Source organism: Xenopus laevis, chromosome 7L (assembly GCF_017654675.1).
Source record: "Xenopus laevis strain J_2021 chromosome 7L, Xenopus_laevis_v10.1, whole genome shotgun sequence".
In the NCBI taxonomy this organism is placed as follows: Eukaryota; Metazoa; Chordata; class Amphibia; order Anura; family Pipidae; genus Xenopus; species Xenopus laevis.
The window spans coordinates 28514587-28581580 of NC_054383.1; the positions used below are offsets into that span (position 1 = coordinate 28514587).

General features: G+C 39.2%; 1 protein-coding gene across 1 annotated transcript; it reads right to left on the bottom strand.

Annotated features, from left to right (window-relative positions):
* Nucleotides 1–24356: 24356 nt before the first annotated feature.
* Nucleotides 24357–56469, bottom strand: arhgap19.L (Rho GTPase activating protein 19 L homeolog). The gene is given in 12 exon segments (NM_001091949.1): nt 24357–26569; nt 28849–28926; nt 29484–29585; nt 29992–30087; nt 32236–32442; nt 35003–35068; nt 38756–38842; nt 41380–41606; nt 41831–42040; nt 42987–43067; nt 47706–47971; nt 56372–56469. Coding segments are annotated over 12 exon segments (1524 nt in total). The 5' UTR covers nt 56419–56469; the 3' UTR covers nt 24357–26512.
* Nucleotides 56470–66994: the final 10525 nt, after the last annotated feature.

Here is a 66994-nt window from a genome sequence, read left to right on the forward strand (position 1 = left end):
ATTCCCTTTTCAATCATGTTTGTCATTCTTCAAACTGGTAGTCAATTCTTCTGTGTCACATCTGGAGACTGCATATGAAAGCAAAAAGCTAATATTTAGGTATTCTTGGAAAGAAAACGCTGTCGCCATGACAACCTGGTGAATAGTGTCTACTTAAAAAAATGGGGGGGAAATTAAAGTAAAAAAAAACAAAAAACTACTCAAATACAAGCTGTTCTCAATTGAATTGCCTCCTGTGGACTCAGCTGCTATGGAAATGGGCATTTTCTCCTCTTTAATAAGGAAACCGAGAGCAACATCTAGTGGTGATATCTGGAAGATAAAACACTTCCTTGTACAATAACACTGCAAGGATGCTGCACTGAGGATACAAATAAAGAGGAGATAGAAACAAAGCAAACACGGATAATATAGGTATATAACATGGTTATCCCGGCACCTTATGTACATCCATAGAGCCTGGAGGTAACTTTATATAACAAAGGGACAGACTATGAATTAATGGAAATGTATGATCGACTGCAGAATGGCTTAAATAGGGATACAGGCTTCATATTCAATTAAAAACTATAACCTGCAGGTTGTTTGTATATATATATATATATATATATATATATATATATATATATATATATATATATATATATATATATATATATACACCCCGTAGGGGCATATTTAAGGCAGTGGTTATCAGACTTTACAGTTCAAGCCTCACCAACCAATAGCTCATTACAAAGGTTAGATAGGTATAGGACCTGTTATCCAGAAAGGTGGGGACCTGGGATTTTTCCAGATAAGGGGTCTTTCCATAATTTGGATCTCCATAAATTGTCTACCAAAACAATCATTTAAACATTAAATAAACCCAATAGGCTTGTTTTGCCTCTAATAAGGATTAATTATATCTTAGTTTGGATAATGTGTAAGTTCCTGTTTTATTATTACAGAGAAAAAAAAACCATGAATTATTTGATTAAAATGGAGTCTATGGGAGATTGATCTCCCTGTAATTTGGAGCTTTCTGGATAGCGGCTTTCTGGATAACTGATGCAATATCTACTGTATATATATATATATATATATATATATATATATATATATATATATATATATATATATATACATACATATATATTAGGGACGCAAAATCCAGGATTCAGTTAGCGATTCAGCCAGGATTCAGCCTTTTTCAGAAGGATTCAGATTCAGGAGAATCCTAGTGCCTAGCCAAACCGAATCCGAATCATAATTTGCATTTGCATGTGCATATTAGGGATGGGAAGGAAAATCACCTAACTTTTTGTCACAAAGCAAGGAAGTAAAAAAGGGTTTTCTACTTTTTCCCTGTCCGTCCCTAATTTGCATATGCAAATTAGGATTTTGATTCAGTTCGGTATTCGACCAAATCTTTCATGAAGTATTCTGGGATTTGGCCGAATTCCAAATCGTGTATTCGGTGATTATATATTGCCTATTTCAACCATATTGCCCAACCATCTGGACATTTATAGGCAGCCATGGGGCCTCTCAGAGTAACAAACCAGCTATCCTGGTGGATGGGGAATATCATCGACCTCGGAGCTGAGCTTTCATGTTTATCTAACCTAACTGGTATTCAGGCGGAGCCCCCACGGTCACTGGCCAAGCTCAAAATATCTATTCTGTACATGTTGTGGTCAGGACAAGCAATAGATCCTTATTTTGCCCGTACTTAATTTGTTGTTGTTCCTAACTGGTCTCATGTCACATATCCATTCAGCATACTCCTGCGATGTTAAATGGTATAATATAACCACAGATCTCCAAGATGCCTAATATCTCCACCTGGGTGATTACCCTAAAACTCATGCATTAATGGTGGCTGCAGACCAGACCAAGGACCTGGTTGACCCACCGTTGTGCTCACTTGTATGCAAAGGATATAAGCCACACTGTGCTGCTAAAGGAGACGGGATTTAGTTGTTTAACATGAGTTACTGTTAACCCTGTAAGTGCTGCCCACCGTACAATGTACAGTGTCAACAATTGTCCAGCGACATTGGTCTTGGCTCTCTCTTTGCTCTATACTGGACTGATGGCAACATGCGGCACAGAGGTTACTTTGCGTCATTATTGCTGCACATTTTTGCAGCCACCGCAATTAATGGGTACCTGCTTTCATGCTGGAATTCTGGGAAAAAGCTGTATTTTGGTTAAAAAAATTATTTTTTTTTAAAAGCCAGCCGGCATGAGATCTCACAAACAGAGACCAACCGCTGAATACAATTCTCTCGTGTTCAAGAGAAATTATAAAAATCGGAAAGGTCTAAACAACTCGGAATCCGCATTTCCACCAAGAAAACTATGCGTCAGCTGCCAGATAAAGGAATCCCACATTATTTCAACAAGACACTTTTTTTTCCAGATCAAAAGCTATGTAAGCATTACAAATCATGCAGACATGACAAGTCCCTTGGCAATGTAACCAAAGTAGCGCAGACAGCAAATGACTCCATTAGCAGACGCTATACGAGACACCAGTCATAAACACATCACACTGGGACTTGGGAAATGCAGAAACCACTCACACAAGTTTAATTAGCAGATAAAACATTATATTAATGAGCAGGGCTATCCATATGGCAGCCAGCAGCACAGCTCATACCTTCTGCCTTATTCTTACTTTAATATACCGACAATAATACTTGTATTTTCATCAAAAGTTTGGTTTCTTGAGCAAGGTATGCCGTGCGCATATGACCTCGTCTTTAAAGAACTTGAACATTTATATTGTAGCACAGTTGATAGGGAAAGTGAACGGGCCTTGCTGAAGCTGTTTATTCTACCACTAAGGTGATAGTGTGCACTAATGGTCAAAAAAGGTATTTTTTTAACAACATGGTGCTCACTACCCTTTTGATGTTGCTCCCACTGGTTCTCATTTTTAAATCCATGGCTTGGAGACAAGTATTAAAGGGAATGTAAAGGCAAAATAAAATAAAATCCCATTTTTACTTTCTTTAATGAAAAAGAAACCTATCTCCAATATACTTTAATTAAAAAATGTGTACCGTTTTTATAAGAAACCTGACTGTATGCAGTGAAATTCCCCCTTCATTTTACTTGTTCTGACTGCTGTGGATAGGACACTTCAGACGGTCCCTAACTGCTCTGCAGGGAAACGATCATACTTATGAACAGCAGGGGGCAACCCCCCATCTTACTTCCTAGCTGTGCAGAACTCAAGCAGCTTAGTTTGTTTCCTTGTAGAGCAGTCGGCGACTGTGTAGAGATTCACATGGGTTTTTGTTTTTGCCTTTACATCCCCTTTAATGTTTCCAACTCCAGTGGCAGGGACAAAGATCATGAAGCCAGACTCTCATTGAAGTATTATTATGTTGCAGCCACTGGTTCTGCAGAGTTGGAGTCAGTTTGTATTAAACAAAACAAAAACTATAAAATCCACATTAGATTACATGACAACACAGGATCCAGTGCAGTCTTGCTGTATCGGCTTCTATGGCAGATATTATTAACCTTTTTGTTTTGATAATTTATGATGATCCCAAAGCAGCCCAGACCACACTGAGCATGTGCATGATCTTGGTCTTGCAAAATGTTTGACTAAGTTACAAGATAGTGATCCCCGGTGGCCAAATTTGAAAACATAAATCATTTGTTTTATTAGGTTTCTGGTGCAGTTCATGTTTATATTTAGTATACAAAATACAGCATTTCTAGCATTATTCTATTTTAGACTTAAATACTGATTCGTGGCAATTTCCTCCTTAGGAAGATATATCTAGTTGCTCCTTAACTGGTGGAGCTAAAAATATTTCCCTTACCTGCCACCAAGAACTGTATGCAGAAGACCTTGCTTTGATGACTAACCCAACCTTTAAGGGGGAAATATAATAGGAAAAGAATCGTTGGACCTATGTATGTCTATATACCCTGGATCACATCAGCAAGGGACTCAGTAAAGACTCTACAAGGATATTAGGCTGAGTTAAAGGAACAGTAACGCCAGAAAATGAATTAATTCATATATAATATACTTTTAGCCTGCATTGGTGACACACTCTGTGTGTTTGCTTTAGAAAGACTTCTACAGTCTATACAGTATCTAGTAGAATTAAGACAAAGTCAACTTAGACATTTGGACATTAAGGGGCAGATTTATCAAGGGTGGAATTTCGAAGTAAAAAAAGACCAACAGAAATTTATTAAAAAAATCAAAGTTTTTTCTGCGGGTAAATAGGCTGTATTAGAATCGTTCGAATCTAAGTAAGATCGTTTTCGCTCGAATTCGATTTGAAATATTTCGATTTTTCAAAGTCCACCAATTGACTCCAAATAGGTTGGTCCCCCATAGGCTAAAATAACAATTCGGCAGGTTTTAGATGGAGAGTGGTCGAAGTTTTAAAGAGACAGTACATGATAAATTTCAATATTCAAATTTCGAATTTTTCAAATTCGATTCGGATTTGGACTATTCCCTAGTTGAAGTACACAAAAATAGCTTGAAATTCAAATTTTTTTACTTCGAATTTTCAATTCGACCCTTGATAAATCTGCCCCTTAAAGGAGAAGGAAAGCTACGGAGGCATTTTATTGCCAATGGATTAGCTGCAATAGTGCAAGATAGAATGCTATATTTATTCTGTAGAATGTTTTACCATACCTGAGTAAAAAGCTCTAGAAACTCTGTTTGTTTAGTATAGGAGCTGCAGTATTAACTTGGTGTGACATCACTTCCTCCCTGAGTCTCTCCCTGCTCTGGGCTTAGATTACAGCAGAGAAGGGGAGGAGGAGCATGCTCTTGCCCAGGGCAATGAGGTTTAAGCTGAAGGCAGGAAGTCTGATAGAGAAGCCCATGTGTACACAATAGAAGGAAAGAAATGCAGTGTTTCATTTGACAGGGGACTCAGAGCAGCATTACTTTGAGGGTTTACTGGTATATTTAGGTGGACCTTTCTGATAAGGCTAACTTAGTTTAACCTTTCCTTCTCCTTTAAGAGTTTTTCTTGAAAACTTTCACCACTAGATCTATGAGATACTGTATATCATGACCTGGATAAATGAGAATCTTCATAGACATACTATAGTTTATATAAATAAACTGCTGTGTAGCCATGGGGACAGCCATTCAAGCTGGAAAAAATGAGAAAAGGAACAGGTTACATAGCACATAACAGATAAGCCCTGTGGCTTGAATGGCTGCCCCCATGGCTAAACAGCAGCTTATTTATATTAACTATAGTAGTCTTTCTGAAGCAAACTTTGATACACTTTCTGTTTTAGGTGTTACTGCTCCTTTAAGGAACAGGGATGTTCACTATTGGAAGCTCATTTATAACTGCAGCTGGATATGTGGTTGCGCCTATATGAACGCAATGTATTGACGCCTCTTCTGGTGAATCACACACAAGGGTGCCTGTTGACAACAGCTGAATTTACCATATAGGCACCAGGGAATTATGTTAAGGGCAGCAGCTTATGGAAAGGGGGCCCTTAGAAGCCTATATTGTAAATAGAATTTATAAAAAATAAAAAAAAAAAACCTCCCCAGCCTGTCGATACTTTTCATTCAGCAGTCGAGATGTGGCGACGCTGGACCATAACAACCCAGTTGCAATTGCTTTTGTTGTTACACATTGGGCACAACTCCCTGTGCAGCCACAGTTAGGCTGTAATAAAAGTCTGTAATGAAAAACTATTCGCAATGCGAAAAGTTATGCCTTTGCGCAAACAAATTTTGCTTTGTCCAAATTTTAGATCGATTTTGCAAACCCGGAAACTGAATATTTCCAACAGTGAAAGACCGTTTGCGAATTTTATAGTTTGCGACAATGCGCAGTAAATGTAACTTTTTACTGAAAAATATTACGACACCTTCAAGCACTTCTTAAGAGTGCGCAATTAAAATTCACAATGCGCAATTAAAATTCACAATGTGCAATTAAAATTCTGAATGTGCAATTAAAATTCACAATGCGCAATTAAAATTCGCAATGCAATAACACAGTTTAAGGAACAATATTACATTGCAAGATGCAGATTTTTATTCTTATTGGTGCGAATTTTTCTTCTTTTTGCGACTTTAATTACATTCCCCCCATGGTGATTTGCACCCCGAAATTGCACTTTGCACACTGTACCTGCAGTTGTAACTCACCATCTCTATGTAGTGGCAGGCACCCCTCTGCATATATCACATATTTTCAAGCCTGATCATTTGTGGGATTTAGTTGTGCTGTAAATCAGCTCCTAGGCCAAGGGATTAGATCTTTTTTAGCAGATGCTCACCCTGAAGCTGTGCGATGGATATAAAGTTATCAAAAAAATCTTTTATAGAGAAAATGATACCTCCAACTAAAAGAAAACATACAGAAGCCATTATGTCTCCAACCCTTTCATTTATTGCAACAATGAAATTAGCAAGACAATATTGCTTATCAGAAAGACTCGGAGATATTAAAGTTGCTACTGTATCTCTCTGCTGTTGTTATTTCATGTATCTTTTATAAGTCAGGCTTGTGATTGCTCCGTTTAACTTGGTTGAGCATTTCTTTTATACGATGCCTATGAATTATTTGTGCTTCAATCAATGCCTCGCACTTTTGTTGCCATCTGTATCCTTGTCTGTGAGTAATATTTAATGTTGTGCGCGAGTCTAACTCATTTACCAGCAGATTCTTCGGAGAACAATATTAAGAGAGTTTATAGGCGACAGCATTTCCACATCAGCATTTCTAAGGATCCAAAGGTTACTTACAATGTATAAATTTAGGGGGTAGTCTCAAGGGTCTGGACAGTGAAGATTTTATAAGGGTGGGTCAATGAAATACAATTTTAAGGGGCCACTGAAAATGTTAAAATTTTACCAATCATTTATTCTCATCCAATCACACAACAGAAAAGACATACAAGCATACCTTCCCCATTACAACCTTTTACTTGATGCTGAGAGTTAAGCATGATTTAATCCCATTTGACCTCCTACTGCAAGGAATGATAGTTATCTCCCCAGTCCATCTCTGCTCTGCCTATGCTCTCAAGAGAAAAGTATATATCTTACTCACAATAAATCTTTACTGAGTGCTCCTTCCTGACTCTGAATGGGCATTACAGTATATACTGCTACCCATTTATGGGAAAATCATCATAGTGTAATTATATTTCAGGTGCTTTATGGAAGTGGAAGACAAAGTGGCACCTCTTGTTCTAGGTTACTATTTATCTAGCTAAATGGAGCAAATGGAAATTGTCGTGCATGTGGTCATTTCAGGGTTGGACTGGCCAGCCAGGGTACTGGGAAAAAATGTTGTATAGGTATGGAACAGATACCACACATGGTGTGGTCAATAAAGGCACCTTTTGCAGCAGTTCTCCTGCACCCACTGGGTTTTTCCCCCCAGTAAACGAGGTATAAGCTGGTGTAAGCCCTTATTCAAAAGTAGATGATACTGATGGGTGAATAAATTCACCAGACACTAATTTGCAATGAATTGCCACAAGCGAATGCATTTGTTAAACTGCGGCAACAATTCGCTGGTGAAAAATGTGCCGCATCAAAAAAAATTGTCACGTCAAAATTGGTGTGCGCATGAAAATTGTCACGCGTCAAAATTATTCGGACGCTTGTTGACTTAAATGTATTTGGACCAAATAGTCGCTTGTATAAATATAGTCACACACGTCAAATTTATTTTGACGCCCATTGACTTCAATGCGTTTCGCAAATTTAATTTTTTGTCGAAGCAAAATGGCACAGATTCGCCCATCACTAGTAGATGCTTTGGCATTGTGTCCCTTGCTCCCATCCAAAGCAGAATTCCAAACGTAGTATAGGTAGGGAACAAATACCACAGGCGCAGGAGAACTGCTGCGAAAGGTGCCTTTATTAGGGGGTGTTGTGGGCCCCTGATGTGGCAGCTCTGGTTGGCCTGCCCCCCCCCCCCAGTTAAATGCTAGGTCAATGTGATGATTTGACCTAGAAGAATTACATTTCCTAGGAACATCTGAGTACTGGGGTGTTTTTTGAACAAAGATTTTTAGTGATGCAGTATTCAGTTGTAGGAAATTAAATCAAATGTGAAAAACTGGCTGTGCAAACATTTGGGTACCCTTGTAATTTCTGCTCAATACTGATTAATGGCAACGCCAAATTGGTTGGATTTGCTTGTTAAGCCTTGACCTTCAAAGGCAGGTGTGTCCAATCATGATAAAAGGGATTTAAGGTGGCCAATTGCAAGTTGTGCTTCTGTTTGAATCTACTCTGAAGAGTGACAGAATGGGATCCTCGCAACTCTCAAAAGATCTGAAAACAAAGATTGTTCAGTATCATGGGAAAGGCTACAAAAAGCTATCTCAGAGGTTTAAACCGTTTCAACTGTAAGGAATGTAATCAGGAAATGGAAGGCCACAGGCACAGTTGCTGTAAAAACCCAGGTCTGACAGGCCAAGAAAAATACAGGAGCGGCATATGCGGAGGATTGTGAGAATGGTTACAGACAACCCAAAGATCCCCTCCAAAGACCTGCAAGAACATCTTGCTGCAGATGGTGTATCTGTACATTGTTCTACAATTCAGCACAATTTGCACAAAGAACATCTGAATGGCAGGGTGATGAGAAAGAAGCCCATTCTGCACTCACGCCACGAACACAGTCGCTTGTTGTATGCAAAAGCTCATTTAGACAAGCCACAATCATTTTGGAACAAAGTGCTTTGGACTGATGAGACAAAAATTTAGTTATTTGGTCATAACAAAAAGCATTGGCATGGCGGAAGAAGAACACTGCATTCCAAGAAAAACACCTGCTAGCTACTGTGAAGGTTCCATCATGCTGTGGGGCTGTGTGGCTAGTTCAGGGACTGGGGCCCTTGTTAAAGTCGAGGGTCGGATGAATTCAACCCAATATCAACAAATTCTTCAGGATAATGTTCAAGCATCAGTCACAAAGTTGAAGTTACGCAGGGGTTGGATATTACAAAACAATGACAATAGTCACACTTCTAAATCTACAAAGGCATTTATGCAGAGGGAGAAGTACAAAATTCTGGAATGGCTGCACAGTCCCCCGGCTTGAATATCATGGAAAATCTATGGGAAGATTTGAAGCAGGTTGTTCATGCTCAGCAGCCATCAAATTTAACTGAACTGGAGAGATTTTGTATGAACGAATGGTCAAAATACCGCCAGACACTCATCAAAGGCTATAGGAGGCATCTAGAGGCTGTTACATTTGCAAAAGGAGGCTCAACTAATTATTGATGTTGTTGGGGTGGCCAAATTTATGCATCTGTCTAATTTTGTTATGATGCATATCGCATCCTGCAACTTACTAGCTGCTTTCAAAGTAAAACTCCCAAACTTGGCTGCCCTTTTATTAGACACCAGTGGGATCACCTGACTATAGCTGGGAAGGGTGGGAGCTACAACATGGAGCTGGTCTTGTATTTGACTATATGTATTTTGTGGTCACAGCCTCATCGCCTAATGTTTTTAAAAAATAGTGGTGAGCACAACTTTCCCTTGTTTGTTATAGTTATACAGGAGCAGTGACCAGCTCCATGTTGTAGCTCCCACCCTTCCCAGTTATAGTCAGGTGATCCCACTGGTGTCTAATAAAAGGGCAGCCAAGTTTGGGAGTTTTACTTTGAAAGCAGCAAGTAAGTTGCAGGTAAAACTTAGTCCCTTTGTAAAATGTATAATGAAGCAATAGAATTCTTAATGAATCAGATGAAAATTGAGCATAGGACTGGCCAGATATGGGATGACTTTGACGTAGTTGTCCAGCTTAAATATATTGCAATATATGGACAAACAATCCCTGTTTTGTTTAAAGGGTAAGGCATTTTTCAGTAGCAATATGCACAAAATGTCTCTGTCTTAAATATATTGATAATGGGTTGAGTGCAGAGGATCTCTTGTATTTGACTATATATATATATATATATATATATATATATATATATATATATATATATATATATATATATATATATATATATATATACACATATATATATATATATTAGTTTGATATTAAGACAATACTGAAATCACAAGGGTTCTAGTTCTAGAGCACTAAGGGGCACAAAAGAACATTACTCAATTAGGGCTGCATACACAAGGATGTGAAACACCTATGAGCTTTCACTTACCCACCCCTCATGTATACAGCGCTGTTGAAAGGTGCAAATGTAGCCCCCTTTTTTAACAGTACCCCACATGCATGAAGATTGGTGATGGGTCATTACACATACAGAATCACTTGTGTGCCGGCAGAATTATCTGTGTGTTCCACAGATTCCGTGTGCGTGCATCAGTGCACATCTTACAGGGCTCATGGAAAGTAGGTCACATGGGTTTCACTAAAACTGAAAGTGACCCTGACATTTTTTTTTTTTTTTAACATAAATAACAACTACAGAATATAAGAATAAGATAAGATGTAAGACACAACACGGGGCTGATTCAAAGTGGCTGTGTATGACTGGAGCAATGCAGAAATTAAAAATAACTAGAATAGTGTGCTAATTAATTACTTTTTTTATAGAAACTAAAGACTGTAATTATAGCTTCAAACTGCATATTTAACCTTTTACTCCCAGACCGCCTGCAGTGCAGTGAAGAGAAGGGAAGCAGATTGTTAAATAGAGCATGAATTTACATATTTAAAAAAAAAATAAAGATCATTAGAATGCTGGGGCAGGAGCCAGGGATTTGTTATATCTTCTGGGTTTTTACCCACTAAGGGTGCCTTGCTTTAAGGTGCGGTATTTACCATATAGGCACCAAGTGCCTGTGCCTAGAGCAGCAGCATTCTGGGGGTGTCCCTTGGGTGCCTTTAAAAAGTGATTTAAAAAGCCCCCCAGCCCACAACCAGATACTTGCTGTGTAATCCAGCAGCAGAACTGAGGGTGCACCTGCCTATGCTGACTGGTGCATGCACACAGTGTCGGACTGGGACCCCAGGGGCCCACCCAAACACCTTAGAGCAGGGGCCCACTCTCAGTACTATTATTCTTCCTCTCCTCACTCAACCGCAATTCTCCTAGTTTCTTTTCTTTACATACTATAATCTATTATTCCATCTATTTAGCCTTTTTGTTCCCATAGAAATAAAGAATGACCATGAAATAGGCCAAATTTTTAGCAGCATGAGGGCCCACTGACACCTGGGCCCACCGGGAGTTTTCCTGGAATCCCTGTGGACCAGTCCAACACTGCATGCACAAGACAGCAGGACCAAATAAATATGCACTGATCATTGGGAGAAGAGGGGTGGGGCTTAGGGTATAAATACACCCCTGATTCAATGGCCAAATCCAGAGGTCAAAATTCAAAAATAATTGTGGACAAATTGAGTGTCTGCACAACTAGTCTCCACATCTGCCATAGATCACTTTATTATATTAGAGTTTTAACTAGGAGCCAATTAACCTGCCCGTAGGGGTCATTTAGCACTGGCAAGGCAAGGTGCAGAGTGTAAAAGTTAGGCACAAGCCAACAAATTTTTTTTGCACTTTGCACCCTGTCCTGCTGATAACACTCACAGATGCAAGTCTGAAGTTCAAGGACCTGTGGTTCCCCCATGGATACACTACAGTTTGCATTTGGCAGATCTGTATTTAAGTGAAGCAGGTGGGGAGAGGTAAGTAGGACCCCCCTCCTTGCTCCCTAACTTGGTCTTCATCTTGATATGCAAGTTAGGAAACTCCAGCAGCCACTGGCACTTTAGGAGCCCTGTACTTACCCCTTGTCCTATGACACACACTAAGGAAAGGACTACCTTGAGGCTGTCAGCACTGCACTTTGCACCGTATTTTACAGGGCTCATTTAATTCAAAGTACATTTTTGATCGCAATTTCCATGTTTTTTTCCCCACAATGCAGCATTTGTTCCCCAGAATTTCATGATCGTTCAGGGATTCTGTCATGATTTTTATGATGAAGTTTTTATTTTTAAATTACACTGCAAATAATTCGCTCTACAATATAAAATGTCATTCCTGAACCAGCAAGTGTATTTTTTTTTAGTTGTAATATTGGTCTGTACCGTGTAGGCAGCCATCTCAGGTCATTTTGCTGGTCATGTGCTTTCAGTAAGAGCCAGCACTTTAGGATGGAACTGCTTTCTGGCAGGCTGTTGTTTCTCCTACTCAATGTAACTGAATGTGTCACAGTGGGACCTGGATTTTACCGAGTTCTGTTCTTAGATCTACCAGGCAGCTGTTATCTTGTGTTAGGGAGCTGCTATCTGGTTACCTTCCAATTGTTCTGTTGATAGGCTGCTGGGCGGAGGGGTGATATCACGCCAACTTGCAGTACAGCAGTAAAGAGTGACTGAAGTTTATCAAAGCACAAGTCACATGACTGGGGCAGTTGGGAAACTGACATTTGTCTAGCCCCATGTCAGATTTCAAAATTGAATATAAAAAAATCTGTTTGCTCTTTTGAGAAATGGATTTCAGTGCAGAATTCTGCTGGAGCAACACTATTAACTGATGTGTTTGGAAATTTTTTTTTTTTTCCCATGACGGTATCCCTTTAAGTGTGATTCATTGCAAATCAGTTGCAATTGAGGCAAATGTTTCAGTCTGTTGTCGTTTCCAATGTTTAGCTTGCAATTTACAACTTATTATTTTTATTAATTTAAAGGCGAACACCCCATTTAAGTCAAATAAGGGATTGTGAGCCCCTCAATTAGTAGATAAAAACAGTAGTTGCAAAATGTAAAATCTGTATTATTAGGACATGATGAATGGTAAGGAGAAACCAGGAGTACCTGAAGGTAACCCACATAACAGCAAATCATAGTTCTGTTTTACCTTTTACAGTCATTAGTTTCTATAAAAAAATAATACCTTGTAGTTTCAGGTCCTTAATCCCATGTTGCCATTTTCTTTTAACTTGGTCGAGTTGTCCATTTCAGATGTCACTGATGAACCCCTACTGGGCGCTCACTGGGTGGAAGTGCACGGGAACAAATACACCACAAGGCAAACACAGCATAGACGCAAATCAGTTGAGCAAATGGAGAAAGAGAAAAGCATTCCTGTATCTGATGGGAAAGAATCTCATTCTATTGCTGTATTGAACCTTTATATTTCATTGTGAAGGCGACAGGGTCACAGATTAATGATGGCATCCATGCAAATAGTACAGTGGGAAAGTAGCTGTGTTTGAGTATCCAATGTACACACTACAAACAGCCGGGCTTGTCTGAAAGGGTGCCCGTCTAATCGGTAAACCTCAATGGTGATTTATGTGTCGATGTATATGGTGGGTGAACGTGTGAAACTTTTAGCTGTATGTCATGTTTGTTTGTTGTCGTAAGGATAGCACTGCATTGCCTGGCTGCTATGGTTTAACGTGAGAACCAGGCATGGAATAATGATATTGGGAGATATTGAGTGGAATGCTCAAATAGTTGTTATTGAATATTATTGCAGAGTGGTGGAAGAGAGTCTCTAGAAAAACAGAACTACATGCATTGCTGGTTCATCTACACCACTTTCCAATGGCTGCGTTAGGCTCCTGTTTCCCAAAAGCCAGAACAGACGTCAAGGTTCAGCTCATGCTTCCGGCTATAACATTAACCTTTTGCTTCGGGAGGAGCCCTCCACTACTTGTTTGCGCCAGGTCTTAAAAAAGAGAACCAAGGCAAGAGTTCTGGGCAAACAAGGGAACCGTAACTTGCAACAGGAAGAACAGGGTTCAGCAAAGCGTAGTTGTAGAACAGGCCAGGATCAAAACTAGACACAGGCTGGGTCCAACCAAAACAGTAAACAAAGTACAAAGTCAGGATCCAGAAGAAAAGTCAGTAACAGGCTAAGGTCAGGGAAAGCAAAGGATCAAGAACAAAGAAACAAGACTAGAAGTGCACCCAGGAACTATGAACAATAGACCTACATTGGTCGATGTAAACCGAATGTAAAAAGACCCACGCACATAGACGCCAGCGTCAAACCCATGCCGGTCAAACCCGAAAGCAGCACGTACCAGCCATGCACAGGAACGGAGGTGGTGGGCATCCCCACCACCTCCCAGGTACTATTACAGTTCCCTTTCTCTCCCACTGTAACATTTGTTGGTGTCTAGAGTTGACACCATTGATTTTCCATTTTCATAACTTTTATTCCTTTTTTTTTCCATATCCAAAAATATTATGGGTAAACGTCATTGTTGGTGGTGTACTTTCTCTTTTCCCTCTACTTGCAATATGTAAGGAGGTTTGGTATGAAAACTTGGCAGACATCATGCATCCCCCAACTTAATGTGTTCCACATTTTCATCTTATCATGATAGAGAAAGAGAAGATATAGTTTCATCCACATGGAAGATAAAACATTCCCACTCCCACAACTTAGTCCATGTAGTGGGCTAATTATGTCTCATATGGGATCAGTGGTGTAACTATAGAGACCATCGGGTCTGCTTCCTTTATAGCATTATTTAGCCTCCCCAGGGGGCTTGGGGTGCTCTTGTTACACTGCTGTATGGGATGTTTAAGTACTGTTTAAAATTAAAAATATGATGACATACAGTGAAGTAAATGGAGCCTTCAAGCAGAAAGGGGGCCATAAAAATCCTTTGGAGGACCATGTCCAGCTGCACGCCTCCAGCTGGACAGCCCTGCTATATAATATTCCACATGATTCCCACTCACTACCTTCCATGTTACCAAACAAGCCTAAAAATTATCTATTCTATCCATCAAACCAACTGGCTTCTCCATAATATATTGCAAGTATGAAAACAGTACATATGTACAGAACAACGATGCCCAAATCTTACCCAAAAGACTGAAATTCGGTGCTCATGTAATACTTGATATATGTACATCTAGCCATTACATCTATACGTGATCTAGCCATTGCTCCATTTTCAAACCTAGGTATCAGCTGCTTGACAGCAAGAAATCTGCTCCATGGTCCTTAATCTTGGACCTCACGAACATAGTTGCTTCTTCCCAAGAACCTCTGCTTCCTGTGCTCAGCAGATTGCACCAAAATCTCCTGTGATTGCCTCTCCAACCAACATTTCTCACATCTCATTCACACTTATTGTAAAGTTTGAAAAATCCCATGTACTGAGACTATCATTGTATCATGGGTGTGGTCCTCTTTCAATTAGTCTTCACATCCCCTCTCCTTATGAACTAAACATTTACCCAGGGTCCTGTAAGGGATTGCTAATGGAGAAATCTCCTGTACTCAAATGGAAGGAGGGAAGGAAAGTCCTTCAGGCAAGAAGCAGTTAAGATCCAATAAGACTAGACAAATAGTAGAGTCCAAAGATCTGGAACAGGAATGAATGGAGGGAGTAGAGAAGGAAGAATGACTGGAGCAGGACAGAACACAAGAGGAAGCAGGACAGACTGGAGTGGGATGGAGTGGTAGGAGAAGCATGGCATCCTAGAGTGGGACAGAGTGGGCAAAGAAGCAAGATATACTGGAGCAGTAGGAGAACCATCTTAAGATGGGTAAAGACATGATATACCTCAACTTTATTATTATTATTATTAAATGACACACACAATAGACAATTATTATTACAATTTTCCTATGAAAAGTCTTTGCCTTGTTCCTTTGTCTTTAAATGAAAACTTGCTGAATCAGATAAGAGAAGGAAGCAGCATTTGTTTGCTGCAGATCAGTGGTTTCCTTCAGAGATAGATTCAATCTTTTGGGCTGTATAGTATGAAATGCAATAAAGTTAATCTTCCAAACTCTAAGCTCAGATTAGATTCTGCTTCCAGAACTCCAAGTTCAGATTCAATCATTTCTCTTACAATTCCAAAGAGACATTTGATGAGAAATAAAAAAAGAGGCACAAAGAAACCTTATTAATTAAAACAGTAATAATTGAAAGATGTTGGCATGCAATGATTGGGCTTAGTATCGAGCAGACAAAAAGCATGTTTTGTGCATCTCAGCAGCGGATTGGGAGGCTGAACAAACAGGAGGGTCAGAGCAAATTATATATTTAACTGTTCCAATCAAGGTCACATCATGAATAAAATGACATTTCCCACTACTGAAATGTCTTACCAGTGGGCACTGAAAATGCTTCATAAATTCTACAATGATACAAGTAGAAATCATGACACAAATTATGGTTTGGCTGATATTTCCCCAGGAGCAGCGTGGCCAAATTTTGGTATCTTGCATAAACTTCAATTCTGGGAGGGAAGTCCATTTTATTCTTACTTAGTCTGCCCTCAACCCCATATTAAATACAAGGGCTGTTGGGACCTTTTTCCCCCTTTATTTTAAAGGGGAAATCACTCACCAGCTCCACTCTTTACAAAAATTTGGTACTGCACGCACCCCAAGCCTGAACATACATAAATGGAAAAGGAAAGGCCATATCACTAGAGGGAAAGGTTTGCCATGCTTTTTAGGTCACCCCCAGTGATTATAATAACCTACCTTAGAACCCAGAGCGGCACTCCTCTTTGCTATCTTAGCCAGGGATCTTTTTTGCAGCTGGGCTGTGCCATTAGACAAAAAAAAGCCCAACTGCCCAGTATGGAAGTGTAACCTGGAAGGTCCAACCTTAGGTCCATTTCCCTTATCACATAACAAGGTCACAGATATAAAAATATACATTGGTTTAGCAGTCATTCAGCCATAGTTACAAGAATACCTATAAAATCAAATAGGGTTTCACCCCAAATCTCACCCTAATTGACCTTAATCTGGGTATCTACAAGAGCAAATGTTAACTATCTCTCAGTCTAAACCATAACTCCCCTCCAGGCACCACAGTGGGGCCAGAAGCTCAATTTTGGAACCATTGCTGTATGTGTCCATCAATCTGCCCGTATATGTATCTAATCCATCCAAAATCCTTATCATACCACAAAGTGCATCATTCAGATCCGTATTATATAAAACACAGACACACCTTTTCATTAATACAAACCTATAATTTACAGTTTCATCACGCCATGGTTTGAACTTGCAGAGGAGCATTCATCAGAGAAAAACAGACCCATTACTTATGGGAGTATAAAGACAAAAGACAAGTGTCTGAATGCCACAAGTGGTGGAGAGGAAGAGGGTGGGTGATGTCAATAGGATGAGGGGAACCACCCATGATTGAATTAAAACATACAATTGTGTTTTGTTCTAAGCATTCCTTCCAATAATGGGATCCTACAGGTATTGGGAATTGAATTCCCAGCACTGAAAAACTCCAGTGTAGTAGGTAAACATGAAAAACCTAGCATTCATACATAGCGTTGGTAATAGGCATTGCCATCTTCACTTGGAATTCCTCAGATGGCTATATTGATTGGTATTGCTTCATGCAGCTCTGGGTTTGATCCCAGCCAGGGCACAGTCTCATAGGGTTTGCATTTTCTACTGATGTGTATGTGGGTTTCCTCCATTTGTTTTGGTTTCCTCAAACAGTCCAGAAGCATAACATTAGGGTCTGTTTATAGGCAAGGTAATTTGAAAATTGAATTAGCTTCATGTATGGTTAAGGTCCCCATAGACGCCAAGATTTCTCTTGCCGAACGACCGATTTTAGGGAAGCCAATCCTTCTAAATTATCGTGCGGTTAGTGGGATTCGAACGATCATACATCTTACGATTTTTCGCCGACATCCGTCAGGAAATTGATCGGCCAGGTCAAAAAAATCTTTGTTGGTCCCAGTGCAATCTATCTATGTTTGCAGGGCCAAGCAGGCAGCTCCCCTTCGTTTTCCTGGCAAATTGGTCTTTTTAGTTGATGGTAAATTCGTACGATCGTTCTGAGAAGATCGTGGTCTCACGATCAGGATCTGATCTTTTAAAAATCTCAACATGTATGGCCAGCTTTAGTCTGCCGACCAATCTTTCATACAAGGATCTTATTTCCAAGACAGAAATCTTGGAATAATTATTGACTATTAATAATAATTATTGACTCTGCACTCCCTGTGTGTGCCATACTCTGCCTGCCCTATGCTCCCTGTGTGTGCCATACTCTGCCTGCCCTATGCTCCCTGTGTGTGCCAAGTGAGATGTAAACATGCAGAATTCTCTCCGAGGTGATTGTACTGGCCGATACATTAGATAAGTTCAAGACATGACTATGAATTACTATGTAGAAATTTATGATAACACCTGGGTGTGCTTGGCCACCTTACAACTTAAAGGAGAATGAATCCCCCCTGAAGTTAAAAGTGCAGACAATGCAACTGCAGCACTGGGCGCATAATCACCTCTGTAGATCAAGACTGTCCAACTAGTGGCCCATGGACAGATGTAGCCCTCCAAAGGAATTGTATGGCCCTCAGTCTGCTAACTGATCTTTTTGTATAACATTGTGCTATAACTTGGCCTGTCAATGTAAAGTTTAAGGACTATCCCTCCTTCGATCTACAAAAGAATTCCTTAGGATGGCTATAAAGAGGCTGATAATGATAAAAGGAGGATGCCAATATCCTGAACTGTTTGTCTAGTTTACTTATAGAGCAAACAATGGCATTTCTTGCTTCACATCTGCTTTCATCAAAAAAAATTCCTGTGCATTCTGGAATTAAATGGGGTTACAAAGCCTTGGACCTATTGCTAGAGATGTCTGCGCCCAGTCCAGCATTCACATCCAGAGGTCACACACTGGCAGGTAAATCCAACACTTGTTCCAATAACTTTCAGACCATTTGCAGGTGACAGAGCAGACATGCACTTAATATACAGGGAACTATCCTGCCTTTCACTTTCATTAGACCGTGAACTGTGTCAGTGTAATGCCAAGAATCAGTTGGCCAATGGTGACAGCCACAGTGATCTTATCAAAAACGTTGCCGTGGCTAGACATGCTACCAAACAAGCTGAATCTAATTAGTGCGGCTTTCAGTCTGGTTTTTGGATACCAGCAGGAAATGTCAGATCATCTCCAATGGTCTTAGAACACACAGAGGTAGTGAGGGAGAAAAACAAATTAGCACAGGGAAAGATCATAGGGCTGATGAGTATCGAGTACATATAACAATGTCTCATCCCTGAGAAGGTGCCTGGCTCTTTCAGGCTAATCCACCACCTTTCATTACCATGCTGAGATTCAGTCAATGAAAGGATTGAATTATGCTACTTATCATATATGTCTTTCAATGAGGCACTCGTTTTATTGATTCAGCATGGAAGGTAAACACATTTCCAAATTTCACTTCCAATCACCCTTCATGCTCCTCCAAATAAATTCCCAGTGCTTCAGCTTCTTTGGTTTCCATGTCAATAGTTAGTTTTACTTTGGTAGGCCCGTGTCATTTTGCAGCCTTTTTGAAAATTTTGGAATGGGCTGAATATGGTTCTCAATTCTTTAATTTTGGTATTTGATGGTAATAACATATCTCCATTAATGATACACCTTTAAGTAGTTAGCAAACAAATGTGGAATTCCTCTAGCACCCAAGACGCCAGTTCAGTCAACTCCAGTAATCACTTTCCTTGGGTTTAAGACAGATTCCAATAACAAGGAATAAGGCTACTAGGAAACAAGTAGGTTAAGATGAGCAAGTTTGTGGTCAGTGCCCTAAATTGCAGCATACCGGAGTTTCTTTAATATTTGGCCACCAGAATTTCAACAATATTGTAATGGCTGCAGAAAAGGGCTACCATTTGCCCCGTTTCCTGGGGACTGACCCCCTTTCAGTCTGGTCTCAAAGTCATTATTGTTGTCAGCGCTGGACATTAGTGGGGCAGTATCCAGAAATGAATGTACACAGGGAAATCCGATCAGAAGATACTGTATGCAGCTGGGTGTGAATAGGCCCTATTTACTTTTCTAAAACAAACACATAGGTAATAAGCCAATTTATATGGGCCTTATGTAGAATCTTCCATTTGTCCTGCAAGAAATTAGGATTGGTTTATTAAAGGCTGGCCTAGGATGTATCACTTTAAGTATGTAACAGAATATCCAAAATTGACTTTAATTTTTTGCTTTCTTCTCTTTCCAGCTTGCAAATGACACCGACCCCATCTATGAAACAAATGCTCTGTAAGGCTTCAAGTTGATTGTTATTGCTACTTTTTATTACTCATCCAGCCCCTCGCCTGTTCATATTCCAGTCTCTAATTCTAATCAATGCCTGATTGCTGGGGTAATTTGGACCCTAACAACGAGCTTGCTGAAAACTCGGAAACTGGAGGGCTGCTGAATAAAAAGCTAAATAGTTAAAAAATAAAAAAAAACAGAAATAATAAAAAACAACTGCAAATAGTTTCAGAATATCACTCTCTACATCTTACTAAAAGTTAGCTGAAATGTGAACAGCACCTGTAATACTGCAAGGGTTTGGTGTAGCACCTTTATTATTATAAGGAGAATTATTAGAGGCCTCAACTGACCTGTCAGACTAGTATGGAGGTTCTTAAAGAAAAAAAAAAAACAAACACTCTATAATTCTGTTTGCTCAGGTTTAGTGCACGTAGCCTCATGTCCACAGGATCAGCATCCAGAGAAGAAGATTGGGCTTGTAGAAAGAAGAGAGAAACATGGTTTGAGAAATCAGCAGCATGTATGGACTTCCCTCACTGTAGGGAAATAACCCAGAGAGCAGAGTGAATGGAAATACAGCTAGAAATGAAAGATTTATACAGACATCTCAGATTGTTGTTATGCAGCTCATTCCTTCTTACAAGCAGGGCATATAAAATATAAATTGTGCTGCAGGTAACCGTGTATATGAATAATCTCAGTAGAGCGGCATGCAGCAGGTCTTCACTATAGAAAGCCTAATAATAATAATAATAATAGCTTCTCCTACATAGGGGCCTGTAAGAAGCTGCAATTATGAAGCCACCATAGAAGACGCCTCATTCAAATGTACACAGCTCCCCCTAGTGCTTGAGAATGAAATGGAATTTACTTTTGATAAATTGGGGCAATGATCGTTTCTTTTAGACTACAGACTGGTAAATTATACCTTTATAAACAGCATGCTCTGACCCATAATATGCCATTTCTAAATGAAAGAGATAGCAGCTATAACAGAACAGATGCCAGCCTTGTAATGGGATCTACCTACAGAAATCACAAAGTGGAAATGCTATTGGCTTAAATCACTTTTAGTATGATTGTGAGTGATATTCTGAAACAATTTGCAATTGGTTTTAATTTTTTTTAAATTATTTGTGGTATTTGCAATTTCAGTAAACTGGTTGCTAGGTTCCAAATTACCTTAACAACCATGCATTTATTTGAATAAAAGACTGGACTATGAATAGGAGAGACCTGAATAGAAAGATGTGTAATAAAAAGCAGCAATAACAATAAATTTGTAGCTTTAGGGCCAGGGCACAAAGGCAGATTCAGGGAGATCTCCTCTTCTTCGGGGAAACTAATCTCCCCAAACTGCCTCCCACCCGGCTAAAATGCAAATCGCCGGCGGGATGGCACTCGGCACGATTCGTTTTCCAAAGTCGCCACATGAGTAAACTTCGGGCGACTTTGGAAAACAAATCGTGCAGAGTGCCATCTGCCATTTGCATTTTAGCCGGCGGGAAGGCAGTTCAGGGAGATTAGAAGCCCCGAAGAAGAGGAGATTTGTCGCCAGATGATTAATCTCCCTGAATCTGCCTGTGTGCCCTGACCGTTACAGAGCATTTGTTTTTGCATGGTGTCAGTGACCCATATTGGAAAGAGTCAGAAGAAAAATGCAGATAATTAAAAAAAAAATGTTACAAAAAAAATACAAGACCAATTGTTCATGCTCAGAATTTTCTAAAAGCTAACTTAAGTTATGTACCGTCTGTGCCAGAAGAAATAAAGTCTTATATAGAAAGAAATGACAAAAAAAACATTTATTGTAAACACTGATATTAAAATATTAGCTACAAACACAAAAATATAAAACATTTGACAGCACAACAATGAACATAAATAGAATTGTATAAAACAAAAATGAGATGGTTTCCAACTAGGCAACAACTTTGTAGGCAATGTTTGTAATAACCCTATTATATTAAACGTCACAGCTGCAAACATGAAATAACAGCAGGCACTTGCTGCAACCCTACAGGTGTCAATGGTAGTGACTTTAAAGGGAAAGTTCAGTTAAAAATTGTACTTAGTATATTATAGACAGTAGTATTTTGGTATTAACCCAAATTGCTGTTGGTTAGAATTTCTCTCCTTGGTTTACAGCTAAGGAGGAGTTTAAATGCAGGGCTGGAGCAGAGCACAAAAGCAAAGTGAATCTTTCCTTAACCATGAAAATAAAAAGAATTGTAGGTGGCTTTGCCCTTTTAAATGGTACCTTTGCAGCGACCCAGCAGAGAGATCTGCACTCACGTGCAATTGTGACTTGCCATTAGATACATACAAGTGCACACTTACTATATGAATGCTTGCTCAGCACTCTATTACATTTAAATCACATGTAATGGGAAACATTTGGGCAATGCTCCTCTGCGTGATTTCAGGCATCTCCATTACCTTCTTTGAGGCGTTGGACCCAAACAGAAATCACTCCACGTGCCATTAGCCTTAGGCAACAGGCGTATCCCACACAGACAGGGAATGACAGTAGTTCAGAGATGATCAGAGATCAGCCCCCCTATTCTTCTAACATCCCATTCTGGTAACAAAACTATAGGGGGTAAATGTTAAACAAGGCAGCAGATTGCAGGAAAGCCAAAACAGGTGAGCAGAAGCAGAAACCACTGGGCCCCAAGCAGAATATTTTTAAGGCCCTCTATGAAAAATGACCTTTATAGTAAACATGAACATTTCATATAAAGAATGAAAACAGGATCCCTACAGAGGCAAAGCATTCATTAGCACTGACAATTACGTGGATAATCTGGGCTGTACAAAAAGCTCAAATCAGAAATTGCAGATTATGGACCAACTTTTAGCAACAACAGAATTTTCTCACAGGTCCTTACTTTAAAATACAAAGAAGCGAGTTTTGAAGTTAAAACATTGCTTTTTGTACAGGTATAAAAGGACAGAGCTTACGTACATCAGCCACAAACAACTTTCATTATAGGAACCTCCCACATACCTGGATCAGAACCAACAAACAGCCTATGACTAAGTACCCATAAGGCCACCCCCCTAGATGTTCCTTTTTGAGTAATAAAACAGTTTATTTGCATCTATTTTGGAGTGAAGTCCAGTTTTGTGCCATCATAACACTGAATTCTACATGTCAGAACCAACAAACCTAGAGCTTTTCACAAATCTGTTCAGACCGGAGGAAGAGGGTTATAGGGGAAGCAATAAACTGCTGAAACATAAGCAGCTCACTATGGGAAGCAATACAGCAGCCCCATACAGTTGCACAAATAACTGTTTGGTTACCCTTTAACAAATCAGAAAACATCCTGGGGTCAGGATCAAGTTCTTTGTACTGGCATTTAACATAGTATACCTCAGTTGAGGTACTCTGGGTCTTCAGACACAAGAAGGCTGAATGATAATGGGGTAGCTAAGGTGAGTAAGCCTATGATTAAGTGCCGGATGGTATGAAACGCGTAAGGCTATGTATTGATTTATTTTTGCTCTAAATTAACGGTTTCAGTTATTTTACAAGCCCGCTGTTTTTCTCAGTTGTTTGGATAGCTCCACCTCGAGCTGCAGGTCTGGGGCCTGAGCACCCAGACCCCACACGTATCACTAGTGAGAGAATAAACTTATTGGCTTTACACTGGGATTTTTCTCTTTAAAAGCTCAGGTACGATGAACAGAACGTTTGTGGGGGGGGGGGGGGGGAATAACAGGAATGTGAAATAAAGAAAATTCACATTTTCTCAGATATGGTCTCTATTCAGTGTAACAATGTTCCCGTTATTCTCCCTTCTCACAGTTCTTGAACCATCTTAGCTGCAGAGACTCTCTGCATTACAGTGTGATGCCCTGCTGCAGACTGGCACTTGCATGAAACTGCCGCTTCCTTACATTTGAAATGTCAGTCAAAAGGACAGATTGTGGAACAGAACTTGCATGAAAACACAATTTTTTCATATCATATAAACACAATTAAGGGTCGCTTGTTCCACAAGATGAATACAGTATTATATAAACATGCCTTGAAAGAGAAGCTAAAGTCCTAAATTAAACTCAGTGGGGAGCTCTGACCCATGTCCTAAGTCTGCTTTATACATCTGGAGGTGCAGCAGCCCTAGGACCAGAGAGACACCTTAACTGCAGTCCATGTTTAACCTGTCGGAGGTGAGTGAACTTACACAATGTATAGGAAGTATAGATGAGTGCAAGTGCATGACGAGAGTGCTATTTAGAGCATTTAGATACCATTGAAGGGGTACAGGAGTAGGAAATGTGGGTGGGGAGACAATACAAGAAGCTGCAAGCATTGGTAGAGATGCCCAGGATCACATGGGGGGGTATTTCTCTCTTCAGTCAGGGGTTAGACTATAAGGATTCAGTTAGCCTAGTGTAACCTGCATTTGAGTTGTCTGATAAAATATACATTAAAATAAAAAAGAAAACCTATTTAAAACATTGAGGAAAACTATACAATATAAACTGCACACACTTTCAGGGGAAGAGAGGATTTTCAGGAGTGCAGTGAAGCGAATACATGCAGCATTTACACTCACATTAAAGGGACGCTCAACCTCTTGAAACAGATTCAAAAGGTTCACCAATCAGGTACTATGTGGGATAGACAGGGGGTAATGCGCAAACACAGCTAAGGCATGCTATGGTCATGTAACCTGTAGCAGCCAATCAGAACAGAGATTTCTCCAGGGCCCATATACTAATGAAAGCAAACGGGTTTACAGTGTTAGAAGAACATTTGTAGGGAACCTTGGTAAAATCACATTTGACGGTATAAAAAACTAGCCTGTTTCTTTAAAGAGACATAGCTCTCTGCATTCTATAAGTAGAATTAATCTTCCAAAGTGAAGAAATAGCTTACTAGTGGCCACTTCAAAGACATGGAAATGAAAAACTGTTACCAATTCCTTGAGTGCTGCGCTACAGTTTGATTATCTGTAGCATGCCGTAAAACAGTATTCATGTGTAGGGAAAGCTTGAGCGTATATATATTTATATATACTGAAAAGGGGTCTTTCCAAAGGAGTGTTGCTGTTAAATACATAGTGCAAAGAGGCTGTGAAGTCCAAATAAACACACCGGAATACCTAAAAGGTGAGGGGGGAATGCTAATTTAAAGGGGCAATTTACAATGGTGCTCAATATGAGCTAAATAAATATGGCTTTTATAGAAAGAGTGTTCTGCATAGTTCACTGCCGTCCTATCCCTTCAGGATTCGGCAGAATTGAAAGGAGAAGGAAATTTATTATTAGGCATCACCTGGTGATTATAATGGATTACCTCAAACCACATGCCATGCTGTCCCAGGATCCCTTGCTGCTGCCACGAGTTGTGTGCATGAACAGTAAAGAAAAACAGATCCTGGGGGCAGGAAACATGATGGCAGCATAGGGGGGCTCAGGTAAGTGATTGGCAACCCCCTGTAATTATAATTTGGTAGATGAACACTGTCCTTGTCCTTTTAAAGACGAATAAGAGCCACAGTCCCCCCCCCGCCCCTCCCCAAAAAAAGAGTAAAATTACAAAAGCGCATACTAAAAATATTTCTATGTTTATCAGGGGGCTCCTCTGAAGTCAGAGGCTTAAGTCATAATAGATGAGCTGATGGCCTGTGCTTGGGAAATCCATTCTAGAATCGGAGGAAATATTTTGCTCTAATGGGACACACGTTTCTAGTGTGTGGCTAAGACGTACACCCGATTATATCAATAAGACAAAAATTTAGGAAGAGCTTTGAGTAAATGGTTACTAAGACGAATGCACGGTGAACAATTTAAAAACATAAGGGGATTCAATTCCGATAGGCTAAATGTTTCTACACTCCATATATGTTGCTTAAAAAACACCAACAATTATATCCACATACAACTCGCCTGACATTAACCTAAATCCAAGACGGTCTTAAATGCTGCATCGCAAACACATAACCTTCATATAAACACTTTTCTAAAATCCACCTTATACACCCACACACCATCCCTCAATTACCTTAGTCTCATTGGATTTTAAAAGCATTTCTTGCCCGCTGGCACTGGGAGAGTTCATATAAAATAGGGATAAAACATCCCAATAAACACAGAGGTTAAAACATAAAAAGCAAGCTTACATTAAAGTCCATACAGCAAGGACACATTCTATGTGAGAGAACAGGCAACACTCTCACAATGGAATGAAAAGCTACAGAACAGGATTAAGCCCTCTTAATACAAAACAAATGCAGTGTAAAAATAGTATGTTTCTGAGAAGGGTTTAGTTCTCCAATATTCATATATTTGGATTTTAAAGAGTGGTTTTTCCTGGTTAAAATATTCATACAGTCCCGGTCAGGTTAATAGGCTACAAGGCATCTCAACCAGTGATACGGGACTCAAGGATTATTTATGTCACAGCTTGTTTTGTAACATTTGTCCACAGGTTGAATAAAAAGACAAAAGGAAAATAATATATACATAAAAAAAATTCAATAAAAACAAATTCAGGATCCGTTAAATGGATGTCTCTTGGGTAGACTTATGATGGCTCTTCTTTGATTTACTGGAGGCCTGCAGAAAAAGAGAGAAGGATATTGATGTTCAGAGAATTCCACCCTTAGGATGTCTTAGTTATGCATTAATTAAGGTATTGATTCACAAAGTGCAGTTGTCCCCCTAGTAGGGCACAAAGCCTTGGTCAGACTGAAGGTCATTTTCTTATGGCCATACCCATAAGACATAAAACCAAATCTTGCCTCAAATTGAACGAAATCAGCAAAAATGTCTTGACTGGGCCTTATGTGAGCACAATAGCCATAAAGCTTTTCAGCATAGGTTTTTTTTTAAAGGAGACATAGGATAAATGAAAAAACCCTAATTTTGTAGGCAATTATACGTAATTTATGGTGCTGCTTTTAGATGGTGCTAAAAATTAATATCTTTAAAAATAGCCCCTTTTTTTGGAGCTCCCTATAGATCTCTGGTCCCCGTTTCAAATGAGGGGTGGGCGTGTCCTAACGGTCCCTGCCAGAAGCACAATAGGAGGGGGGACAGCCAATCACAGCCCTGCAGTCACACAAGAACAGACAGGCTTCGTTTCCCTATCAGGTCCTGCTAGCTGCTGATTGGTTCATGTCCTACAGTGAGCAGAGGGCCGCCAGCTCCCCTGCACAACCTGGGAATTCAAGGACCAGGAAGAGAAGGGAGGGATTATTAGGGTTTTTGCAGAAATATTCAATAAATCAGCCTGAAACACTATCTATTAAAGCACAATTCTTCTATATCTAAAGGAGTATAACACACTGGTACATTCTTACTTTTCACACAAAATGTTTCCTTTAATTTTTTTAAAGGAGAAGGAAAGGTTAAAACTAAGTAAGCCTTATCAGAAAGATCCACCTAAATATACCAGTAAACCCTCAAAGTAGTGCTGCTCCAAGTCCTCTGTCCAAAGAAACACTGCATTTCTTTCCTTCTATTGTGTACACGTGGGCTTCTGTACTTCCTGTTTTCAGCTTAAACCTCATTGCCCCGGGCGTGAGCATGCTCAGTTTGCTCTTCTCCCCCCCACTCCCTTCTCTGCTGTAATCTGAGCCCAAAGCTATAAGTGAGCAGGGAGAGACTCAGACAGGAAGTGATGTCACACCAAGCTAATACTGCAGCTGCAATCCTAAACAAAGAGCTTCTAGAGCTTTTTATTGCGGTATAATAAAACATTCTACAGAATAAATATAGCATTCCAGCTTGCACTGTTGCAGCTAATCTATTGGCAATAAAATGCTTCCGTAGCTTTCCTTCTCCTTTAAAGGGGGAGGGGCTTTTATCAAAGTTGATTTATCATATTTGATAGTGTCCATTATAAAAGCAGTATATTATTCAAATGTGCATTATGCTGGAGTTCCTCTTATTACTAAAAGTTTCTCAGTCTTCTCTCTCTCTAACGAGTATTGGCAGAAAATATCCCAGATCCAAGAAAGCATTCCACCCATTGTCTCTGCCAAAAGCAGCCATTAGTCAAATCTAGTAGGCTTACAATCCAGCTGTAGCTCTGCTAGATGAGCATTTAGATGCCTTAATAAGAAGGCCAAGCACAAATTTATGAAGGTTATAATATTTAAATGGGGAACTATTGGAAAAATGAAAATGTAATATAAACATCATACTGAAATAAGTTGGATATGGACATCCAATAAGTTGGATATGGTTTCAGCTGGAATGAAGGCCCTAGAACCAATTTTAACTATTAGTGTGCTGACCCTTCATAGTGCAGGAGTGCTCACACTTTACTAATGTGAGGTCTACTTTTAGTGATGTCCCATTATAATCTACATCCATAAAAGCATTGATAACATTCTGTTTTATGGAAAATATTACTTAAATATTGATATATGAGAAAAAAATGAATATTTATATTTAAAATATTAAATTAAAGTATTTAAAGTATTATAACCTTAACATAATAAATATCTGAATGAAACAGGAGGGTGATTTAGGTGGAACAACACCATGCGTCTTCTTGAGATCCGACGGGGTAAGAGGAAACTGATGCGATGAATATAAGGTAAGCAATAAAAATGTCGGCCCTTGTCGCTGCATGCATCCAACATCTCAAGAAGACGCATCGTGTGGTTCAGTCCTTAGACAAGCGGTTTGACGAAAAGTAACTTGAGATCTACTGATCACTAGCTAAAGTTCTACTGGTGGATCCCGATCTACCTTTTGGGCATCACTGCCTTAATGGGTGAACTAACAAAATTTATACAGTAACACACTATATTAGCATAGATTATGGTCATTGCTTTACTAGATAACATGCCTGCATCAAGGTTGGGCATTTTCTTACAACTAACCTCTTTCCTGATCTGCAAGTCCTCGGACAGTTTTAATTTTGCACGGGTAAAGTAAACTGCAGGAGAATCTACAGATACCTGTAATATTAAAACAGACAAAATTAGTATTAAGGGTACATTATTATTTTATATTGTAAGATGGTAATATGCTGGACAAAAGAGCAAGTAAATAAATAAACCCCTTAATGACATTTGAAGTGAAAAACAAGTTGCTGCTGAGCTCTCACAGTTAAGCAGCTAAATTCATAATTTTCACCAAATTCATAATTTCTAGATTTGGACAAATACTATTCCACTAAACAATTTTCAACAGAATCCCAATCTGCATATTCATATCTTTGGGAGTAAAATATTGTCCCATTGAGTTGTCTACAGTTTTTAGAGTTCAGATTCAATTCAGCTGAACTTAGAATTTGTCAAATCCCCTAAAAAGTGGTTGGATTCAGCTCAACACAGAATGCTGGATTTGGTGCATCGCAACTTCCATCTTTCAAAAGTTATAACCTTTCAAATATCAGTTTTGGCCAAAGCATTTAGTATAGCTGCCAATGTCGTTCTGTTGCAGAAAAACTAAGGAAAGTGAAACTGCAATCTCAATAAGAAATGCTCACTAATGAGCTGTAAAAGGTACTTACATATTTTAGATTTTCTTTGGCATATTCTGAGCCATCGGCTGACTGTGGGGTTATAGTTCTGCTTTTCTTTTCAGAGGCCATCTGGCTGCCCAAAACCTTGCGCTGTTAATTAGGAAACACAATCATCTCAGGCATGAAATATAGAAAGTGTTCCATTAATCTGGTCTACCTCTAATTCTAAATATAATGGACATATGGGGTTAATTGTATTTCTGTCCCAATCTAGATTTGGTTTGGATGGAATACATTCTTTACATTCTATGTCCCTGTGCCTGGAAATAGACTTAGGCTGCTGACTTTAATGGGCAAGTATTTTGTTCCCTGGCATATACTTGCCACTTAATCTGCCATAATAGCCTATAGTTGGCAACCCTTAACATAGCAATTGTTAAATCCTGCTAGGGACACTCAAAGTGTTATCCACAGAAGCTGAAATTCAGACAATCAAGAATCAATTTGGATAATTGCCACCAAATGTTCTGTAAACTGAGTTGGTATCTGTAGTTACCTTAATCATCCCACTAAAAGTGCGCGACCGAACATGTTTCTTTCCATTTGGGACTTGGGTATCAGAGACAGGGGTGCGTGGAGTATTCTTGTTAAACTACAAAGAAAATAGAAATACAGGATATGATTAGGATGTGCCTATGCCAAGTGCTTTTTCATAATACATTAATTTTTTTTTACAAATAGGGAAACAAACCCAAATGACTCCCATATTATAAATATCCAGCTCAACAAAAAGAAGTTAGCGGATATAGGTTATAGATGATCTGCTGCCAGTTTAATCAGTCTGATTCACTGCCATCACTACCGTAGTAAAAGAAAGTACAGTAAATACTGTTAGAATAATCAATTATCAACATATCCACCGTTATATTGCTTATGCTGGGGTTGGGTTGAACTTGATGGACTGTCTTTTTCCAAACTGATTTAATTATGTAACTATGCTGCCGCAGATGGTGTGCGTTTTTCATTTTCATTAGCTTTATATCCCATTTTGGTTTCATTGCTGCTAGTTTGCCAGTAGAGGGAGCACTGAGTCTATGACAGCTCTTTCCCTAACCATAGCTTCCCTATTTAAAAGGAGATGTCAAATAATTGGCAACATGTCTAATCTAAATAGATAATGATCTGGACATTTGTGCTGGCTATTAAAATATGTATTCATTTATTAAATGGTTTCCAGGTAGACTGTGTGTTCTGCTGGATCATGCTTTTTTTGACATGAAAGGGTAGAACTGAATATACAGAGAGAAGGGAAGAAACCCCAAGTTAAGCAAAATATATGCAAAAAGTAAATGGTGGTGGCACGCATGATTATTCTGAGTGGACTGAGTAGGAGCAAAAGGCATTGCTCACTTTCCCTAACAGTTTCTTGCAGTAATTCTGTGCCATCAGCCTGTCCATTGCAAATAGGCCACTGTATTTGCATAAACAAGATTAATTAGACTATAAATAAACTTCCTTTTCAGGGGATTAAAGTATGCAGTGTCATTGAGAAACAACACAATAGCATTATAGTATACAGTTGCTGTTATCTTATTTATTTGGGCTGCCATATTCCATATTTGGTGGATCTGAACCCAGGATCAACCCCAGTGCTTTGCCACTGAAGTTCCACAGTCCTCTTGATTAAATATTTTAGAGCATTACCTCTATTGCCTTTTGTTTTTGACATTATTTCAGGGTAGCTTTCAAGTGTCCCCTAACAAGTGCCACAGTTATGAGGAATGAATGTCTGAATGTTGTAAAGTAAATGTATTTTTAAGTGAACCAGTATTTGTTATTTGCTCATCACAATCTTCCTGTGCTTATATACTTGGGAGCAGATACAACAGTGAAACGGTGTTATAACCCATTGCAATTGGCTTTGATCATTCTACTACAGGGAGAAAAAGCATCTCTTACCATTATTGGTTATGGCACTGGAGGCACTGTTCAGTATTAGTGAGCTGACAGATTATCGGCTATCTCCACTGAACCCTATGGGGCAAATTCACTAAAGGGCAAATTTTCGTCAGCGAACACTCCACTACCATGAGCCCACCCTAAAACAAATGTGGCATGCCCCTCAAATTGGTTTAAAAAAATTGTTAAAACAAAAATCTTCAATAGTTAGGACTTTTGAAGGAAATCCTGCTTTAAGAAATGAAAAAACGCCTGCGTTTTTTTTGTTTTTACAACTTATGACTTTCCAAAATACAGTGACATAAGAGTGAAGAGGATGTAGCTTCACCGGGTCTAAGGTGGCGAAGGAAACTCTTGTGAAAGAGGTAGTGTTCTGTAAAGTGCGCACTTTAGTGAATTTGCAGAGTAACGACAATTCGCCTGCCGATAGGGAGCAAAACTACGCTAGCGACGGTCTCTTGCGCTAGTGAATTGTCCTCAATGCCTGTTAGTAAATTGGCTCTGTCCCTGCAAATAACATTTCTGGCAAATTTTCGCTAGCGAAGGTCACTTCGCCCTCTGGTGAATCTGCCCCTATATCTCGAGAAGAGTTCATATAAAAGAATGATTGCTTCCCAATACCTTCTGGGGTCATCTTCAGACAATACAGTGGATCACTTACGATCCATAGAGTTACACGATGCAGATTACTTCCTAGAGCCATCATGCATTGAAAGTTATGCAGCATCCTTGCCACAACAACAGCCATGATTCTGGTGTAACTTTACATAATGCTTTTAAATCAAAGCCCAGTAGAACGAAGAGCACAATTCATTAATATTATTGCTCACAAGGACTTTACCTGCCGTATGAGGCGCTTCTTTTTAGCAGAATCTGGCATGTTGTGAACGTGGCGAAACAACTCCTTTAAGGCTTCCTCAGTGTGCTGCTGAGTCTGTTCCTGGAGAGATGTGGAGGAGGAAGGAGAAGATCCAAGCCTACTCCTTTTTGAATGTTTCAGGAAGTGGAATTCACTGGGACTTCGAGTAGGAAGCAAATCCAGATCATCCTATAAAGATTAAACAAAAACATGGTTTGTAAATTAAAGCTTTGGAAAGACCGATGGAACCCTAATGGCTGTTACACAATGCTTTTTCTGGAAAAACGATCACTGCCCACACATGGAACATACTTTGGACTTAAATACTGCCCACATGGGGTGGTAGTGGCCTGTAGAGATCTTTCGCCTTTAAAGGGATACTGTCATGGGAAAAAAAAGATTTTTCAAAATGAATCAGATAATAGTGCTGCTCCAGCAGAATTCTGCACTGAAATCCATTTCTCAAAAGAGCAAACAGATTTTTTTATTCAATTTTGAAATCTGACATGGGGGTAGACATATTGTCAATTTCCCAGCTGCCCCAAGTCATGTGACTTGTGCTCTGATAAACTTCAATCACTCTTTACTGCAAGTTAGAGTGATATCACCCCCCTCCCTTTTTCCCCCCAGCAGCCAAACAAAAGAACAATGGGAAGGTAACCAGATAGCAGCTCCCTAACACAAGATAACAGCTGCCTGGTAGATCACAACACTCAATAGTAAAAACCCATGTCTCACTGAGACACATTCGGTTACATTGAGAAGGAAAAACAGCAGCCTACCAGAAAGCATTTCTCTCCTAAAGTGCAGGCACAAGTCACATGACCAGGGGCAGCTGGGAAATTGACAAAATGTCTAGCTCCATGTCAGATTTCAAAATTGAATATAAAACAATCCGTTTGCTCTTTTGAGAAATGGATTTCAGTGCAGAATTCTGCTGGAGTAGCACTATTAACTGATGCGTTTTGAAAAAAAAAACATGTTTTCCGATGACAGGATCCCTTTAACTGTTCTATAACAAGACAAAAAAAATCCTCCTAAATTTATTTTTTGCCACTAATCAACAGAATGAAAATAGCTCCCACATATACACAGCTGATATAAATCTATACACACAAATGCAAAGCTGGAATTGTGGTCAAAGATGCATCAACTAAATACCAACGTGAATGGGGTGTATAATTATGCAGTTAGTTTGTGTTTTTCCAGTGTAATTCATTTAAATTACTTTGCAAAGATATGTTTTTCACTTTGACACGAGAGTGAACTTAAATAAAACAAACGTGTACAAGAGGGTTGTGTTACTTTTTATAGGGACGGCATATCCGCTACTAACCAATTTGTTGTCAGTCAAAGGAAGCAGCTAGGCTGCTCTTACCCTTTGGTCCCTGTTACTAGGACAACTACAAGGAATATACAGTATTTAGTATGTTTCAAGCCAAAATAGAGACAAACATGAATCAAAGAGAGTGGGTGGACAATGACGTTTAGATGTTAAGGCAATTCTTTATAAAGGATGCTTCGTATGTTCTGGAAACTGCCATAAGAATACATATGGGCACGTTGCCAACCAAGGGTTCTGGTTAACAATGGCGACAGGAGGCCATTAACAACTCATACAGAATTAACTGTGAGACTGGGATATGACTGCCAATACAGGTATAGGATCCCTTATCCGGAAACCCGATATCCAAAAAGCTCCGAATTACAGAATGGCTGTCTCCCATAGACTCCATTTTATCCAAATAATCCAAAGTTTTAAAAATGATTTCCTTTTTCTCTGTAATAATAAAACAGTACCTTGCACTTGATCCAAACTAAGATATAATTAATCCTTATTGGAAGCAAAACCAGCCTATTGGGTTTATTTAATGTTTAAAAAAATTTCTAGTAGACTTAAGGCATGAAGACCCAAATTACGGAAAGATCCGTTATCCGGAAAACCCCAGGTCCCGAGCAGTATGGATAACAGGTCCCATACCTGTACCATAGAATTTAATCCATATGGATCTGTGTCACACTGGATTAGTGGCATTATGTTGTACTGCAACATTAGAAACTAGGCACTTTTGTATCCATACCTGGCACTTGATTGAACTTTTGTACCAGTCAATTATTCCCTATGAGATACATAGTATAAATGATGCAAAAGACTCAGGCATAAAGGGGTTAAAGGAGATATTTTATGTAACGAAACAAGAATGAACCAGAGCATTGTGTGTTTTTTGTGGTGTTATGTTGTGAATGTGCTTTAATTTCAGCAAAAGCCCAACTAGTAAATTAATTATCAATGGGTTTGGTTGTTAAAATATATAACTTCACTTATATAATAATACCAAAAGTGTTTACGTGTATATTGTTCCTTTAAGCTGTGAAACCAGATTTTTAAAGCTGTGAAGAGTATGAGTTGTCCCAGATTCATTAGATTTAGTCTGTAGAAAGGGATGGACGTCTTTTTAGCAAGATTGAAAATACAAGGCTAATTATATGAATAGTATGCGGATTCGAACACTGGTCCAATTTCCCTTTTCTTTTGGAACCAGGTAGGATTTTTACCCTTCTATCCTGCTGTGTTGAACTTACTTGAGTCTAGGCTTTCTGCTTTTAAAACCAGTCAACTGGTGATTTAATATGTTCAGCCAGCATTCATTGAATCCTATGTAATCACCTCTTGCTGAACATCTGGGGTATGTCCATCAGGACCCCATAACATACTGGAGGAACAGTTACACTGTATGTTCTTGCTTACCTTTGAGGCAGGTGTCCTACTGCCAGAGAAGTGCAGTCGAGCATATTCTCTAATATACGGAGGTGCCTGTAACAAAGCAGAGATATATTTATATTGTCAAGCAGTTTGGGCTTTATTCTGCAAACAGTTCTTACAATGCCATTTTGTAGCAGATGGTAGAAGATATTTTTCAAAAGAAATTCTCTCATGAAAGAACAACCAATTAGAAACGCCATAGTAAGCATGCTGCATGTTTAGGCCAATTTAGAATATGAATAATGAGAAATATGAAGAGTTGCTTCTTGGTTTCATTTAGATACAATGGGGCTCATTTATAAACTTCGTGCAGGGCAGATTGGTTGGCACAGTGAATATTTTGCCCTGCACATGGTTATATTTATAAAGCTGAATAAGAGTGTGCAAGCAGAATTGTGAATTTTTTCCCCCCCAATGCGATTGTCTATAAGAGCTTTTTAAATGTAGCAAAAATCGTGAATATTATGTGAATTACCCCACAACTTTGGTGGTGGAGAAAATATTCGCAAAACAGTTTTGCAAATTGTGAATTTAAGTTACTGTCAACGCTATCTTCGCGCACAACATCTTCACACAGTGGGCACACTCATGCACACACGTCTCGTTTGCGAAAATGAATTCTCAATGCAAATTCGCAAAAACCGTAAAGACTGGCACAGTAGTGCAATATTTTAGCTTTCAAGAAAAAGCATGGGCAATACAGCCATTTGCTTTATAAACGTTATAAATGACCCCGAGTGTTTTTTGGAATTACTCCGGGACGACATTTAGACTCTAAAGCCCATGCTAAAGCAACTGTAATTTGTTCCTGAAGGGTAAATAATAGAATAATTGATTTTATGTTATAATCTTGAGACAGACCTCTTGTTCCATGTAATAATCAGCCCCCCCCCCCCGGCAGGGAAATTAACTACGGCATCCCACAAAATGAATAAAAAGAAGGCGTACTTCATAAACACGTCCATTTCATCTGGTAAAAGCATAAAGTAAATGTCAATGTTGTATATCTTTCCACAAGTATCCAACCCCCACACATACCATTTTTAGGAAACACTATACAAGTTGGCATGACAACCATTGCAGATAAGGTGGCTCATATATAGGCATCATCATACGAATGATAAACCGTAGAGAAAGGAGCAGTAAGAGTGATTGTTTGACCATTCTTAATAAAAACGGTAGCAGAAAGAACACTTTAGTCATTAGACAGCAATTCTACATTACAACAGGGGTTCCTTAACTTTTTTAGTTCAAACCTTCCTTTGAAGGGGTGTAGGGGTCTAATGTTTGGTCAAGGGCAAGCCTTGGGTCAGGCCCACCACCCCGTGAAGGTCCAACCTAGGGTCAGGGCCCGCTTAGCTGATGAAATGATTACAGCAAAATGCATATTCACCCCCAAATCTTCTCCTTATAGATGTCAACAGAAAATAAATAGTTGGTTAACTAATCATAGAAGAAAACGCCACTTAGATCTTAAAGGTCCTATGCTCACCACTGGTTCACCTTCAAACAAACTACTCAAAACACTGTTTCCATGTTTTCTGGATAAGTTACTTTAAGGGGCCTATTTATTATGCTGTGTAAAACGTAATTTGTAGGGAAAAAAAACTGTATAAAATAAATTGTGAAAATGTGAGTTTTATTTTAAGATTTGCAGCACTTATTTTACACCTCTTAGTACGTTCCGGTGAAAGTCACTCTAGGAAAAAAACATGTAAAAAAATGTATGCTGTTTTTACAAGATGTAACCTGGCAAGTTTTGTTGATTTTTTTTTGTTTACACAGCATAATAATTCTGCCCCTAACTCTACTAAAAATTATATGAACATGAAATAGTGTCTCCAATACAATTTAATTATATCTCCATAAGGGCTCTTACTCACGCGTGTTTTTACCTGCGCTCCCCTGCGTTCCGTTTTTCGGCGTTCAGCCGCAGGGGAGCGCAGAAAGACGCATTTCATTTTTTCAAATGGGGCTGTACTCACACAGGCGCATGTAGGCGCCGAACGCAGGTTGAGACGCAACATGCTGCATTTTTCCTGCGTTCTGCGCCTACACGCGCCTGTGTGAGTACAGCCCCATTTGAAAAAATTACATGAGTCTATTCCTGCACTCCCCTGCGGCTGAACACCGAAAAATGGAACGCAGGGGAGCGCAGGTAAAAACGCGCGTGAGTAAGAGCCCTTAGGATGTAACATAAACAAGTAAAATGTAATGTTTAATTATTACATACAAATCTGTCCCGATAACCACAAAAGGCAGATATACAGTACTATAGCTCCAACATAATTTTGGATACAAAGACAAACATATCAAAGCTGTGGAACTTTCATGTTATAGGCCATATTCAGATAATACAAAATTGTGTTTTTTTGGGATACCGTTACCAAACGTTGCCGAAGTAGTCCCTGCAAAGAAAACTAAATATTTCTGGTTTGTCTAGGACAAAAACCACTAACAATAAGATAACCCCTATATAGTGCACAAAATAAATTCAGAATGGGTAAATATGTCTTACTACCCCAAAACAAGAAACAATAGCAGTTGTTACAGAAGATCTCACAGTTTACAAAAAATGAAATGGCACTTTATTTTCAACGTCATTGGGAGCAAAGTCAAAAGATAAATATGAATGCCATGGTCTACTTCACACGTATTTATAAAGTGCCACTGTATATAGAGATATGTATAAGATTGCTCAAACTATATAGAATGTACAGACCAAAAAGAATTCACAGTACAGGTACGGGACCGGTTATCCAGAATGCTCAGGATTTGGGGCTTTCCGGATAATGGATCTTTACACTTTAAATCTACTAGAAAATTATTATAACATTAAATAAACCCAATAGGCTGGTTTTGCTTCCAATAAGGATTCATTATATCTTAGTTGGGATCAAGCACAAGGTAACTATTATTATTACAGTGAAAAAGGAAATCATTTAAAAAAAATTGTATTTGGAAAAAATGGAGAGATCGTCTATGGGAGAGAGCCTTAATTCCGTAATTCGGAGCTTTCTTGATAACAGATTTTCGGAGAACGGATCCCATACCTGTATTTATAAAATTGGAGCCATGGCTGACTTCTACCCCTGATGCAAAAGCCGTTAACAATAAGGTTGTAACAGGGGTACCTGCGGCTTTCAGACACCAATTACAGTCAAAAGCAAATGCACAGCCTTTGTTGAAAGAAGTAAGCTGTTTCAGATTGCTTTAATTTAAAAGCAAATCTCACTCATAACAGTGAAATTTAGGCCGTAAAAGTATTATGAACAAATACTGCATACATAGGACTGCAAAAAGTGCTGAGATTGGGCAGAATCCTGAATTCCTGCCTTTGGGGGAAGAAAAACATAAACTTTGGCATATTTAGTGGGTAAAATTTATCTGACCCACAGGATCTTAATATGCACAAGATTATGTGGGATGCAACAATATCTAATCCACCATGCTGTAATGTCAGATCTAATCAAATAAGATGGTTTTTCTTTCATACGACAGCCCACATACTGTATTTCGGTGAGTTTATCAGACTATCTTTTGGATGGAAACAAAACATAGTTCTTTTCTTATAATTGAATGGCAAAATCTTACCTGCATGAAAGATCTAATAGATTTTCTACACTACATCCGACTTTTAGGCTGTAATGTTGATCTGCTCAGTTCATTGGAGTATTATAAAAAGTCGGTTGGTGGCATTAATAAGATTTGGTCAGTAATTGCTTCAGAGACTCTCACCTTGAAAAGTTTCTGGGAATGTTTGATCATAAAGGTCACTCCATTGTTCAGCTTTATTAAATGTTCCTGAAGGTCATTTGCAGTAAGCTACAAAACAGAAAATAACAATTAGCATTTCTCTTTTAAATTGGATTAAGCGATAAAACACTGGTCAAAGCTAATCAATTTATAACAAAAAAAGGGGCATATCACTATGATATGAAAACCAGTTTAAATTAAATATATTCCTGAAGAACTCAGAACATGAGAGAGTATCTAACCACATTAAAGGGCACCTGTCACCCAGATATAAAAATCTGTATAATAAAAGTCCTTTTTAAATTAAACTTGAAAGCCAAATTCTTTATTTGTGAATACATCCATACCTGCTATAAATTCATTTAAAAATCTCGATCTTATTTTGTCTGCCCCTCCTCCATGCCTTAGACATGGAGGCAGGGCAGGAAATTACTTTCACTTTCCATTCTGAGTTTTGTAGATGTCACTGCACTCCTCACATTTCCCCTCCATTCTCACCATATTGTTTAGCCAAAGGATGGGAATTGGCATTAGCCCCCCCATTCTTGTACATAAACAAGAATTTTCCTTGATGTGAAGCCTGCCTTAATAACAGAGCCCACAAAATGGCTGCACCTGCTTGCTGCGGTTGTAAATTCCAAGACAAAAAAAAATACAAGATTTACATTTTTATAGTGTAAGTAAATTTTATTTTGCTTGATTTACATCATAAAATAGGATTTGGAATTATTTCCCAAGATTACCAGTCCCCTTTAAAGGAAAACTATACCCCCAAAATGAATACTTAAGCAATAGATAGTTTATATCAAATAGAATGACATTAAAGAATCTTACCAAACTGGAATATATATTTACATAAATATTGCCCTTTTACATCTCTTGCCTTGAACCACCATTTCGTGACTCTATCTGTGCTGCCTCAGAGATCACCTGACCAGAAATACTACAACACTAACTAACAGGAAGAAGTGAGGAAGCAAAAGGCAGAACTCTGTCTGTTAATTGGCTCATGTGACCTTACATGTGGTTTGTATATGTGCACAGTGAATCGTACGGTTTCAGGGGGTGGCCCTTATTTTTTAAAATGGCAATTTTCTATTTATGATTACCCAATGGCACATACTACTAGAAAAGTATATTATTATGATAATGGTTCATTTACATGAAGCAGGGTTTTACACATGAGCTGTTTTAATCAGTATCTTTTAATAGAGACCTACATTGTTTGGGGGGTATAGTTTTCCTTTAAGTGCTGGGCTTCTGTGTTATATACTAGAATGACAGCCCAGCACAAGGAAACACTGTGAAATTCCTACTCCGAGAAAGTTGTAAGTACAGAATAAAATATTCATATTCTCAGGAGATTAATATTTATAGAATTAATTACTGGAAGACATGACAGTGACCTTTTTACCAAGCACCACAATCAGTTTGTGCTGAACATTAACATTTTACACATCGGTGGCTATTCCACTGTGCTGGACAGAGAACACCAGTAATAATGCATATGGGTCTCTGCATTCCAAGCTGCCAAGCCATGATACATTACACTTTAGAATCTAAATATTACTACAAGGGAAAATTTATTGCACAATATTGCAATGAATAGGATTATTAAAATTAATGGTTTAAACCTGGTAACAATCTATCCATCTACTGTATATTGCACAGATTCAATTTATTTGCATGCACTAAAGTCACACCCTGTTAATTATGCTGGTCAAGAACTTCAAACCGCATTGCTTTAATTATAAATCCCACTTGTTATGATTCATAAGACAATACTTGCACAGAACATCCTATTGAAATCGAACATGATGTTGCAGTTTAGAATTGTAGTGAATTCCTGGGCTAAGGCAGATTGATTGTAGGGATGCACCAAAGCCAGGATTTGGCCGAACTCCAGCATTTTCTAACTAAATCTAAACTGCTTTAAGTCATGTGGCTTTAAAGGAGAACTAAACCCTAAAATTAATATGGCTAAAAATGCCATTTTATATACTGAACACCAGCCTAAAGTTTCAGCTTGTGAATAGCAGCAATGATCCAGGACTTCAAACTTGTCACAGAACTGCTGAATAAGCTATATAACTCAAAAATCACACGTAATAAAAAACAGAAAGCAATTGCAAATTGTCTCAGCATAGCACTCTTTACATCATACTTAGGGAGCTAGCACACGGGCAGATTCGGGGAGATTTAGTCGCCTGGCGACTAATCGCCTCTTCTGCGGGGCGTCAATCTCCCCAAACTGCCTTCCCCGTGCCTGCCAGGCCTAAACGTTAATGTAAAGGTGAACAACCCCTTTAAGGCTAATAATTAACCAAAAGCTTTGTTTTGCCACCAACAGATTTATACTAGCTTAGTTAACATCAAGTCTTAGTAGTACATCATATCTTTACAAAGGAAGAGCAATTGGAAATTGTTTGTTTAAACTTTGGGAAATGGCTAGTTTCCTCATGTTGTATCCCATAAATGTTGCTTAAAAACTGGCAGTTCCACACTGCTATTGGAATAAGGAATATGCCAATTTGAGACAAACAATCTAATTTTTTTTTTAGAAAATGTTATTTTCTGTTACGATTTATTGAAGACGTGGAACCTACATTTTTAGGCCATATTATATGAGGCGCAAACATCAACGCAAGGTTATGGGCAGACATCTTATTGCGATCTTGTTTTCTGGCTGTCTGATACAGAAGATCCAGCAGCAGTTTCAGTAGATTTCTGTTTGGTGATGGGAGAAGCAGGAAAAGAAGTTGCAATGCCTCGATCTGTCGCTCTTTATCTGGTACTCCTGTCCTATTACCCTTCGCATCGAAAAGCATTAGGTCTGAGGAGGGAGATAAACAAAAACGTATGGCAAATATTTGCATATATTCTGCTGAGCTATTTTATTGCAATGTTATATACTTACACAGACTTGCATTTAAATATATTTGACACACATATACATGCTTAATTTGTACAATGTAAAGAACATACAAGAGAGGCCATTTTACATTATGCAGGAATTATTTCTGCAATAAAGTACTGTAGGAACGGAACACATCTTACTTGCAATTTTTAAATGAGCAATATAATGCCTGTGTGTCAGCAGTGGCTCTGGCAATTCACCCAGAAACATTTTCAGTAAAGTGGCTACATCATTAGGATGAAACTCTCCAGACTCAACATCAATATCCATCCCACTATTGAGCAAGTCTTTAAGATTTTGTTGCCGAATGCTGTTCCCTGGAATACGAAACAATCCCTCAGTGCGCAGATCTATTAATGAAGACAAAATACAGTTGAGCACATCAGAGTTCTGCACCGTGTTCATTTCATCAAGCCTTTGCATGTTGGCCTGAAGTCATCGGGTTATATAACCTAAGTGACAGCTACTGAAAATGGTCACCTATTCATTATAATTGTGCCTTGTGGTGACCTAAAATAACCTTGAACTATGTACATGTATGGGATCCATTATATGGAAACGCTTTATCCAAAAATCTCAGAATTACGGAAAGGCCGCCTCCCAAAGACTCCGTTTTATCCAAATAATCCACATTATTGAAAATGATTTCCTTTTCTATGTAATAATAAAACAGTACCTTGTACTTGATCAAAACTAAGATCTAATAAATCCTTATTGGAAACAAAACCAGCCTACTGGGTTTATTTAATGTTTAAATGATTTTATAGAAGACTTAAGGTATGAAGAGCCAAATTACGGAAAACACCAGGTCCCGAGCATTCTGCATAAGAAGTCACATGCCTGTAGATTTGTTCTCCAGCCTTTACGAATATTGTGTTGCACCTAACCTAGCATGCCTGGGAGAGCTTTCTTCTCTGCAAAATTAAGCTATGTCAGAGTGTAGGACATATAAACTTTACTTAAAAAAAAAAAAAAAAAAATATAGTGCCCTGCTTCCTATAGAAATTGTACTCTCACATACTAAAGGTGGCCATACATTGAAAGAACGCTTGCCAAATGAGCTAATCTTTGCCATTATGGCCACCTTGAGGAAGGCGACTGGATGATCCAATCGTTTGGCCCTTATGAAATAAAGATTTCAAGGGAAGAAATGTTTTGCAAACACAAAGATATGAATAGGTCAATGTCCTAGTTTTGAGAAAGAGGGGTGACATTTAAAATCCAATGGATTCTGCCTGAGCAAGGTGGTGGTAAATAACCTTAATCAACCTATGACTTTAGGGACGAGAAACTTACTTTTGTGTAGATAGTCAATAAGCTGGTAAATCTGTGCAATTCCTTCTTCTGTCAAAGGTGCTCCAAATACTATTCCTTTTTCTAGAAGGAAAAGACTTGTATCAATTACAACATACTGCATTATTCAAGTATCGCGGCTTCTATTTCCCAAAATATATCCATTGACAAGTATTTTTTCTGCCACTAAGATTTGATTGAAGTGTATAAGCATATATTTGGAGCATAAAGAGAATGCAAGTTATATTTTAGATGTGTAAGGCATCTTAGAGAGATAAAAGATATATTACACTGACAAACATAGGTGGGAATCTTAAATGTATGGCTAAACAATGAATTTTTGTAGCCTTTTGCATGAAGCAATTGCTGGTCCAACCAGTACAGTACTATGACTGACTGGCAAGATGTATGGATACCACACAAGGGGGTATAAAACCTTTGTTTTCTGTTCTTTTAGGACAACTTCCTAAACTGGAACAAGAGAAAGTGAAGGAGAGCCATAGTCCTTTCAGCCAACCGTTACAAATATTTAGTCAGGACTGATGATCTTTGGTCCACCAGGATTGCAGAATTATCGGCCTTAACAGAGTATGCAGTCCATAACCAGATGGCTGGACAGTATAGTCCAAACTAAATCTGCATATGTATAGCCAGTTTTGGGCTTCTTTTTGACAAAATACAAATATAAATAATTACTAGTTCAAGGTAATGCTGTATGGAGAGAGGATTCTGTTGAGCTTTTTATATACAATGGTGGCTCAGAGTAATATTTTTTTATAGAAATGTCTTGTATAAGAAAGCTTTGTAAGAAAAGAACAACTGAACTCAATTAGCCAATGACCAAATATGTTTCAGTTCTGAAAGTATTCATAGAGGCTTCCTTCATTATAGCCGGGCGCAGAATATGTACTGAAATACAAATAAACGATTAGAAAAAAAATCTCTGCTTCGGATGTGCTTGTTGGAAGCCTGGTCAGCTCCAAATGAGCGCATGGGAAGCAAGATCTGTCATTAACCCAAGTGTTTTTATGTATGATCATATTGTTTTTGAGCATATATAGCTGGGGTCTCCATTTTGTACGCTGAGATCTCTTCTGTGGAGTAAACGCACATACTGCCCAGGGCCCTTTATTCCCATTTGAGACCTCTGCCGACTGAAATGGGAACTCCCAGTCACTTGGTGACTCAAATGGTGATGTATTCTTGATTATTTTGCCGATTTATTTATTGTTAATTGATGCATTCTTTATTGGTAATAGAGCATGCTTAGTGTACGAAGTGTGGTCTGTGAATTATTTCTGAGACACTCATAGAACCCCAATCAAAACACATGCAAATGCGCCAATAACTGTCCAGCAGTAAACCAAAACATTTCTTAAAAACTACACCATTTTACTGGGAACATTGCTTCAAGCATGAGTAAACAGTCTTCATTTTGATGAAGAAAGAAATGTAACAAAAAAATGTGACCAAGCATTGGCAAAATGTCTCCCAGTCTAATAGTGTTGGGATTTTCATCTTTCAGCTGCACTTTTTTTAAATGGTAAATGAAAACAAACAAGGATAACACAAAGGAGTGCATGATAATCACTCAGACAATATTACGACAAGTAAGGTCATTAATTAGGAGTGTACATCTGAAAAGTGTTCCGAGAAGCAACTCACAATTACTGTTCTTTGGTCTTAACAGGAAATACAGGCCAGAGTGAATGAAAGGATTAGCAATTTGGAGCATACAGGGTTAGTCACAAAAACCATGGACTCGAATAATCCCATGTGCTCATCCTTCGAAGGTTACTTACGGTAAATCAAAACGATTTGTCCATGCTTTTTATTTAGTGGTATATTGTGCTAGGAGGCTATGTTAGTGCTAAATAATACATTAGTTCTATGCTTAAAAAATATCTTGTTTACTCATGTATTTAGTGCAAGAGTAACTATTTGTGCTTTGAATTAAAGTCCAAAGTCTACAACAACAAAGCACAGTAGCCAACATGATGACTGCAAACAAGGAAAATGTCTTTAAAGGAAAATTATACCCCCCAAACAATGTAGGTCTCTATAAAAAGATATTGCATAAAACAGCTCATATGTAAAATCCTGCTTCATGTAAATAAACCATTTTCATAATAATATACTTTTCTAGTAGTATGTGCCATTGGGTAATCATAAATAGAAAATTGCCATTTTAAAAAATAAGGGCCGCCCCCTGGGATCGTAGGATTCACTGTACTGTATGTTAGGTCACATGAGCCAATTAACAGACAGAGTTGTGTATTTTGCTTCCACACTTCTTCCTGTTAGAGTTGTAGTATTTCTGGTCAGGTGATCTCTGAGGCAGCACACAGACCATCACGAAATGGTGGCTCAAGGCAAGCGATGTAAAAGGGCAATATTTACTTAAATATATATTCCAGTTTGGTAAGATTCTTTAATATGCCACTTAATATGATATAAACTATCTGTTGCTTAAGTGTTCATTTTGGGGGGTATAGTTTTCCTTTAAAGTAACATTCCCCTTTACATTTGCATAGATTCATGTAGTCCTTCCTCTAGCAGGGCTGACTGCTATGATGAGATTTTTAAAATGATAAAATGTCACATTATTTTGAATCAATGAAGACCAGATAGAATACCCTCCCCATTTTTTTTTTTGTCGATCATGGAGTGGTTAAATAGGAGGTCCATTGTTCTTGGTCTTATATAGATCACTTCAACTTGCAGTGCAGCAGTAAATAGCGACTGAAGTTTATCAGAGCACAAGTCAAATGGCTGAAGGCACCTGGGAAACTAAGAACATGTCTAGCCCTGTTCAGACTTTTCTTAAAAAAAAAAAAAAAAAAAAAAGAAATCAGAAATCTGTTTCCTCTTTTGAAAAACTGATTCTGTTGAAGGAGAACTAGTAATTCATGTGTTTTGAAAGGAAAAAAAAAAAGTTTTCCCGTGGCAGAATCCCTTTAACTTAATGGACGGATCAGTGTATAATAAGGGAATGAAACTATGAGTGACTTGATGCTGTAGTTTGGAGATCTCACCACCATAAAAGCTACAGCGAGAGAGGATTAGTGCGTTAGCCAAGTTGCTTTGGTCAAGGGAATTCAAGCAAAATTGGTCTTGGATGATTTCTTGGTCAAACATAATATCCAAAGCTATAGGGATACTAAATTCTACAATTAATATAGATATTAGTGTGTACATAGTTTCAGTGAGTGTAGGGAGGAGTAAAGGCGAGTGTGTGCATGACCGCTGGGTTTCCTTTGAAGGGGTTGAGCTTAATGGACTTGGGTCTTTTTTTCAACTCCGCTGCCTACGTAAGCAGGGAGGTGTCAGTCTATTAAAAATATGACCATTGGTGAATAAATTAAAGCCGCTGTACCTTAACAATGTATTGTGGCTTACCAAGTTTCCATAACTTACCACCTTTATATGGAATCATAAATAAAAACCCCAATTTTTCGAATGTGTATGCACAGAATGAAGACATGGGGCCAGAGAATTTGCATTGATCAATCCCCTCTGTTTTGTAGTAAATTTGGCCAGCTTCATCACACATTCTTTATAATTCAAATTTTACTTAGTATTACACAGTATTTCAGACCCATGCTTTTGGTTTCTGTTTAAAGGAACAGTTCAGTGTAAAAATAAAAACTGGGTAAATGGATCGCCTGTGCAAGATAAAAAAAATGTTTCTAATATAGTTCCAAAAATGTATTCTATAAATGCTGGAGTGAACGGATGTCTGACAGAACACAACTTCCTGCTTTTCAGCTCTCTAGCGCTGAGTTAGTCAGTGACTTTAAAGAAACAGTAAAATGAAAAAATTTAAGTGTCCTAAAGTAATGAAAATATTATGTAGTGTTTATTTTATTACCTTTATATTATTTTATTGTATGTTGTGATACAGGTTTGCAAATTACAACTTTTCATTGGCATCTTGTATATGATGTTGAACCTGAATAAACACAAAGTTGAAAAAAAAAAAAAATATTATGTAGTGTTGTGTTGCACTGGTAAAACTGGCGTGTTTGCTTCAGAAACACAACTGTAGTTTATATAAACAAGCTGCTGTGTAGCCATATGGCAGCCATTCAAAGCTGAAAAAGGAGAAAAGGCATAGGATACACAGCAGATAACAGATAAGCTCTATAGCATACAATGGGATTCTTCAGAACTCGTATGTTATCTACTCTGTCTCCTGTGGTTGAATGGCTGCCCCCATGCCTACAGAGCAACTTGTTTATATAAACTATAATTGTTTTTTCTGAAGCAAATACCCCAGTTTTGCCAGTGCAGAACAACAACACGTTATATTGTCTTCCCTTTTAAACACTATTATTTTTTGGTGTTGCTGTTAAGGAGGGCCACAAGGGACATAACTATTCAGTGAGTTTGCAATTGATCCTTAGCATTCAGCTCAGATTCAAAAGCAACAGTTATGACCCATGTGGCCCCCCTCAAGTTATTGCCTGGTAACCAATCGGTGGAAACCAAGAGAGCTGCAAAGCAGGAAGTAGTGTTCTGGCTATTATGTTAGACATTCAGTCACTCCAGCCTTTATTATACATTACATTTTTGGCTAACTATATTGAAAACATTTTTAATTTTGCACAGCCAATCTATTTGCCCAGTTTTATACATTACATATTCATGACGTTGCCCTAATTGTCCTACAAAGCAATGTTAAGATTACGTTTTCATAGCTTTGCACAAGTACATACATACCTTTACGCTTGAGGAAGTTCAGAGACCTAAAGAAGGAGGAGGCTGCGCCATTATGCCCTGGAAGTTTCGGATCTACCTCTCCCATTAACTGTGCAAGCTCTGTACCTGGGAGGTCTATTAATCTTGTGAGGTTACTGACCACTAGCTCGGTGAAAACTTCTGGATTCTCATGACGCAGTTTTTCCACAAAAAAATCTGGGTTGTATATAACTGGTTGGCTTCGAAGGGAAGCGTCATTACAGATAACAATGCGGCAGAGAGCATCACTAAAAATAAAAAACATTCCATTAAGGTAAATACTGAAGATTATAAAAGCATTATCAAAAGCTTGTTAGAAAAGCTGGGCTGTCTGCACCTCTATAACTAAAGTACTCTTGCTTTTCTCATCAGAACTACAAACAGCACGATTACGAAATCGTATGTACAAAATAAAATCATTTAATGCTTAAAACACTAGCCGGCTAAAACACATACGGGGGTATGTAATAAAAGTTGGTAACGGAAAAACTATTCACAATGCGAAAAGTTATGCCTCTGCCCGAACAAATTTTGCTTTTGTGCGAATTGTAAATAGCTTTTGCGAACCCGGAAACTGTTTAGCGACCACTTCCGACAGTGGAAGACCGTTTGTGAATTTTATAGCTTGCGCCAATGCGCAGTAAATGTAATAAAACTTCTTACTGAAAAAGTCGTTATGTTTTCTCCAATAGTTTACGACACCTTCAAGCACTTCTTAAGAGTGCGCAATTAAAATTCGTGAATTACATTGTGAGATGTGGATTTTTATTCTTAGTGCAAATTGTTTTTCTCTTTGCGACTTTTATTACATTCCCCCCTTTATCAATTAAGAATATGGGCAACACACTTTTTAATTGGACAAATCAAACATCGGTAAGGATTTTCATAGAAAAAAAATGCAATAATGCACAGTGCATAGACTAGTGTATATAAATAATTAAAATTATAAAGAAGAATTCCAGCACTCCCAGGGTTTGTGAAAGATTCAAAAATGATTTATTGAAGATAGATCTATCTATATTCTAGATTTCTTTGTGATTGTGTTCAACTATAACTCGGCACCCAGGTACTTTGACTTTGAACTTTTTCGGTGAGTGCATCCTCTCACATACAATATATTTAGACATACAGCAGGGAAAATAAGTGTTGAACACGGCAATGGTTTCCTCACTAAATATATTTTTAATGGGGCTATTGACATGAAATTGACATCAGATGTCGGTAAGAACTCAAAACACAAAAAGAAATCAATACAAATAAGTCCATAAAAACAGTGATATACTAAAGCTGCACCGAGAAAATCCACCTACTGCATTATATTAGACCATAAATTTATTATAGACGATAAACTTTTTGACCACATTTAAATGCCCTAGCCAGCAGGTATCAGTCTACTAGTTACAGCATTTTTCTCTGTTAAGGGGCATGCAGATAGGGTCCCTGGGCTACAAAGAATTAGTCACCCGGCCTATCCATAACAAGAAAAGTGAAAAAATCCCCATTTAAAAAAAAAAAAAAACGAACAAATAAAATGGCACAGCAAAAACGCACAATGTGGGAAGCACATGAATGTTGTGGATTGTCCGTTTCATATAATGGGCATAGAGGCTGCCAAGGAAACATGAAAACCTCTGCACACACTCTCCAAGTATTATATACTGTAACTTGGATTTCCAAGGGAGATCCACCTAAACTACACTGTAATATTATCCAGGTGTTGTTATTTCTACATAGTATATAGAGTAATAGAATTTTACATATACAAAGGTATGGGAACAGTTATCCACAATGCTCGCGACCTGGGGTTTTCCGGATTAGGGATCTTTCCGTAAATTGGATCTCTGTTGAGATCTCTCTCTCTTATCCGGAAACACCAGGTCCCAAGCATTCTAGATAACTATATAGTTTTAGTACGTAACAAGACACAGATACATACGTAGAACAGTCTATATAAACGTTATAGGTACAAAAGGGGCACTTAAGTTGGGAGTCTGCAGCTGCAGAAACAAAACGATCTGTTTTCTTCATATTAAAAAAAGAAAACAACCGTCTTTTCAAAATGTTCAATAAAAAAAATCCATATTTTCTTCTGCAAGCCTAGTACATTGTCTGCACAAGCAAATTACTCGAGATTAAAATGAAGAATTATTACATTATAAGTTTCAACAACAAGCATACAAAAAAATATACATTTTGTAATTTAATAATGTAGAAAAAAAATGAAATCTTACAAGAGTGCAGAGATCTTCTGGAGAGGCATTAATGTGGCAGGCTAAACATATGCACACGCTGTATTGTTACAGAGACATAGTGAGCACGCACAACCCATGCACATTCCTTACATACTATGGTCTACAATAGAACATTGTATGTGTACAGTCAACCTTCCACGCTCACATCTTAGCTCCTAGGGCAGTGGTTTTCAGACATTTTGACTCCCGCCCCTGCATTTATCCGATAAGGATACAGACACTCATATATATATATCTATATATATCTATATCTATATATCTATCTATATCTATCTATCTAGCTCTCTCATTAGGATTCAATTCGGTATTCGGCCGAATCTTTTGAGAAGGATTTGGGGGTTCAGCCGAATTCAAAATAGTGGATTCGGTGCATCCCTAATATTACAGACAAATAAACACTTTATATCTAAGAGAAAATCTTAGAACGTATTCATTATTGGCTGCCAATTTATTAGGCACCGCCCATTGTTTATCATTTCTATACTCAGGACCCACCCTCAAACGCAGCAGCCGGGGGTACTAATATATTAAAGGGATTGTTCACCTTAGTATGATGCAGAGAGTAGTATTAGACAATTTTCAATTGATTTCATTTTTTCTTATTTGTGTTTTTTTTTTTATATATATTTTTTTGACTCATTTCATTTTTTATTCAGCAGCTCTCCAGTTTGCAGTGTCAGCAATTTGGTTTCTAGGGTTCAGATAACTCTAGCAACCATGCATTGATTTGCATAAAAGACTAGTATATAAATGAGAGGCGTGAATAGAAAGAGAAGTAATAAGTAGCAATAACTATAAATGTATAGCCATAACAAGCATTTGTTTTTAGATGGGGGTCAGTGACCCCCATTTGAAAGCTGGAAAGAGTCAGAAGAAGCTGGTAACTAAAGAACTATAAATAAATAAATAAAAGTTGCTTAGAAATGGCTATTCTAGAACATACCAAAAGTTAACTTGAAGGTGAACCAATCCTTTAAGCACAAAGTCACCTGTCTCTTGTCCAGGGACCCTTTGTGCCTGACCTGGAAGCAGTAGAATAGAGTATAAGTGGAGATGTTAAAGGAGAAGGAAAGGTTAAAACTAAGTAAGCCTTATCAGAAAGGTCCATCTAAATATACCAGTAAACCCCCAACGTTATGTTGCTCTGAGTCCCCTGTCAAAAGGGGATTTCTTTCCTTCTATTGTGTACACATGGGATTCTGTATCAGACTTCCTGCCTTCAGCTTAAACCTCATTGCCCTGGGCAAGAGCATGCTCAGTTTGCTCCTCTTCCCCCTCCCCCTCCCTTCTCTACTGTAATCTGAGCCCAGAGCAGGGAGAGACTCAGGCAGGAAGTGATGTCACACCACATTAATACTGCAGCTCCTATTCTAAACAAACAGAGAGTTTCTAGAGCTTTTTACTCGGGTATGGTTAAATATTCTACAGAATAAATATAGCATTCTATCTTGCACTATTGCAGCTAATGTATTGGCGATAAAATGCCTCTGTAGCTTTCCTTCTCCTTTAAGCCACAAATTATCTATGGGACAAGATGGAGGTTCAGTAGAACAGAATCTTGGGACAGTGAGTGTTTCAGCAAAAGAGTCACAAATTACTGATTTTTATCACTCTGGGATGCCTAACAAATCAGCACTGCCAGTAATTACCAATTTCCTTGTCATTTAATGGGCCATCACATGGTAAACTTTAGCTGCTGAATTGTGCTTAGCACACAGGAAAACCTTCCGGTAGGATATCTAGATACATAGATATCTGGCATTGCTATGACTTAGTATTCCATTAGTGTCCTGTAGACTAGCTTTGACAGATCGCTGTGCAATATGTTGGTGCGCTATAAATACATGTTAATAATACAGGTATAGGATCCCTTATCCGGAAACCCGATACCTAGAAAGCTCCGAATTACACTCCATTTTATCCAAATTCTTAAAAATTATTTAGTTTTTCTCGGTAATAATAAAACAGTTGTACTTGATCCTAACTAAGATACAATTAATCCTTATTGGAAGCAAAACCAGCCTATTGGGTTTATTTAATGTTTAAATTAATTTATGAAGACCCAAATTACGGAAAGATCTGTTATCCGGAAAACCCCAGGTCCCGAGCATTCTGGCTAACAGGTCCAATACCTGTACAACTCCAGAGAGCATACTGTTACTTGTAAGGACATTCTCATGCCACCCACTGTGGAGCTGAAGCCGAGATCAGCCTAACTACACGAAAGGAGGCACCTCTGGGCTGATCTCAGCTTCAACTCATTAAAGAAATGAAAATATAATGCAGTGTTGCCCTGCGCTGGTAAAACTGGTGTGTTTGCTTGAGAAACTCTACTATAGTTTATGTAAACAACTGCTGTGTAGCCATGGGGGCAGCCATTCATGCACAGGATACACAGTAGATAACAGATAAATTCTGAAGAATCCCATTGTATACTACAGTGTTTATCTGTTATCTGATGTATAACCTGTGCCTTTTTCAGCATTGAATGGCTGTGCCCATGGCTACACAGCAGATTGTTTGCATAAACTATAGTATAGTCTCTGAAGCAAACACATCAGTTTGACAAGCGCAGGGCAACAGTACATTATATTTTCATTATTTTAAAACACTTAATTTTTTGATGTTGCGTTTCCTTTGAGCCTTTCTGTCCATATGTGCACATGTTTTCTCAGTAATCTACACTGCCAAAGACAAGCAACATAAAGGGGAGATGAGCTGGCCACACGGGCAGATTGGGGGAGATTAGTCGCCAGGCAACAAATCTCTTCTTCACGGAGACTAATCTCCCTGATCTGCCTTCCGCCGGCTAAAATGTAGATCGCCTGGGGACAGGCACATGGAGCTATTCGTTTGACGAAGTCAGTCGAAGTTTCCTTGTGAGGCAATTACGAGCAACTTCGGAAAACAAAGCGTTCCGTGTGCCTGCCCCCAGGCGATTAACATTTTAGCCGGCGGAAGGCAGATCGTGAAGAAGAGGAGATTCGGCATCAAGCTCACATTCTGACTTATGCTGGCCTCTTAGGGGGGACAGCAACTAACCCAGCAGCCATTCATTCCATTCTGCCTTGCAAAGGCTAAGCCTGCGGTATTCCATGCTGGGTATTACTGGAGACTGTATAAAACCAGTGTTCTCTCTCTATAATCACTCAAGACACACTAAATCATGCCGACTCTTCCAGATCCACAGCAGTCCAATTTATTGACTGTATCAAGTCAGTGAAACACCATGTTTAATAGCACTCAGAGCCAAATCAGACATCAGATTACTCTGGGAGAATTGGGTTGGATAGTGGCAATATGAAGCTTAAAAGCATTGAATGGCTCTGAGAGGCGCCACAATACAATTGCAAATAAAGGAAAACTATACCCCACAAACAATGTAGATCTCTATAAAAAGATATTGCATAAATCAGCTCATGTGTAAAACCCTGCTTCATGTGAATAAACCATTTTCATAATAATACACTTTTTTTTTTTTAGTAGTATGTGCCAATGGTTTTAAAAATTAGTGGTGAGCACAACTTCCCTTTGTTTGTTATCCTAAATAGAAAATTGCTATTTATAAAAATAAGTGCCACCCCCTGGGATCGTAGGGGGCGTACATATTAGGTCACATGAGCCAATTCTGTCTTTCGCTTCCATACTTCTTCCAGTTACAGTGAAGAGTTGTAGTATTTCTGGTCAGGTGATCTCTGAGGCAGCACACAGACCATCACGAAAAAGGTGGTTCAAGGCAAGAGATGTAAAATTCCAATATTTATTTAAAGGGGAACTCAGGCTTCCAAACCAAAATTTGATAAAGAGGACCACATAACACAGAAACCCCCAATATACCCATCACGGTTACCTGTTTCTTCAAAAGGTATGAATAAATACCATTTTCTATGCTGAAATAAACAGTTATTTTCTTTCAGCATCATTTCATTTGAAATCTATCGGTTGCTTAAATATTGATATTGGAGGTAAAAGTTTTCCTTTAAAGGAGAAGGAAAGCTACGGAGGCATTTTATTGCCAATAGATAAGCTGCAATAGTGCAAGCTAGAATTCTATATTTATTCTGTAGAATGTTTTACCATACCTGAGTAAAAAGCTCTAGAAACTCTGTTTGTTTAGAATAGGAGCTGCAGTATTAATGTGGTGTGACATCACTTCCTGCCTGAGTCTCTCCCTGCTCTGGGCTCAGATTACAGCAGAGAAGGGATGGGGGGGGGAAGAGGAGCGAACTGAGCATGCTCACGCCCAGGGCAATGAGGTTTAAGCTGAAGGCAGGAAGTCTGATACAGAAGCCCATGTGTACACAATAGAAGGAAAGAAATGCAGTGTTTCTTTTGACAGAGGACTCAGAGCAACATTACTTTGGGGGCTTACTGGTATATTTAGATGGACCTTTCTGATAAGGCTTACTTAGTTTTAACCTTTCCTTCTCCTTTAAGGGGATACCGGGGGTCTCACAATACACCCCGACTAAATATGCTGCAAGGGATATTAACCCCTTCAGCTGTGTCCTGGAAAATAAACATCTCTAGATCCTTATGCTCAAGTTATCCTCTTCCGGCTTCCTCTTACTTCGCGTGGCTGCTCATGCGCAGTAGAATATAAAGCCGAACTTTAACTAAAAAGTCAGCTACTTCATTCTACTGCGCATGCGTTTGCCCTGGGAAATTTGAAGGAAGAAGAAGCTGGAAGATGATCGCTCTGTGGTGCTCACTGGAATAACCCCGGGCCGGTGCAGTTTTCTGCTGATAGGAGCACTAGCCCGGGGTTTTAGGTAAGTCAATACAATCACTGGGGGGGTGCCTAACATTTGGCACCGTCAAGTGCACAAAGTGCATTTCCTTCTCCTTTAATTAAATCCAATGATTATTTTACTTCCAATAAGGATTAATTATATTTTAGTTTGGATAAAGTTAGATACAGTTTTATTATTACAGAGAAAAGGGACATTCTTTAGAAAAAAAAAAAGTGAACTATTTGATCAAAATGGGAGTCTATGGGAGAAGTCCGCATAAATATTCACGGACGACAAATCTCCCTGTCGGCTGCTGCCCTAACGGCATTTGGTCATATTACAATAGGTGCATTTGCAGTGATATCAATGTCACTGGTGTGATGAAGTAGTCATGGGACATTCAGGGACACATTTATTACAATTTTTCAACAGCTGGGATCTTGTTTAACCAACAGGCAGAATGGCTGATGCAAAACTAATGGCACACATATGCATGCTTTAAGGAGAAACAAACACCTTATTTTAAAAAAAAAAACCTTACCCCACATAGACCCCCCCTCCTGACCCACAGCCTAACTGGTACCCTGGGCAAATGCCCCTAACTTTTTATTTACCCATCGGTGCAGATTCACTGATCGGAGTTCACGGCAGCCATCTTCCGGGTCTTCATCCTACGCTTCAGCGCATGGGCAGTTGCCGCAATTCAAACCAGTAAATTGCCCCAACTGCGCATGCGCTGCCGGCCTCATTCTCAGATTACCGAAGACCCAGAAGATGGCTGCCGTGAACACCGATCCCTGAATCTGCACCGAGGGGTAAGTAAAAAGTTAGGGGCATTTGCTTGGGGTAGCAGCTAGGCTGGGGGGGGGGGAGGTTTGTTTTAAGAAGGTGTTTCTCCTTTAAAAACAAAGAACAGGAAACGATCAGTGAATGAAGGTTCTATATGGGATCCAAGCAAATGAATCCCAGGCAGTACACATATATACAGCACACATATAGGGTTGTCACCTGGCCGGTATTTGACCGGCCTGGACTGTAAAAATGATGGTTATTTTTTTCCAGAAAGGGTGGCAACCCTACACACAGATGACATGGTACAGCACACAGATATATACAGATGATATACAGCACACAAGCAGGGCTGGTACATGGCTCACTGGCCACATGGAGCAGCAGTCTTTCTGTACAGTAGTGCTGTGCCAGCCTGACACCCCTCAGGGCTCACACAATGGAACAGGCCAGTGCAACCCTACGCACACACATACATTGGGAAAGTCAGTGGGGCTCATATAACAGCAGCAGTAGTTACACACCAGTGATTAGGATTGTACAGCTAGCTGCAGGTAAAAACAATGAAAACAAAAGGGCGATTAGTTGCCAGGTGTCGCTCAGCTGCCAGTTTGCCCAGTGTTTATAAATGAGACTCGCAGACAGCCGCCGCCTTATAATCACCTGCGCATCAGTCTCGCCTTTACCAGTGCCCCCCACACTCACACAGCACCCCGATATGCATTGTGGTTTATTTGACTGCCGTGCCACCCGCTAAAGCACATATTCCTTTCGCCTTCCGCGCTTAGAGTAATGGCGGAGAGCGATTCCTTACACGGATACACCTTCAGACAAGGCAACACTTCGTTCTACTCATTGCCAGCCAAAAACTCACCCGCTAATTCCTCTATCAACCTCCCCTCCAGCCTCTGTCGCTGCCATCTTGTTTTCAAATTCTCCGCCGCTGCTCAAGCTCCCGCCTCCCGCTTCTTCCCATTCGCAGCGTGCGTCCGACCCCTCGAATGTCATTGGCTAATTTGAACCTACGAGGCGGGGCCCTTATTTCCATTCTTTACAGTTTGACCCAAGGCGCTTGACGCATAGTTGATAGGTAGCGGCTAGTTCTGGAGAGCGCGCACTTCTGAGAATGTTACATGCTATCATTGTGTGTGGTGGGTCTAGGACTGTTTTGAAAGAGTTGAGGCTGATGCCGCCGCACATTGAATAAATATCTGACAGGATTTACGTGTTCTACTTCTGGTTAATGCGTGCGACTGCGAGTTTAGGGCGGAAAGAGCTTTTGACACGAAAGCTTGCGGGCGGGGGATGCTGGGAACTGTAGTTTGACCTCTGGGCCTTTTTAGGTTACATTTTATACAACTATTCCTCTCCATCCGTAAAAACATCACTATTGGATAAAATCAACTGACACCAATGTTATTAAATGGAATATTTGTACTTGGAGGGGGTCCATTGGTCTCGGTGCTGTTGCACAATGTAGGGCACTTTCATTTAAAAACATTTTCCAACAGAGACAGACATTTTGGCTTTCCCTGGTTCCATTCCACCAGTTGACGGTGACCCCGCCATGTAGTATATGGTTTTTCCTAAGCGCTCAGCAATAGTCAAAATTCCATATTTTCCACAGCTCTAAGGTTGCCAGGTTTGCGGTTTTCCAGCCAAATTGGGCTACTAATTTAAAACCCAGGCAGGTTCTGATAGTACAAACTAGCCAAGATACAGATTTGGGCTACTTTTAGGGCAAGGTCACGTGGCGTTTTTAAAAACGTACAGCCGAGCATAAATATGCACAAGCCCTATTGAAAATAATGGAATACACACTATAGCGTTTCCCACGAGAGCCAACATCCGTTATAAGACGCCAATATTTGCGTTTTTTAGCAGATACGCCAAGGAAACACCATAATATTGAACTCTATGGGAGCCACAGGTTTGGAAATATACTTTGCTCAAATACGCTGCATATTTTCAACATGGCGGGCGATCTCTCGCGAGATGGATTTCGCATATACTTATTTTCGGTGTTGTATGCTGGTGACATAATTACGTTGCGTTTTGACAAGCAGCGCGGCTATATTCTGCATGTAAATTGTTTTCCACTTGGCTTTTTTTCTCAAAACTTCACTAAAATTGTGGGGAACGAGAAAAAACAGAAATGCATGTTGGGAAAAGAAAACTAGAGGCTGAAAACCGCATATTATCATGCGTGTGTAGTTTCATTGGCGTATTTACGATTGACCGCACATTTTTAAAAACGCAACGTAAAAATGCCACATGTGACCTTGCCCTTAGGGCTTTTGGCTGGTTTGTACTTTGGAAACCAGCCAACGTTTTTTCTTGCCCTAATGTGCCAAGCCTGCATCTTCCAATGCATGTTGGGTAATGTAGTTTTTGTTTAGCAATTTGCCAAAGTTTTAGAGTAAGACTACAATACCCAGCATGCAATAGGACCGACTTGTGTAGAAGTCAGAAGTTGCCATATTTTGGGCTCTGTAGCCTAGTCTTGCATCCCTGTTAAGCATTTCCGCATTTTCCGGTGACTTTCCTCAAATTTGTGGCAAAAATCTGCTGGCCTCCAAAATATCTAGAGGTTTACCTGTTTTACCAATATTTATTGAAATTGTATGTGTATTACGGCCCTATGGGGCATATTTGAGCTAATAAAATGGTTCCTCAGATTTATGACATGATAGTCTTTATTAGTCAGGGATAAAGCCTACTAAATTCACCCAGACTTAATCCTAGGTCTGTGTGTTTTCTAGGCATTGATAATTTTGACTGATAATCATTTTGTATGCCTGGCATGTAAACTCAAAAGAAAATGAATGAAGTAATACAGTAACCCCATGGCTACACAGAGTTTAAACATAAAGCTCTAATGAGGCCATTCATTGGCAGCGCAAATAACTAATTATCACTTGTACAGTGAGAGACCTTCACTGCAGTAATTAATCCAACTCTGCCAGACTTGCAGTACATTATGCACTATATTATGATGCCATTGTTTGTTAATGGGCAATTATAACCCAACACAAAATAGATAAGCTACTTTTTACCTTCTTATTCTAATAAGAGTTCACAGCACTACTTACTTTATTATTCCAAGCACAGCAAAATACTATAACCTCCTAACATGGTAAAGCAGTGTTGTAGTAAGATTATATGAATATAGAGAAAGAAACTGGAAAATAAAGCTCTTTGCTTTTGTTTATGTAAAGGTTGAAAGAATAACACATATACTGTACTTGTAAGGAAAGCTTGTCCCTGCGAGTTTATGTTTGGAACTGGAAAAAATGGTTGTGATTGGCGAGGCTCTGTTTGGTCGTAAACCTGTTTTTTATGCAATTAAAACTTGCCTCAAAGCCTGGAATTCAAAAATAAGCACCTGCTTTGGGAGTAACATCCAAGGTTGCTCACAAGCCACTGTGTAAGATGCGCCGGGAGATTGCCGAAATCCCTTACCTCCTGGTGCGTCTCTCCTCGGCTGCTGGTGCGCAGGCGTGCACTTCCGGGTCTTTGGCTACACTGACGCCGGCGTTTGATGTCACAGATAGACGCCGGATTCGGAAAATTGGCATCAAATCTTCTTTCAAAAGCCAATTCGCCATTTTGGAAGTGCCCAAGCTGGTTTCAGTTATCTGTTCCTGCCAAAGCATCTAATTGTGATTTGAATTCCTGGTTTTGACTTCTGCCCGATTCCTGACTACAACTCCTGCCGCCTGCCTTGAACTCTTCACCTGACTTCGACTACGTCTTCTCTTAATCCCTGCCGGTACCTCGCCTACGAACTTGTTACGCACTTCTTGTTGGCTTCCGCAGCAGAAAGCCCGGGGCCCCAAAAGGGCGTCGGTGAATACCCGAACCCACAGGATTCACCTGTGCATCCTCAGGTACTATCGCTGAACAAGGTTCCTGATAATGTGGTCGTTACACACTGGTTGGGGACCACTGAGGTAGAGAATGCCAGCTTGGGCTTATGTAAACAGTCCCTGGATCAGTGCAGTGACTGTATTTCACAGGGCCATTGCAGATCCTTTGCCCATGAACTGCACCCGTAGTGTGTGTGTGTGTGTGTGTGAGCTGTAGGTTGGCAAGTTTGGCAACTTGGACAAGTGGACAAACAGGCAGTCGAAATCTGTTTTGATTATGTAACATAGTAATATAGTAAGTTAGGTTGAAAAAAGACACACAACCATCTAGTACAAACTTTTATGTCAATATATAACCTGCCTAACTGCTATGCTAGTTGATCCAGGGGAAGGCAAATAAAACACAATCTGAAGCTTCTCTAATTTGCCACTGAGGGGGGGGAATTAGTGATCTGCGGGCCGACCCGATACCCGCAGGACCGGCGGGTTCAAGTCGACCTCGCACTGCTCCTTGTGGGTGGCCACCTTCAAATGCCGACTTCCGGTTTTATAGTCTCATGTCTGCTCACCCTGCCCCTTTGTGATGTCATTGTGACGTCATCGACGGGGTGGGTCTATAAAAGGACCCCGGAAGTGCGGGTGCGGGCGGGCGCGGGCTGGAGCATGGCGGGTTAGGGTCCAGTGCGGGTCAGGAAAACCCTGACCTGCACATCACTAGGGGAAATTCTTTCCTGACTCTTTTCCTGACCTAGATCCATTATCATATTAATTAGCATGAGCGTAAAGGAGTTTTAGGGAATATCCTAATTTAATTGAACTATTTTACATGCAACCAGGTCCATTTTAATGCCTGGGAGGGTCATGGCACAGTGGACCCTCAAAATTAGTGGGCCCTGGGCAGCCCTGCCTGAATCTTTTATCCCTGTGTATTCTTACAACTCTTGCATGCATTTGTATTTTGTACTGAGTTAAACTTACATGTTTTTTAATGTATTGTCTTTTTTTGCCATTACATATTAGCAACTTAATAAAAAAAAAAGAAAAAAAAGAAACATCTTTAACAGCATCAGTTCAGTTATCTGTCTGAATATACAGTTATGTATGAAGTTGAAGGCACGTATTATACAATACAGTACAGTAAGTCAAATTCTGTTGTGTAAGCCTGTGCATCTAATCACATATGCCAAGACAACTGAGATGCTAACATTCAAACCAATAAAGTAACTTAATATCCATCCATTTGTGTGTTTTGTTTTTCCCTGGCTATCTGGGGGGGGGGGCTAAGGGGTGGATTTGAGTTCCTCTGGGGTTTCACAGCTTGGGATTCTAGAGCAGGAAGATGCTCTGATATCCATGGTGACAATATGAGGAAACTGACCTCGTATTAAAACTCATTATCCCCCTAAACCTTGAAATCCTATTATTGAAAGAGGTTGAGGAAACAGCCCTCGCATCTGCTGAACAAACCCTCCTCAATTTTCTCTTCATATAGGCAAAAAGACTTATTGCCATGAAGTGGAAGTCAAATATTCAGCCTCCCCCAAAAAGACAATGGGTTCAAACAGCACTGTCCTTCTCTACGAATTACTATATTTGCAGAGGGGATGTCCAAAAATTACATTTTAATTGTGAAGGCCAAATGCCGATATGATGAGGTACGCTCGTATTTCTTCTGAGTGCATTTATTCCATCTTGAATAGATACTAGTTTGGTACTTCAGCATATACAAAGAAAAAACTGAAGTTGTTTGTGAGATGTAGCATGCACCTGTGCATCAGCAGCTCTTGAATGCTTTATATATTCCATGTTCTACGATCCAAAACCGCTCTTAAAGGGATTCTGTCATGTTTAAATTACACTGCAAATAATTCACTCTACAATATAAAACAAGTTGATTTTTTTTAGTTGTAATATTGGTGTGTAGGCAGCCATCCCAGGTCATTTTGCCTGGTCATGTGCTTTCAGAAAGAGCCAGCACTTTAGGATGGAACTGCTTTCTGGCAGGCTGTTGTTTCTCCTACTCAATGTAACTAAATGTGTCTCAATGGTACCTGGATTTTACTTTTGAGTGCTGTTCTTAGCTCTACCAGGGAGCTGTTATGTTGTGTCAGGGAGTTGCTATCTGGTTACCTTTCTATTGTTCTGTTGTTAGGCTGTTGGGGGGGGAGGGGAGGGGGAGGGGTTGTGAGATCACCCCAACTTGCAGTACAGCAGTAAAGATTGACAGTAAAGATGACTCTGTCCCAGTCATGTGCACAAGTCACATGACTGGGACAGATGGGAAACTGATAATATTTCTAGCCCCATGTCAGATTTCAAAATTAAATATAAAAACATCTGTTGCTCTTTTGAGAAATGTATTTCAGTGCACAATTCTGCTGGAGCAGCACTATTAACTGATGTGTTTTGAAAGAAACATTTTTTCCCATGACAGCGTCCTCTTAAGCTGTTCATACATTTAAAGGTCTGCTCTGCCCCAAAATCTGGTTGATCCATTGGTTAAAGGAAGGCCATCGGGGTCAGGACCGAATCATGCTTTGCCCAACAAGGTTTTTAAACCTGCCTGATCCACATCTGTCATTTTTGTGGGCCCCATACATGGGTTGATAAACTACTAAGTCTAAATCTGGACTGATGCAGGTTTTTCCTAAAAGGAACACCGGCCCAGGAAAAGCAACGTAATTTTATTTAAAGGAGAAGGAAAGTCTGTTTGCACTTGGGCAATGTTAGGCACCCCCAAGTGATTGTATTGACATACCTAAAACCCCGGGCCGGTGCTCCTATCAGCAGAAAACTGCACTGGCCGGGGTTATACCAGTGAGCACCATGGAGAGATCTTCTTCCTGTTTCCTCTTTCTTCGCGCGGTTGCACATGTGCAGTTGGACGAAAAGCCGAACTTTAACTAAAAAGTCGGCTATGAAGAAAGAATATGGCAGAAGAGGATCACTCCATGGTGCTCGATAGAAAAACCTGGGCCGGTGCAGTTTTCTGCCGATAGGAGCACCGGCCTGGGGTTTTAGGTAAGTCAATGCAAGCACTTGGGGGTGCATAACATTTGCCACCCCAAGTGCAAACAGACTTTCCTTCTCCTTTAATTTTGTAAATTTTTATTTTACTGAGAATAATGACCTTAGACATTAGATTTTCTTTTTACCTGTTGAATTCAGACCTCAATTTTGTTTCCCTTGGAAGCTTTGAAACGTGTTTCTATGCTCAGTGCAGTTTGTCTTTGTTTGGCATATGCTGTCATCATTCTCAGCACTATTTCCCATAAAGCATTAAATCAGTTTGCTGGCTCTGTGACTAACACTCCTGAACCCTGGGCACCAGCTATTCCTCTTCTTTTAAAATCTGTCACATCTCTGGGGTCGATTTCCATGACAGCCGTTGTTTTCAGATGTGATGTTTCATAGCAGAAAACCTTTGGTGACTAGTATTGAAATGAAACATGTAGGGAGTTTGTGAATAGCAGTTAGTTGTTAATACATTCCCTCTTGGAACATTTGTACATGTACACAGTCTGAATCAGAAACCAAATGTTATATCGCCAGCCCATTACCCACTGTAATCATTTGTTGAGCCTATGAAATTCTGAACTGATAAAAATCCTGTTGAAGGCAATGTTTTTTTTTATTTTTTTTTTCAGTTAATTCAATCAATATCAGTATTGATCAGTTCTGATTAACCTGAAGCTTTCCTAGGTGATCAATACAAATTAGAGCGATTTCTTGTGATTATGTCATCTGATCACATTGGATATTTGCAACAATGAATGCCAAAATTATTATGAATTTATAATAATCAGACTATCCATAACAATATTTAGTAAACCTTGACTGCTTTATTTTAGGGATGCACCGAATCCAGGATTCCGTTCGGGATCCGGGCAGGATTCGGCCTTTTTCAGCAGGATTTGGATTCAGCCGAATCCTTCTGCCCGGCCGAATCGAATCCAAATCCTAATTTGCATATGCAAATTAAGGGCGGGAGGGAAATCGAGTGACTTTTTGTCACAAAACTAGGAAGTAAAAATGTTTTCCCCTTCCCACCCCTAATTTGCATATGCAAATTAGGATTCGGATTTAGTTCGGTATTCAGTCCAATCTTTTACAAAGGATTCGCGGTTCGGCCGAATCCAAAATAGTGGATTCAGTGCATCCCTACTTTATTTATCACCTTACTTTTAATTTCTTGCCTTAGTGCCCAGACTATAAATTAAATAATACCTCCAATTATTTTTCGGCCTCTCCTGGTTGCCCCATCCCCTCTGAGTAGTGCATAATGGAGTGGTTTTAGCTAACCATGCCATTTCAAATTACTCGTATACAGGTTTGGGACCTGTTATCCAGAATGCTCGGGACCTAGGGCTTTCCGGATAATGGATCTTTCAGTAATTTGGATCTTCATATTTTAAGTCTATTAGAAAATCATGTAAACATTAAATAAACCCAATAGGCTGGTTTTGCTTCCAATAAGGATTAATTATATCTTAGGTTGGATCAAGAAGAAGGTACTGTTTCATTATTACAGAGCAAAAGGAAATCATTTTTAAAAATTCAGATTATTTTATTATAATGGAGTCTATGGGAGACAGCCTTTCCGTAATTCGGAGCATTCTGGATAACAGGTTTCCGGATAATGGATCCCATATCTGTATTTTTTTGGCTATTGAAATCATTGAGGACTGAACTAAGAAGCATTAACACCCAAGGCAATTTGTGCAGCACCCCTACCTCTGGGGTGTTAGTGAAAACACAGAGAAACTTCCAAAGACGAGAGAATAGGGTGGAAGGTGTTCATTGGACAGGGGCAATGACACTGCAGAGGATGACAGTCACTGAAACATGAAGCTAGTTTTTGTTATATATAATTGGAATAGTAAATGTAGTTAAATAGAAAATGTCTATCTAACCCTATTTTTGTTTGCATTCATTTGTTTTTGTTTTCTAAATGTTCAGTCATCAACCTGACATGTTACTTATATATTTCAACCCACAGCCTTGCTGGCTACTGTTTACAAACAGAATCTAGTGCATATTGCAGCATGTGCCTAAATTAATTGCTAGTTTTCTATGCAGCATTAAATCCCCTGTTTTAAAGGGGAAATGCAAATTTTCCACCTATAAACTTACGACAAGAAACATCTTCTGCATACATTTCCATTTACAGGTATATGTGGCCTTTAACAGTAGCTCCTTGCAACCAAGACTTTCAGGTGCTACACTGTATATATGTCTTAAAGGAAGACTATACCCCTAAAATGAATACTTGAGCAACAGATTGTTTATATCAAATTAAGTGGCATATTAAAGAATCTTTTCAAACTGGAATATATATTTAAGTAAATATTGCCCTTGGACCACCATTTCGTGATGGTCTGTGTGCTGCCTCAGAGATCACCTGACCAGAAATACTGCAGCTCTAACTGTAACAGGAAGAAGTGTTGAAGCAAAAGACAGAACTCTGTCTGTTAATTGGCTCATGTGACCTAACATGTATAGTTGGTTTGGTTGTTTGTGTGCACCGTAAACCTACGATCCCAGAGGACTGCCCTTATTTTTTAAAATGGCAATTTTCTATTTAGGATTACCCAATTGCACATACTACTAAAAAAGTATATTATTATGAAAATAGTTTATTTACATGAAGCGGGGTTTTACATATGCGCTGTTTTATGCAATATCTTTTTATAGAGATCTACATTGTTTGAGGGGTATAGTTTTCCTTTAATAATTAAAGTGGACCTGTCACCCAGACATAAAAAGCAGTATAATAAAAGTCCTTTTTAAATTAAACAATCCAAATTCTTTTTTTATTTAAGCATTCATAGCTGTTGTAAACTCATTTTAAAATTTCATTTCAGCTGTCAATCAAATATTGCCTGCCCCTCCTCTATGCCTTAGGCTGTATACTGCATTACATATTTAATGTTCAGGGAGAAAAACACAGCGCCTGGTATATTTGACTGTTCTATACCTGCTAATTAAATAGACATGGGTTTTGTGTAAGATACCGGTAATATACAATCAGTACTGCTAATTAGATATTGTCTGCAGCTACATAGAGTCCTATTTTTGGTGGCAGAAGATGCAAACTTACACACAGTATTTAATGTATGTTCCTTAACAAGCAGGACCCAGAGGAGCCACTTGACAGTGATTATGATCTTTACTCATCTGCCTGTCCCTTTAGGGTCAGGCCACACTGGGCGTTTTGGGGAGATTTGGTCGCCTGATGACTAATCGCCTCGTTTTTGCCACAACCAATCTCCCCAAACGCCTTCCCTCACTCTGCCCCGGCTAAAATGAAAAAAAAAAAAATGCCAGCGATAATCACACGCGGTGATTTCCGAAGTCGCCCGAAGTCGCCTCAAAATGAATTACCGCGTGTGATTAGCGACAGCTTTTTTCCATTTTAGCCGGTGCAGAGTGAGGGAAGGCGTTTGGGGAGATTGCTCGCCGCAAAAACGAGAAAATTAGTCGCCAGGCGACCAAATCTCCCCAAAACGCCCAGTGTGGCCTGACCCTTAATGAGTTAAAGGCTGTAATGATCTTTGACTGCAATTTCAGAACTGAACCCACTGTAATGCCCCAGGAATAAAGCAGCCAACAGTGTACTTCTTTTCTTTAGTGCATTGCAATATTTGTCTCTGTCACTATGATTGCTACATATCGCTGGTGCCATTTGTGTTTTTTTTTGTACACTCCACAAAACATCACACACTTGGGTGCTTATTTAATATTACTTGAGGGTTGGAATCGAGGGTTATATTGATAATAAATACATCCCTGTGCTCTATACCAAGATCATGTTTTTTGCATTGATACTAGGCTTTATTTTTCACGTATGCATTTTTTCAAAGAAATTAAAAGCTGCCCAGGATATAGGTGGCACCCTAATCTATATGATCTATGGTTTTTTTGATCCATGCAAATTCTTTTTTCTCCCATGATAGGGGCAAATTCACTAACCTGCGGAGTAGTGCTAGCGCAGGCTTCGCCACGAGTTTCGCCAGGGCGCTGCTAATTCACATAAATCCGGAGTTGCGCTCAGGGAGGCGAACGGTAGCGAAGTTGCGCTAGTGTTAATTCATCAAGGAAATCAAAGTGACGCTAGCGATGCCTAATTTGCATATGGCGCCAAGTTAAAGTACAATGGACGTATATGTAGCAGCAAATACATTACACTACACAAGCCTGGGTAAGCTTCATAAAATAAAATAGAGTAGTTATTTTGCCCCTTTACATGTGCCCACTGTATAGTTTATGTGCCATATGTTAGGAAATGTAGGGGGGAAGGAGGGTACCCACAAAAAAAATTTATGATCTTTTTCAGCCTATCACCCTTAAAAAGACGCCAGCGTTTTTTGGGACTTAGATAATAATTTCAACTTTTTTTGAAGCAATCCCTATCTACTCTATTGCACTTCACTTGGTCTGAGGTGGCGAAGGCAAGTCTGGCGCAAGAGGTAACGTTCAGTAAAATGCACAAGTTAGTGAATTAGCGTAGTTATGTCCCTTCGCCATAGCGCAACTTCGCCTGGCGTAAGGGTGCGAAGTAGCTCTAGAGTAGGTCTACTTCGCTAGCGAATTCACGCCAGCACCTGTAAGTAAATAGGCGAAGTAAT